The following is a 72,089-nucleotide window of genomic DNA, read 5'->3' as shown; positions in this document are numbered from 1 at the left end:
AACTTAAACTTAAGATAGGAATTAAACCATGAGGTTTTTTTTTTTTTTTAATAATTATGTATTTTTAAATATACTTATTCTAATATAATTATCTTTTTTAGGTCTTTTAAACTTTAAAATTTATTTCAATGCATTAAATTATTTTAAATAAGAACTTATTTAATTTAATTAAATTTATTTTAGATGATTATTTTTACAAAAACTATTTTACATTAAAATAAAAATCTATATTAAATTAAAATCTTTATTTAAATAAAAGATGGTATAGATTATATAATAAATTTTTTAATTTATTTAACACTTATAAATTAAAATATTATATTTTATAAGATTAAATATTAAAGGGTGAAATAGCTATATTTAAATAAATATATTACTATATATAATATATATATTATAATATAATATATCGACCAAAAGGAATCGTTCCCTTCGTTCAGTCCATTTACCAGTCAAATTTTTAATCTAAGAATTGTCTTACTTCATTCGCGTAATATGCTGGTGCTCCATCAACTTTATGGTACATTTCAATTCGTTTCACCAATGGCAAATTTTCAAGCTCCGTGAAAATTTCTCATTGGTCGAAAATTTCGATTAAGCGTTCACTTAAAACTGTTTCTGGAAGTTTGATTCACTTAAGCATGTAGGTTTTCTTTAGATCAACAATGTGAATTCCATGTGTTGATGGGATTAAGGGTACAAGAGAAAAATATTAAAAGTTAAAGAACACGACAGCCCAAAAAAACATTGCTCTTTCATACAAGATAATTAATGAGTATGCGGGTGACAATTTTGTATATAATATAATTTTGTTTTCAAATATTTTACACTTATTTAAAGATATACATAAATATATATATAAATAAATATATATGTTTATGTAGCCTATGACAATCCTGGTAATGTAAGAATTCCTATGCGGAATCATACACCTAAATCAATTCAGCCATTTAGCTGCTACAGTGTAACATACATACACCCTAAATACATTACACTCCTTTTTGGGCAGTCGTGTAAAACGTAACTCTTCCAAAAATAGCGTAAACCAAATTAAGTAGTAATTGAATAGTTTATTTCAAAAACCTTTTATGCAGAATTATATTCATATGGAATGTTGCAGTTTCTGAAATAAACGATTCAATTATTGCTAACCCATTGACAAAAATGTAGTTGTATGCATGGTTATATGAACTTTCTGCACATAATAAGGATGCATTCCGTGAGCATGTAATGTCGTCCATACTGTACTTTGAGGACTGTTGAGTTGTGTAGAAATTCTTTGCATGCTAGTTATAGGATTAAGCTGCACCCTTGAAGAATGTTCCATCCCCCTTTCATCACCATGTACCAGTTGACATTCAGATGAAATATGAGAGCTGGGAAGAGTACTATTCTCATGAAGATTATTAAAAATTCTACATAATTTTTCAAAGATCTAAATTTATTGTATTAAAACAACTGTTTTTCATTTTTTTAAATTCGTAATACCTTTCTGTTTTGAATAATAAAAGTTGATTTTTTTTGTTTTTCATAGAATTTATTGGATCAGTTTTTTCAAAATTTAATTTTCTACACATTCTGATAATAGAATGTACACATTTATTATTCATTAACAAAGTTATTGAACTTCAAACCTAAAAAAAGTGTTTTTGTCGCCAAATGTTTCTGTTTTACGTTGGATATCATAAAAACTACGGGAAATACAGTTCTGAGAGCTGCTTTATTCAATTTTTTCAGTCAAAAAACATAAGAAAACATCAAGTTTACCCCTTATATAACACCTTAAAAATTTCAGTGTGACCCTATTTCACTGGGGGAATGAACCCAGGCAAAATTTTTTGCTAGCAATAACTAAGTAACAAAGTATTTTTGTACATGTTTGAATATCCCCCCGAGTTAGTCCAGTGGTTAACTCATCGTCACAAAAAGTTGTTTAACAGCTGATTTTCAAAGTTGAAGGTTCTAGGTTCAAATCCTAGTAAAAGTTAGTTACTTTTATAGGGATTAGAAAACTAGACAGTGGATACCGGTGTACATTGACAGTATACAACTCAGGAATGGTTGGCCTGAGTCTGTGCAAGACTGCATCTCATTTACATGCCGTACCTATCATCCTCATCTCAAGGGAGGGTTTACTTATTGTTCACTAGTTGAACAGATTGCAACATAAACATTAGGAAAATAAAATAAAGAATGTTTGTATGAACTTTTTTCCGTATATGAAGCTCTAGAATCAGTTCCTAAATTATTTTTCTTTCCTACTGAATCACTCTGTATAATGAAAAATAGATTTTAGAAATCTTTTAGAATTTTTTTTATAATCTCCTTTCAGTTGAATACTGTTGTTCAAGCTTTTGATACCATCATAAAAGTACAGTTTACTAAATTTCCAAAATATATGTTTGTGTACATATATACCTGATGCTGGGAGGGCCCTGAACCAGGGCCCCTGGAGCCAGCCCTGGGGAGCTAGTGTTTGACTGCGCCAACCTAGGCCATGGGGATCCAGGTGCGGAACTCCCTGGCTAGATGGTCAGATGGTTCAAGTGTTTGTTTCATTGTTAAATGCAAATTTCTTTCCAGCTTGTCATTTTTTCATCTTTGCAATCAAGAGTCACAATTCATTAAATATGGAGAATATGGAAGCAGTTCACAGTATAATTCATGTAATTTTGCTTGTGCAATTGATTCTATCCAAGTTTTTGCATTATCTTGATGAGAAAGCACTTTTTCCTTTGTCAAGTATGACAACTTTAGCTTGATTTAGTCAGTCAATTGATCAAATAACATTACATGTTATTCTCCTGTAATGAATATCATTCCAAGGTAATCAATTAATTTTACCTCTTGTTCATACTAAAAAAACAAATGCTATTCTTTTGGAGTGAATGTAAAGTTTTACAGGTGGATTTTCAACACACAAATGTTCACTTAAGATGTGCTGAACACTGTTATTTGATTTTTTTACAATATAGTGGACTTTTCAACAATTTCTGATATCTTATTTGGATGTCCAGCATGTGGTTCTTTCATGCTTGTGTGATCATGTTTGGGTTCATTAAAAAAAAATAGCAAATGGTTTTTTTAACTTTGGAGAGTAACCAGAAATATTATTGAACTCTATAAAGACATCCTGAGCTTTTAAATGCAAATATTGAAACATACAATACACATATTTTCCATTTAAAATAAATTGTTTACTTTGATTGGCTGTAATAAGTAAGTTAATGATTGGCGTGTTATAAAACTTTTCAGGAAACATGTAAAAGCTAATATTTGTCAATTACCATATAAGTTAATCATCAGTAGTCCCATCTGGTGCTTTTTTGAGGTAATTATCAAATATTCATATATTCACAGACCAGGAAATAAGTATAGAGCAAAAATCCTTCTTAAAATTAAAACTTAATTTTTATGTAATTATTTAATATTTTTAAATTGATTTTAAGTCCATTCTGTTACCAGTGAAAACTGATTGTTTAGAAAACAAGTGAACACCATTGTTTAGAAAATGGTAAACCTGAGATACTATAGGACTATACTAAAATATTGGTGTTACATTTAACCCCAACTTTTGAGCAATTATAAAATTAAAACCAAAATTATTGTTATTAGTGTGTGTGTATGAAAACATTATGTATTTGTCAGTTAGAATTGCTAAAAAGGCATTTTTATTATAGGTAACACAAGAAGTGTTCCAGATTTTAGAGAGTAAAGGATATCCATTATCTTGCAGAGGAAGTATAGAGGTTAAAGGAAAAGGAACAATGGTTACATATTTTCTTAATGGTTATGCAAATACAGCAACATCAAATAATAACAATAATCAGTAGTACATTCTTTTTTATGAGTAACCTATCATAAAGAGACTTCTTTTACCAAATTCTACATGTGATCATTAGAATAAGAACACTGAAATAATTAATCATGCTATTGTATATAAAATATAAGGCCTACTGTTTTTAGCTATGTAATTTTTTTTACATCAGGTTTTTAAGATATAATTTCTATTTTCCAGCAGAGCACTGCTTAAGTTAAGGTAACTGACTATTTTTAATTAGAAAAGGAAAATATAAGAACAGTTTTTAAATAAAATACAGGTCATGTCATTATATAGTAGTACAAAACAGAACAAAATTAAGAAGATAAGGGGAGTCCTCAGCTTTAGATAAATAAAGTTCTTTTGAATATAATATATTTATTGAATTGTGTAAATTAATTCATACTTGAGTTTGTAACATTTGATAAATATTATATTTAAATAGTTCATAATTTAACATTTGTTCAAAAAATGATTACAAAATCTATGTTGTGTAATGTTTATTTACATAAGACTGTGGATAAGTAACTATATAAAATTTCACAGAGGAAATGAAAAACTTCCTTCGGCATCTAGAACCAATCTTCTTTTGACTGCATACAAATTCTTCACAGGATTTGGGTAAATTGCATAAAGCTATATATTTTTTTAAGCTATAAATGCATTAACCATTGTACAGATGCAAATCATAAATCCCTCAACATAAACAACCTTGATATTTTGCATGTTTACGAAAAAGGATTGACTTCATAACACAAATGTTTCAGAAATGTTCTACCATACTTTGTCAGTGTACTCCTCTCATCAAGATAATGAAAAAAAATTCATATAGACATAGATCTGGTAACATTGTTTTTGAGTTGTGGCTAGTGAAAGATTTTGTCTTCATTCTGCTCTAAAGGTCAAATAATCACTAAAGCTCTTTGAATACAAATTATTGATTTAATTTTATTATCTTTCTCAGTATTAAGTTCTCTATAAATTATGTCTAAGTTTTATTTGGATATTAAAAATTTAACAAAGGAAATTTACACCAAATCTAAAAATAATAACATGCTTTTCAACTACAATTTTAGGTTTTAAAACAATTTTCTGGAAGAAAATACAGTTTTAGGACATGATTTTGCATATATAAAAATTGCTCTGAAAATATGTACGAGTAAACCCACTAATTTTGCTCAAGAATCTGTGTGTAGAATAAGACATTATTTGACCTTGGCCTTCCCGTTACTCAAAAATAAAGCATTTCCAGACCTAATTTATTTGAATTTTTTTCATTATTTTGATGAGAGGAATATGCCTATAAATTATGGCAGAAACTTACAGAAACACTATTGTTTCTATTGTTGTATAAGCACACGACAATATTTATAATGAACAAACACAATTCAAATTCTTTCAACTGCATTTTAAAAATGCGATTCAAGAAGTGTCTAGCGATTCAAGAAAATCGCTAGACACTTGTTCCTAGAGGTGAACAGCTCACACTAATCACTAATGATGATTGCAAGAGTAAGTAAAATCATTTATGACATCAATTTTTAAAACACTATTTAATGAATTTGGTTCAGTTTGTCTTAAAAACTCACACTAAATGTGAAAAAATTAAAAAGTTGTATGCTGTTTATTTACAAATAATTTTTTTTATTAATCAAATGTGAAAAAAATTAAAAGTTGTATGCTGTTTATTTACAAATAATTTTTTTTTATTAATCAAAACAATCTCTTTTTTCATCTCTGCAAAACATATCATGTACCATCAACACCCTCTATCTTTTCTGAATTTTATGTCTGACTAAAGATCCAAATATCAACTATTTCTTCTGTCTCTTAAATGGCATTGCTTGTAAAATGTGCAAATACTATTATTTTTTGCCATAAATATGAATTTATAAATATGTTATCATGTTCAAAGTTTAAAGTTCTATAAGTCTCCCGCACTCCAATTCTTTCCACCAATGTACAAGTGAATTAAAAAAGTCTTACAAATAAAGTAGAGGACTGCCTGAAGTGATTTTCAAGTTTCTTTGCAAAGATATTTTTGAATTCTTTCTAAACTTATGTATAACATTAATAATAATAATATTAATGTTAAACATTAATAACTTTATGTATAACATTATCAATTATTTTTACAATGTAATTTTAGTTCATTTAAATTTTTCCTAAAATTACTCTCAGAATTTAAGGTACCAATACTACAACAAATACATAAAATTATATTGTATGAGTTTGTTAATATGATAATTTATAAGAAACTATATCATTATTATAAAATAGACCTTATGTAATAATTATAGCTAATTGTTTACATTTCTTATAATATTTTATGTACGGTTGCATATTATTTTGAGTAAAAGTGTGAAAAGAATAATTTAAGAAAAATATTTTTTTCTTAATTTAAAATATGGTATCTAAAGATACCATATTTTCTATCATTCCATGTTTGCAGCAAATAAATTCTTTGCATTTATTTGCATATGTTTCACAAATATTGTAAATATGTTCTATTGATAAGATTCAAAATTATAAGAAAATCACTACTACCAATATAATTATAAAAATTATAATTATAATATTAACAGAATTGTCATGACATGACAAACAGATTTATTCTTTTGTGGATTAATCTATTTTAATGACTACAAATTATTTTTTTACCTTCATGCACCTTATTCTATATAAAAGTTTTGAATTACACAGAATTTTTATACATATATATTTTTTTATTTAATACTCTTTTTTTTATAAATGGCGTGTTAATTTAACAGGTTTGTTAGATAATTATTTTCTTTGCATTTCAGTGTTATTTTATTTGCATCTAGTTTAGTTTATACTTTAATTCTTAACTGCTGTGATCTTAATGTAAGTCTGTATCATTAGAAATATGTATTTTTATGATAATATATAACTCATATCTATGTTTCTCATTCTAGCAGCTCATTTCCTTTCATGTAATACTGAATTATCCTTATTCTTCATAGTCTTGATGATTGAGATATATTAAATTAGCTGCTTTCTGAATAAATGAACTGAAGTGAAATTATTTATTTTATTTAGTTTGTAATTCATGTATGTTGAATTTAATCTTTTTAAGATCCATATTATTCCTCTGTAATGATAAATTATATTTTAAATTCTATTAACATAAACCACCAAGTACAGAAAGAATATTGAGGCAAGACATATCTTAATATGTCTTATCTTATATGTGATTAGTACTATTATATATTATTATTAATAGTAATAGTACTATTATTACTAATAGTACTATTACTAAGAATAGTATTATTCTTAGTACAGAATAGTAATATTCTGTACTAGGTAGCTTATCTTAATGTAATTTAACAGTACAGAGGAATCATATGAATATTAAAAAGATTAATTTCAATAAAAGAATATTAATATATGTATAACTTTTTTCATAAAAATGGATGAAGAGGAACTGAGAAATGCATTAAACCAATCATGTGACTAAATGACAAGACAATGGAATTTAACATAAAATCAATTCCAAGTTATCTATGGTTGGATTAACTGATCTAACTAGCCTTATTTCCTTTCAAATATCTATACATCGACCATACTTATTGAAGTAAACAGATATTCTATTCTGATTATTTATTTATTTTGTTTTTTATGCAACAGAACAGCTTTACAAAGCCTTCATATGTTGCACAGTATTACATGAAAATATATACAATAGTTACAATATCTATAAACAGTTATAAGTAACAATTCATATATAAGTTGAAAATACAATAATTAAATACATAGATTATAATAATAATAATACTAATACATGATAAAGATATATCAGAAATAGGTGTGCTAAAAAACACTGATATAAAATAGGAGTTGAAATGAAGTTGAACTTTACTTTAATGGGGGCTTTGTTTGATCACAAATCAAATCAATATATGTATATATATATATATACATATAAACAGGAAAATAAAATTATGCTCAAAGGCCTTTAACAAAAATTTGACTTAAGTCTAAAATTAGATGGCCATTGTAATTGCTAAATAGTCTTCATTAACAGATGATCTAAAAAAAAATTTATACATATTCAATAAAATAAAAAGCTAAATCACCAAAGAAGCTTCAAGCTTATGTGGTGATATAATCAAGCAAAAAAAAAAAAAAGAAATAGATAAATGAAGAAATTATAATAAAAAGATAATTAATTGGGGAATAAGCAGTACTCAAGAAACATTATCAGTTTAGTAATTCTTTTAATCTTTTTTTTATAGATTTACCAGTTTGATTCAATTATCAATTGACTATTAATTTATCAATTCATATTTATTATTTCTTCTTTAATTAATTTATTTTTTACCTACTTATTTGCTTCTTTTTTCCTCACTATCAACTAATAAATGATTGTTTAGTAATCGAAACAGCTAATAATTTTAGATTTTAAGTCAAATTTTTGTAAAATGTTGTTGGGTGCAATCTTTATTCCTTCTTATTAAATCTGATAGTAGTACTGATAACCTCACCTCCCAGTTACTTTAGGGACATAATAGTAGCAGTAGTAAACTCAACCCATTTCTACAAATACACATAAAACATTCCTGACCATTGGTAGTTAAAATTATTATATTTTAACTTTATTATACATTTTTGTAATTATATTTATATAATTAGAGTTACAGGAGATTCAATTCTTTATTTAAATTTTAAAAAAATATAGAATTATGAAAAGACGTAACAATGTTAAGACAGGAGCTAATTATAATGTTAACAAAAAGCTTGTTTAAGATCAGTGGAAAAATGAAGATACCATTTAAAAAAATACTCATTCAAAATGTGTAACATAATGCAAAGTGTGTTTATCTTGACCTGAATTGGTGAAACATAAAATAGTCAAATAGCTAATGAATGACTTAATTAAAATTTTTAATCTTAATTAAGATTTTTTTTAAGATTTAAGATTTTTCAATCCTGGTACTTTGTACTCTTTATGCGAGGTTACTATTATATGTTACTTGTGACTACATCTAAAAGTTTATGTTTCACTTCAGTACAGTTTAGTTACTATTGAGAAAGCTTAAAAACTGTTTTTTCCCAATTTATAATTACCAAAAATGAATTATCCAACTGGATGATGTGCGATTATTGTATTAAAATAGACAAGAACTAATACCAATTATTTACAAAACTTACAATAATATTAAATATAAACAGGTTACTTGGTTTTTTTTTTTTTTTTATGAACAGCAGGACAAAAATAATACTTTAAACTGTTAAATATGACATAAATAATTTTCAAACAAATGAAACCATCTGATACCACTGACTAATCCACTGCATAAGAAGCCAATAAATACTCCAAAATACTTTTGGAAGAAAGAATTCCATTAATGAAAGTGAGATTTTACAATTACATGAAAATGTATCACTAAATTATATAATTTTATTTTTAACAAACTATTGTTACACTATTTGTATAATGCTTTTTACTTTAATAAATTAACTACAAAACATTTAATTTAAACTTCATTGTCAAAGTCTAACCCAATTTTTTAATTTTATATATATTATTTATTTTTAATTATAGGCTCCATCAAGATTTGGTATATAAAAACTACCATATATTTAATAGATTCAAATAGTTTTTTTAAGTAAGGACATCACTAACATTCAAATGTAATTTTATATTGTAATCATGTTATATTCTCCCAAATTTTGAAGTTAGTTTTAAGTTTATAGTTTGATATATTATTGTTTATATGATATTTTAACAAATAACTGTCTTTTGTTAATTTAGCTATAATGGTTTAATAAATCTATTTTCCAAAATAAATAAAAGGGAATATTTATAGAAATAAAAACTGAGGCATATATACATATATATATAATTTCAGTGTATATATTTCAAAAAGAAATTGAAATACATTGTTGTTTAGATTTTATCACTTACTAATTTTCTGATTATTCAAAGAGTTGTTCATGCTGTTAGTTTTTTATTTTATTTTTTACATTATTCAGCCCAATGATAACCACAGTGATATATACACTTTGTTAAGAATATCATTATTATAACTTAATTGTTTACTCCAGAATAAGTTCTTAGTATTTTAACACTTCTTTTGTGATAAGAAATTAATCTTGCAGCGTACAAAAAATCGCCATGCTTCAAACCTGAATAACTCCTGATGAAAGTCAAGAGATCTTACTGCTTTGTGACAGAAGTCAACAGAGTAATAACATTTACTTTTTTTATAAGATTACAATCTTACCATGTTTTTAGACTATGATCGTGATCATAATATTATATAAGTTAATGGAAACAAGGCAATAATTAAATTAAAAACTAGTTCAAGATGCGATTGGAAAGTTTTAAGACAGGTGCCATCACTGCTCAGTAGGAGGGGTTAGTTTTTCCCGTGGGTGTACAAAGGGAAGCTTGTTTTGTCCTTGAAACATTCTGAAAAGATCGCCACAATATCTTTCTTCAGAAGAAAGTGGCATCCTGTTGAGAGAATACCAGTTCTCAGCAGATTATTGATTTCGCAAAATGGATGAAAAAACGGAACAATGAGGTAGTATTAAATGTTGTTTGGAAACGGAAAACTGGCTTAGGACACCTTATGAACTCTTAAAACCAGCTTTCGGGGATAAATGTCTAAGCCGGTCAAACGTTGATTTGTGGATAGCCACAAATCAGTCAAAGATGACCCCCAGTCCGATTGGCCTTCCACTTCAAAAACCAACGAAAAGATTGTGAAAGTTCACCATTTAGTGCGCTCAGACTGTAGACTTACAATGAGGGAGATGGCTGATTAACTGAATTTAAGTTTCTAGGTGGTTCAATCAATTTTAACTGAAAATCTGAAGGTGAGTCAAGTGTCTGCGAAATTCATTCTGAAATTGTCAGACTAGCAGACACAACCCCACTTGAAGTGTCTCAAGAATTTTTAATTGGACCAAAACTGATTTAGATTTGTTAAATAGGTTAATTACAGGCAACAAACCATGACTAAGACCCAGAAACAGAGGCACAATCATCACAGTAAAACAGCATAAATTATCCACGACCGATAAAAGCGTGACAAAATTGGTTGTATGTGAAAACAATGTTGGTGGTTTTTTCGATTCTACGGCTATCGTGCTTCATGAATTAACTAGGAACACTATAAAAGTGTCCTTCAGTGTTTACGCCAAAATATCTGAAAAAAAAGGTCTGCACTCTGGTGAGACAAGAATTGGGTCCTCCACCATGACAACGCACCAGCTTATTGAGCATTCTCAATTGTGTAATTTTTGACCAAATTCCAAATTACTCCTTCTGTAATCCCTATTCCTGATTTTGCTCTGGTTGACTTTTGCTTTTTCCCAAATCAAAACTTTTGCTGAAAGGAAGCTGATTTGACTTAATTGAAGACATCCAGGTAAATACATTGAGGGTTCTTAACTCTCTTAAGAAAGAAAATTTTCAGGAATTTAACAAAAGTGGAAACACCTTTGAAGTCAGTGTGTTCAGTCAGAAAGGGATTACTTTGAAGGAGATCTATTACAATAGCCTGTACGTACTGCCATTTTTAAATAAAAAACCTAGTCTTAAAACTTTCTAATCATACGTCTTACAGTTCCTGTAAAGTGATGAAATTTATTGAAGTCTTTTGCATTAACTATTACAAGATAAATGGGAATAGATGTTGCTTTCTAATAGGTTGTATTATTTATGTATTTCCTTACAGCTACCATTCTATGCTGTTTTTCAGTCAGTGTAGATCTAATTCCCTGGCAGCTCAAATTATCTTTAAAAAATTATTATACATAGTAATGCTTTTTTCCTGGTTACATGCCTCTAAAATGTTGAGCTAATTCACTGGAATTACTGCACAGATAGAAACAACATTAACTTCATCATTAATGATTATATAAAGAACACACCATTTTTTCTTTATAATACATCTTTATAATAAAAACATTCAGCAGTTTCTTTAATGAGATCATGAATAATTCTCATCGGATCATTTTTTGTTTTTTTTTGTCTTACACTAAATTTATATGACACAGAATAGATATGTCATTTGCATTTTATTTTAAATTAGTTCATTTCTTTTAATTCTTCATATTTCAGACTACGAATCACAGTTCAACATTTTATATCTACTTCTGTCACTTTCTCCATAACCTCAGACTTTTTGCTAACACTTTGTTCACATTATTTATAATTGTTCTTAAGGCATGGTTTCATTCCTACTACCTCCCCCATTCCATTATTCTTCTAATCACTCTTGTCTTCAGCATCCCATTCACACATTTCCAAATCATCATTCATTGAGAACTTGACCTGCATTTCTCAGTTCTGCTCCCCAATTTTAAAAGTAATTCCACTGTTAATCTTGTTCCTAATTTTGTACCGTCTTATTTACCCATTACATTACTCTTCTTCAAAACTTCATTCCATAGCTTGGATTCTACTCCGCCCTTTCAATCTTCATCCATGCCTTTTCCTTAAATCGCTTTTTGAAAGAGCAATTTTAAATCAAAAAGGTAAAAGAACCCTACCTACACTGATTTGACCTAATATGAAATGCCTACAACCTATGTGAAATGGATATAATGAAGCCCAATTGCATTCTTAAGAACTTTCTCATTCACACCAATTTTCTTTCATAGAATAAGTTTGTTTATTTTGAACCCTTTTTCCAATTTCCTTACTGCATCAATACACTCTCACCAAATATTCAAAACTCTCTAGTCCAACAATTTATCATTTAATTTTATCTTTCCTCTTTTCTTTCTATCCTTAATGTCTTAACTACAAAATTTTTATTTTTAATAAACAGATGAAGACAAAGATTCTACTTACACTACCAAATAAATGGTTTCAATAGATAAAGATGACATAATGATCTATTTACTTCACTTCTTCATGCAAATTTCCTAATTAGTTCTCTAAGTAATGTGATTTATTGTAGAATAGATTAAGACTTTTAGTTATCATTAATTTGACTAGGTTTAATTTTTATTGAAAGCATTTTCAGTAACTATTTATTTTTGCTTCCCAGTCTAAAAGTACCTTTTAAACAGTCCTATTACAATTAAAAAAATATTTTTTACAGTCTATAAATCCTTTTATAAAAATACACATTTTTCATTCAGTCATAATATTATTTATCTTCATTTCAGGATAAAAATTTTCACAGATTGTAAAAAAATACATATCACTGAATTATGCATACAGTGACTGGTGTTCAATGTTACTTTCCTATTTTATTTTACCATTTAAAAGGTATTTCATTTCTTTAACAATTTTTAGTGTTCATAGTTATAATAATATTTTCGCTTCTAATTATAAAAAATTTGTCATTTTTTCATAACAAAAAGGAATATATTCATTTATTTGTTGGTTTACAATATTTATCCCAATATTGCTAATGAATGATGCTTGTAAAGGATCTAAAGCACATGAACTGCAAGATCACAGAATTGTTAAGAGTATCAATTCTTTTACAAGTAAATGTTACCTTCATTTTGGTTGTTTAACACGCTAATGGAATTTGAATTGGCTCAGTTAAGTGGGCAGTAGTAAACCATTTAATTTCCATTTATTTTTAACCTTGTTTATTAGTTCTAAGAACAGCTAAATTATTTTTAGGAATAACTTGTGTCACATATCAAATTACCTATAACATCCCCAATTATGCTAACAAATATCAATAATATTGGATAAAATATATATAGTAATGTCTTATTAATTATTATTTAAATTAACTAGACAAGAGAGGGTGACACTCGCTTAGACAGCACTTTGTTTTCACAATATTATCAATTTTTAAAATATATATTTTTAAATATTTTAATGAAAATCTTGTTATAAAATTTAATCTTTTGATGATATCAAAAGACCTATTCTAGTCTTTTTGAATTGATATTAACCAAATTAATATATACATGTTTAAAAATTACACTGGTGAAGTAACAATAAGTACTAGGTAGAGAGATGAGTGTCATAATTTAACTGTTGTGCTGGTTCAAATAATTAATATTTAATAAAGTGTAGTAACAGACATTGGATTCAATTTTTTTATATTAATATAAAAAATATATTTTAGAGATATTTATTCACACAATTGTGTAAAATGAATACAGTTAATTATTATTCAAGAATAGTGATATTCATGAATTATATCAGCTACTATGAAAATATGTTTTGATCACTTCCATTCACTTTTTACATAGTATATGAACATATGTTTATGTTTTATTTAACTTCTTATATAAACAGAGCCCTCTTTACTTACTATAAAAAACTTCACTAATTGTAATCTAATGTATACTTATTACCTGTAATACTCATTACATGTATTCAGTTTTATCACATCATTTAGTTTACTGAGTTTACCCCATTTTTTTCCTGTATATATGAGCTAGATAATTATCAAGAAAATCTTTTATTGTAAAAATAATTTTTTTATCTTAAAATTCTCCTAAAATGACAGCTCACATTTTTATTCATTTTTTAAGTTTCTTATTCTGATAAATTATGTTGTAAATTTCATTTAATTAAAAAATTGTTTAAAATTTTGTATAAATGAAAAAGTAATGTGTAAAGGAAATGTGCAAACCTTAAAATTAAATGTCACAGAAACATAGAAGGATTGACTATTATGTTTTATTTTGTAACATTAACACTCTGGTTCTTCATTAATTTTCTGTCTTCCTTTGATGTTAATTTCATACATAGAACCAGATACTAATGTAAGAGTGTTAGTATTAGTTTGATTTTTGAATGTGTGTATGAAATGTAATGTGTACGTAAAAACAAATGTAACATATGTGTGTATGAAATAGTAAAACACATAAATTAATGTATTGTATATATTAATGTAAATAACTGTGTAAATATTATGTTTTTATGGAATCCTCAAGTGAAAGATAAGTGTGTATTTTTGTTAATTGTAAATTCAAATATATATTGATCAAATATTTAAGAATGAAATTTTTAATTGTACTTATATTTTCCTAATAAATGAAATAAAATTATATGTATTTTATTTTAGTTTATACCTTATAAGCAAAATATAAATTAAATTAGCATTTCTATTGATAAAATGTGTTTGTTTATCCAGGTTACCAGGTTATCCAGAATACCATATCCATTATTAGGGATCAGCTGAACAATTTATATTTTCTAAAATATTTGAAGAAAAATCAATTTACTAGTAATATATACTTGATCTGGTAATGCAAATAGTTGATCAATAATGTTCTGTTCTCATCTTATGAATATCCCATTCGCCCAAGGAATTATGGATGAATGGATGGATGTCCATTAACTAGAAAGACCATGAATCACTCCTTTGCATTTGCTATGTGTCATTCTCCCTCAGTGGTTAATTTGTCTCTTCCTCATATTGTTGATTGGAACCTTTCCCATATCCTTCATTCTTTTTCCCCCAAGGTATATCATGGGTTTAGATTAGATATTAAGTGGATCCTTGCTAAGAATTCAGGAACTTTTAGTGTTTCTTCATTCAATATTTCCTGTACTGACTGTAAACAGGAAATTAACATTGGATGAACTTCTCACTACTCTTTATAAAGGAATCATATTTATATAGGTCACCCGGCTGTTAGCACATTGGCTTTTAGGCCAGTTGGTATCCATTTCAAATCTTGGTAATGGATTGGCGTTTTTTATCTACATCATCCTCTTTTTAATACGTGTATATTGTCTGTGGTTATAATAAAATAAAATATTATTGTTCTAGTGATATAACTAAAGTTATTCCTAACAACCTTACTTCTGTCATGACTTACACTGCATCCCAACTTTGTAGTGGGAAGACACCCACCTTGTGATGTTACTGGTCGCTACATCACACCCTCTGTTCCAAGCCCTGAGGGGCTTTACTGGAGGTCGTCTTTAGACCCTCTAACTGATTACATCTCACAGTCATCAGCCAGGCCACCTCACACTGCAGCTAAAATGTTTGAATTATTTTGCTGGCTTATCAGAAGACTATTAATAACTACTTTAATTGTTAGAGGTGTTTTCCCTCAGAAAGCCCTTGACATTTCAAAATTTTAACTTTTAAGATTTTAGTTATGAGCATCTTCTTTAAATTTATAATTCATTATTAACTTAGGACCATCAGCAAACAATAATTTACTTATATGTATCCTTCTCATTAGTTTAATTCATTTAGAACTTACTCTATTCTATTCTAAAGAGCTGTTAATCAGTTGAACATCAAAATGAAAAATGATAATGTGTTTAAGTTATTAAATACTAAGTAGGCCAACTCTCTTTTAAAATATTGGAATCTTTTCTTTTGTTACACATTTTGAAGCTAATTATTATTATCTGCTTTAGTGAAGTTACCAGTAATACTATTGTTTGTTGTCACCACTTTAAAAATGTTAGGTAAACCTGTAACTACATAATCAAACAATATACTTATTCTATGTTATATTTGTTCATTCAATATTTTGCCAAGTTTTATATTTGTAAATTTCAACAGTCAAAATTTGACAAAAATGATATACAAAACAAACACATCATAGATCAAGTATATTATTTGATCTATTATAGATTAGTGAAAAAGATTTGGTGGAAGACCTCTACCAAACAAAATTTTCCAGAGCTTCTAGTGATTTCATACCATCAAAACCATTTAATAAATCAATGAAAAGATTCTCTCAATTATACTCCATTGTTTTTCCTGTAAGTTGATCCAAAACAAAGGAGGTTCCCAGTAACTGAGATCACCTAATCTTACAATTATCTACTTTTAACTAACATTAAATATCAATATCTCTGTAATTATCGGTATAATTTTATTTTACTATCTGAAATATTAAGAAACACCATTCAACAAGCTTAGAAAATATTAAAACAAAAAAATAAACTGAAAAATATTTAAGATGAATAGAAATATTTTTCTTTATTAAAACAGTTTCAATTAAATTAAGTAATATTTCTCTATGATCTAGAGCAATTACCAAATGAATTTAATTGCCACATTAAATTAATAATGTTTTGACATATCTGTAAATAAAAATACTTATATATCACTTTTAATTTGGTTTGTTTTATCAGAAAAATAATTATTTCGTGCAATTTATAATTTATTGTACTTTCTATTTGAAAATAATTTTTGTTTATCATTCAATAAAAGTGATTTTAACTGTCACTCATTTCATAAAATAAAACATTTTGTGTTGTTTAATGATAATATTTCATTCTGTACATCATACATCACAACATTACTTTTATACTTATTGCTATTCATTATTTGTTTTAAACCACACGTTAAATGAAAGTAGTTATAACAAAAAAACAATAATTTTAGGAAGTGACATAATTAGAGGTGAATGAAAATAATTCATCTCTCAGAAATAAAATTTATTGTGAAAGGAAACATAGAAGTTCTAAAAACAAACACAGGTAATTGCATGATATTATTTCTTGAATATATTTCCCACATTCTTTAAAAAAGCTAGAAAAAATATATTGCAATATTTATATGAATTAATATATGATAACATTATAAAACAGCATTTGTTTAAATGATATGGTTAGAAGATTAAAAATCATTAAAAAAAATATCAGCGTATCAGTTACTTTACAGAAGTTGTTTCTCTTACCTTTTATTAAAAGATTCTATTAACAGCACCTTTATTTTAAGTCTGCCTTAAAATAAATTTAAATTAAACTATCAAATGAATATAATATTTATAATCATTTAAAAAAAACACAAGTAACTTATTGTTTATTCAATTTATTAGTTCAATAACACTACAAATTATATGATGACTTATTAAATCTATCAAATAAAATACTAAAAACACATTTACAAAGGAACAATATTCCCAGACAACAGAAATAGCTTCCATACACCACAAACTGTAACAGATGAAACAAAACATAATAAAACTAAAATTAATTTTGTTTTATCTACTTGGACATGTTTCTGAGCTAATAGTATTTTTTAATATAATTATTATCAACTTTTATTAATTTATTTGAGGCAAGCAAAACAGTTTTTAAAAATTACTACTTTAAACTATATTTGTTTCTACTACTGCTACTAATAGCTTCCTCTTTTTTATTAAAAGTAATACAATATTATTTATAACTTTCACAGCAGGGAGATTTATTTCTAAATCCCAACTGTTTCAAAATTTCCTTATGCCCTTTTTCTTATATAGTTGTATAACACAGATTTTGCATGTTTTGCATGTGTGATTTTGCTAGATGGAGCTGCATGGTCACCTTCTTTTCACTCTTATTAATAAAGTGTTTTATTAATAAAAACCAGTTAAATGAGTTTTAGGATCCCCTTCTACATTTAATAATAAAGAAAAATTAACATCTAAAAATAATTCTGGATACCTGAATAATGTAATTCTCTAAGTCATTTCATAATGAATTATAGCTTTAAAAATGGAAAATTATTTTTTTAAAGTGTAATTATATTCTTAATTAAATTTATAAATTAAAATAAACAAATTTACCTGCTCCCTTATATTGAATTTTAAACCTCCATCAGCAGCTACGGTATATGTTAAGCTTGTCTGCAGAACTAGTGATATGAATGTGTTTACACCAAATATCAGCGCATAACTATCACTTTTGATATGCCTTGCTACTTCTGAACTGAAAAATAATAAGCAAATGAAAGTAAATTAATTTACACAACAATCAATTTATACATAAATTAATTTATTATAAATATAATTGTCAAGATTCTAATACAAACAGTAATTTCTAAAAAGAGGAGCATATTCATTAGGATAATTCAGACGAAGGTTTCTAAGAAGAAACCTTCATCTCTGTTTCTTCACATAAGAAATTGTATTATGCTATAATTTGATAGCATAATCACTTTGAAATGATAGGATGTCTGTGTTAAGGGCAGAGTATGAGACGACCATGGGTGTTTGTAGAAAATGTTGAATGTGTCAGGATGTCTTTTTTGCATAGTCCTAAAAAATGTGTCAGGAAGGTAGACCACAAATTAGCAGTGCCAATGATGATAGTTCAAAAGGTTTTAAGGAAATGCTTACATATGCTTCCGTACTGTTTACAACTGTTATAGGTTCTATAAGTACACTGCATGTATCGCAATCAAAATGTTGCAGCATAAAGATGACGACTTTCTTGACGGTATTACATTTAATGATGTAAATATAACAGGAGTTGCTTAATTGGATATGCCCTATAAACCACTCTTTCTTCAACTGCAAGATGGACCAAAGAATTTTATTAGGCAACAAGATGTGCATCTCCTCACTGGAGCTGGCTGGTGCTGGCATAACTCTGTACGGGACCAGTTGAATGATGTTTTCCCCAACCGTTGGATCAGTCAGCATGAACCTGATAATAGTTTGTTTGTAGAGGCCTCCAAGGTCACCCAATTTTATAAATGATTTTGTTTATTTCCCTCCACTATCTTCTGATTTACCCAATTTGAGGCAAAAAATTGAAGCAGCAGACCCTTCCATTACTCCAAACATGCTGGTTAAAGTATGGGACAAAACTCACCTGTTGATTGGATATGTATCACATGAAAAAAGACACTCAGATTGAACACTTGTGGGAAAAATACTCTGAGTTACTCTTTCATTTTGTTTGTGATTCATTACTGTTAGTCAAAGTTAGGAAATATTAAATAGCTTAAAACCCTAATTTTTTTTGTATTCCTGTATATTGAAGGACTAATACAGGAAATGAAGGAAATATTTAACGATGGTAACTATCAAAGAAAAAAAAGAAGATTTTAAGATTCACTGCTAATATTGTTTACAGAAAGAAGGATAATAAAGAATTATCCTAGTTAAGTTTGGGAAACACAATATACAAGAGTTGCAAAATTTTATTATATAGGTAGTAAAATTATAATGAATGGAAGAATTACGGCACACATCAAAAGCAGTCTAGTGAAAGCAAGGAGAGGTTTCATGGAACAAAGTCTGTGAGTATCAAACGTAAGTCTACAAATAAATAAGAAGATGTTTAAAACTGTGTGGGATAGCACTGTCCGATAGTGAAACATGAACAAAATTTAAGTGGATTAATAAAGTTCAAAATGAAATGAACTTTAGGTGACTAAGAGACAAAATAAATTTTTGGTAGAATTTTGAAACTTATAAAGAGGTGATGGCCATATATTAAGACATACAGGTTTGGTAGGGATGTGAAGAGGCTAAAACTATAGAGGAAGTCAAAGATTGAAATGTAGAGGAAGTAGGATGTAAAATATATAACGATTATAAGACGGGTGCAGAAGATTAGTGCAAAAAATGGAATGGAGATAACACAAACCATTTAAATGAAAAAAACAAAAAAAAACATAAATGCATAAATGTTCTTTTTATGAATGATGATTTTCCTTTAAAACTGTGAATCTATTGGGGATTTGAACTCAATGTTGTTAATTTAAATTCAGAATTAAATTGCATAAATCCATAATTTGTCCTGTTGAGTAAAATCAGAAATGCCTTTTGCAAAAAACCAAGTCAAAATAATATAATCTATGATGCATTGAATTTATTATGATGAAAAGCCATCTCAAGTTATTCAGTTTTCAATATTACTTGCATGGAACACCTGAGCAGATTTCTTTTGTTGTACATAGATCCAAGCACCACTTTTAATCCAACCAAGATAGAGCTGCCTGCCAATCCCCAGCCTAATTATAATTTGGTGTTTAGATTACATTCTGCCCACGATTATTCAGATTTAATTAGAGAGTTGATGTAAGTACTGAACACAACTCTTAAAACTAGGTCATTGCAGTTTTGTAAATTCTTCATAGAAATTCAGACATTTAGAATTATTTTTTTTAATGTAAACTAAATATATCACATAAAAAACTTTGTATTAATCCACTTTTCATGATGTTCTTACTTCGACACTGTCATCATAATATGATAGAGAGCTCCAAAAACAATGTATACAATATATCCTTCCCATATTGAATGTGAAAATGAACTCCAAAGAAGAAAACTTCCCTCAGTCAAAGTCAGAACACCAAGTAGTAGTTCACCTCTGTCTGGACGAGACCAGTCTGCCTTACAGCGTCCAAACATAAATGCCGAAAATGCACCTAAATAAAAAAAACACTCATTATTTTTCCTACCCTCTTTTAATGAAAATGAACAAGTCAATATAATGCTTTAATTAGGTAATTAATGACTTTAAAAACTTAAATGTGAAAACTTCTAACTTACATTTAAAAAAAGGAATTAAAAATTGTTTATTTACCTTTTCTTATTAAATCATTTATTTGATTTTTAACTTGGTTTATCTATATTAGTTTTGCAAATTAACATATAAGATTCATCTCATCTATAACATTGCATGTACATGACACAGGTGTTTGTTACTTGATATCTAGCTACCCAGTTTAAATTTTTTTAGAGGGAAAAACTTTGACATTTTGGGTAGTTACCAAAGAATTCTTAAAATTTTGCAAATAAGAAAATTATTAATTCAGACTGTAGACACCTAAATTGTAAGGCATATTGATGAATTACAATTAAACATTACTAAAATTGATAAGAAACAAAATAAAAGGCTGCTACAGAAGTTGAATTTTCTAAGCAAGATTGATGAGAAAACGCCTGAGATTTTTAAAAATTTGTATAATATTTTTCATTCAATATGAGTTAGAAAACAAACTTGAAGATGAATGGGTGAGTACACCCATTAACTTACACTGTACTGAATTGTACTTACATTGCAACTGTAATAAAATGGGTGAACAAACCCAGTTTATTACAGGCACTTAGTTATGTTGTGAAAAAGCGTATCAGTTATGGTAGTGAGTTTTCTGTAAATTTTAAAAATGTGTTTGTAATCTATTTCAGTTGTGATAAAGTCAAGAAAATGAGTGTCTTGTGTTGTACTCTGAAATGCTAAACAAACAATTTGTAAAAATTTACAAATAGCTACGATTCCAAACCTTACATCTACAAATGTTTAACAAACATAACCTTAAAATTTACAGAGAACGTACCACTAATACTATATTTATCATAGCCATACAAAATTTCCAGCATTTTCCATACCTGTATCACTTTCAAAACAACAAAATACCAAGATCATTCAGCACTCACTTGCAAACATAGCAAACCAGAAGTATAAAATTAAACGGTAATGATTGCTTTAAATACTCTGTTGCGTGGACAGGATTCACCTTTACCTGCATATTCAATGAATACAAATAGGTATTACCACGTGACAATAGAATCAAATTTTGCAAATTACCTCAACACAAATGACATAATCATAAGTTGCAAATTTTACATATGGCACATAAAAACCATGACCAACATAATATATGAAAAATAAAAAATTTATAAACACAGTAATTTGAAAAAAAACACAGGATTAAAATTAAATGAAGAAGCTCAACATAAGTTGATCATATTATTCAGTTACAAACTTCAGTAGTTTCATAGCCATTTAAATACAGAGACCATTAACATCTGCACTAATGCCATCCTTTATAGAAGAAAGTGCTGCTAATTAGCTGCTGAAGATTCTTAGGAAGAAGAAGTTCCATATTATATTTAGCTATTTTAAAGTTTTATTTTCTTGTCATAAATTTACTTTAAAGCTCTAGTTATAATTTATGATTAAATTGCACTGAATGAGTTGCTAAAAATCTACACATATATCTATAAAATAATTACCACTCATAATCATACTAATGTTATTTTTTTTATCAGAAGTTAACATAGGATTATTGTCATCCTGTCAATAAATGCTCTGATAGAGTATTAATTGACTTTTTTAATCACTGATGGTAGAGCAATAATATACAAACTGGTTGAAAAAGGTGACTGTGATTTCATAATTAAATAATAAAAAAATTTTATTATAAATCAAAATGTACTAAAAAACTATATTTTATGCATATATCTTAGTAAATTTTAATTTTAGCAGTCCTTGTTGCTGAAATCTGTGAATTTTGTTACCAAACATCTGTCATCAAAATGCAAATAATCATGATTAAGAGATATCTTAATGTCACATTACTTGCATCTTTAATTTGATTATACCTTAAAAAAAAATAGTCTGATCTTTAATAGCATTTTTAAACATATATTTTTACAGCTGATTTAAAATTCAGTAACCCAATACACACTTACAAACATGTTTTTTTTGTTGCATTGTCACTATTGTACTGATTAAGATAGTAAACTACACGCAATGCTGACAGTAAGACAAAATGGCTAATGCACACACAGTGAATTCAAAGTTGTATCTACATTATCAAATAAATAAACTGATTATTATCTAAACATTTTACATTGAAATCACAAACACCTTTTTTGTGAGTAAACATATTAAAGATAGAATTTGACTAGTACTGAACTCTGTAGTGCTTCAAGAAATACTTTGACAAAATTGAATCAATTTTTTACTTCTAGCTCTTGCTTTATTACTAAATATTGTTTCCCACCAACAAGAATTGATCTAGACCAATCAATCGATATTGCTGGCAATATCTGTTATACTTATTTTTTCTTAAAATATGTAGGAATTCAATATTAAATGGTTTAAAAAGTAGTGGATTTGAGGAAAGAAAAGATACATAACAATACGTTAATTTATTAATATCTCAAAATTATTTCTTCTGATTGTCAATAATTAATCGTTACATTAGTTAGCTGTTTATCACTGTATTATAGTGACTTACTTATAATAGTGTACAATGCCTCCACTGCTCCATTATAAAATGCATTTTCTTTGCCTGCAATATCTGTCCATAATAGTTGCACATATGACATAACCTACAAACACATTAAAACAGTGTAGTAATTTAAATTTTATTTTCACTTTAATATGCATAAATTACTTCTTATAATTACATACAAATGTTTTTTTTTTTATTTAATTTAAGCATTTCATCCAGTTTCTATGTTAACACAAAAATTAAATGACCTGGACTTATTTAACCTTTTTTTTCCTGTTTAGCATCCGGTAACTACCATTTAGATAATACTTCAGAGGATGAATGAGGAAGATATGTATGAGTGTGAATGAAGTGTAGTCTTGTACATTCTCAGTTCGACCATACCTGAGATGTGTGGTTAATTGAAACCCAACCACCAAAAAACACCGGTATCCACGATCTAGTATTCAAGTCCGTGTAAAAATAACTGACTCTACTAGGACTTCAACGCTGGAACTCTCGACTTTCCCAATCAGCTGATTTGGGAAGACGCGTTCACCACTAGACCAACCCCCTGGGTGGACTTATTTAACCTATTCCCGACGAAAGACGGGCAGCGTCAGTTCATGTCGCTTACGTAACGTCTAAAGACTGTCATTGTCCGTCCACAACTGTAACCAATTTTCTTCACATTTCTGTCAACAGCATGCGGTCTCTGTGCCTTATTATAAACTTGCACGACCAATTCGAATCATTGTAAATTTTTCTATCGATTTTCACATCGAAAATCAACGGCGTGATTTCGATTGCTATTTCCGAACTCGTTTGTATTGTTTACATTATGACGTCTCGAAGTGTAGTTTTGTTAGATCCAAGGAGTTTAGCGATTGTGTAGAAAACATTCTAAATGAAAGTTGTAGTGAAGAAAGTGATGTTTCAGATAATGAAAATAATCAAAGTACCGATAGTTGGAGTGAATTGTGACGTTGAATATAAAGTTGACGATTCTAACCTTACGACTTGGGAAGTGGGTAACTGCTCATAATGTGGTAAAAAACATTGCATTTTCATGTAATTCTGGCATTAATCAGATAATATCCCAACAATAACTGAAAATTCAATCGAGTTAGATGTTTTTGTATAAATTTTTGGATCTTGCAAAGCGTTCAGTTACTAGAACCCAATCTTGGAGGCCGCTCATCAACATCCGGTGATAACCCATTTTGTCCCCAGGCAAAACATTGGGGTCACTTTATTAAAAAACTACCATCCACAAGCAAGGCATTACCATTAAGAAGGTGTAAAGTGTATAGTGCTGAAGTTAGAAGGAGTGAAACAGTGTACTTGCACAAAAAATGTCAAGTATCTTTGCACCTGGAAACTTGTTTTGAAGAGTACCATACAAAATTAAATTACTAAAACTGTAAATATACTTTGTAAATAATGTAAATGAAGTTATTTGTAAACAAGTTTAAGTGCTACAAATTATTGTTAACTTATATTTTCAATATTCATGTTGATAGTCTATAATGTTATAATGTGTAGTTACTAGAAAGCAAAACAAACCCAGTCCTGTGAGCCGGGAAAGTTTTAATTAAACTTAGATGAGAATGGGTTAATTTAAAGCAAGTCAAGAGCATTTTTTTCTAATTTATTTTTGCTCTGACAACCATTATCTTCATTAAAAGAATGTTAAAGCGGTACTGAAAACACAACTTAGCAAAAGCACCTTAATAAAGAAACTAGCATGTTTTACTTTTGGCTACGTAAGGAACTGGTTTATTGTTTACTTCCGCTGTAAGAATTTCCTATAGTGCTTATATTTCTTACCTTAGTCCAGGTTAACATTTTAAAAATGTTTCAGTACAGCCCATTAATTTGAAATTGAGTGTAATTAATGGTACATTTTTGACCAGGATGAAAAACATAGTTAGTTATAAGCCCATATCTGCACCATTCTTAAAATAAGTAAGTTAGCATAATTTCGCTATGATTTCTACAATAAAGATTCCAGTATAATGATACTAAAGTTTAACAAGAGTGATGTTTTATAATACTATTGTACAATTAAAAGTACAAAAAAAATTTTTAACATTTTTGTGAACATTCACATCCATAACATTACTGGCGTATAAAAAATCATCTTTTAAAGTGAGTTGCACATATCTTCTTCAAAGGAACTATCAACAATGCAAATGAGATAGGTTATCGCATGTAATCTAAATGTTGAATTTGAATGTAAACTTGAATTTATTCATTCAAGTTCCTACAGCGTGTAACTTGTTTATTTATTTTTGTATATAATTATTATTAATGATTATACTACAATCTTCCTATTTCATTTCAAAATTTGGGCATATAACAAATTCTCATGGTGATATTTGAACTTCTTTTAACTGTCTGAGACAGTACAATTGAAATCATGAAGGATATAACAATACATTTACTTCTCAGTTTGAATAATACAGTAAATTTCAGAAGTGATAAATGAATTACTTTAAACAATAATTATTTTTAAGTTTCCATCTGATATTTTTATAATATTGTTCGCTGTTTGTAGATTTTTTGTTCATATTTCAAAATCAAATAAATTCTTTATTTATTAAAATTATTTTTTTCCCATTGTTTTTGTTATTTATTAACCATTTATTACTTTACAGAGATTTCTGCATCATCAGAATGTTGCTTTATGAAACTTAGACATTTATGTTAACCATTTCAACCATCGATATAAAATGAACAATTTTACTGTTATTAATTTGTAAGTACATAATGAAATTATTGTTTTCTTTTTACCACGATTTGAATGTATATCTTTAAATATAAATTTGACTAATTTAAATTAAATTTATTATTTCCTTAAGTAAATCAAGTTCAAATATTACCCTATTTATTTGTTGTACCGTATTTTGTTTACTTCCCCCCTGGTGTTAATAAGAGTATTTTCTAAACATAGACTTAATGAAAATAAAATATGTCTAAATAAACATTTTATTCATGATACCTGTTGATATCCACATGTTGCAAGTGCCCACCACAAAGACCACTTAATAACATAAGGGTTTGTGTATGCGTGTTTGAAGTCGCTCCATAATCGAAACAATGCAGCCTTATATTTTCCATGTTGCTTTTTTTCTTTATCAAAAAACAAAAATAATTAATAGCATACTTTTATTTATTAAAAATATTCAATATTACTTGATGTAAAAATATCTAAAATTAATTGATCAACTTACAAATTTAAAAAAAGAAATTTAGTATTATTGAAATTAGAATAGTATTGACAACTTTAATTAAATAGTAAAATTGTTACAATGCAACACAGCTTATAATAATATACAGATTTAATATAATTATGCATTCAGTTTAATTGTAAAATCTGACACACTTGTAATTAAGTAAATCAATAAGTATGTCTAACCTAATAAAAAATGTTCTAACAAACCTAGCTGAGAAAAATCCAGCTAAATGCTCTTACAGCTATATATTGGGTGTGTATATATATATATATAATATACATTTTGGGTATATTTTACCCAAACAGTATTTGACTGTTGTAGTATGTATTTTTCTAGTTTAACCTCCACGACCATCATTAGATATTGCTTCAGAGGATGAGATGAACGATTTGTAGCATTTGTGAAAATGCCATGCCTGACCTAGAGGTCCTGGGTTCAAATCCCAGTCAGGCATGGCATTTTCACACATGCTACAAATCGTTCATATCCTCCTCTGAAGCAATATCTAATGGTGGTCCCGGAGGTTAAACAAAACAAAAAAAAACAGTATTTTACTAGAGAAGAAATTAATTCTTAAATAAATTAAATAATAGATTTGTAACTACAACAAAATAAAATAACAATCAAAATATCATGAAAAATCATGAAGTGTAATCTAAAACATGGTAATATTAATAAGTAATATATCATATAATATTATCATGACAAACATGATAACATGTATTGTTTACACAATTAATTAACATTTATGGCAACACACCTCAAACTTAGATTTTTGTGATGAAATAATCATTTTGGCAACAGTCTACATTACATGACCATTGTTAGCAGATTTAAAGGTTGTAACTGTTTTTTTAATAAAGCATAGCAGTAAGTGATAACCAAAATTCTCAGCTGTCAATTCCATTCAAATTAGAATATTACTGTACCTCATAATTCACAAAGCAGTGGAAGAATTATTTCACATGCATGCTTATATTAAATACCGTTTTGTTGTTGACCCAGCTGAAAAATTCTGTGAAAGAAATGAAAATGCTTCTAAAAATAATATAATTATGTATATTATCTCTAATTCCCATTCCTGGTTATTGGGTGAGTATTGGGTCAATTTCATCGTCTCTTCTGCTATTCCATCATTGCTCGTCCTACAGAAACTCTTGAACCCCTTCCTTTCATTCATATCCCTTGCATTTTTTTCATGGATCTTAAATTTTCTATTCTCCTCATATGTACAAATCATTTCAGTTTACTTTTCTTAATTTGATACTCAGATCCTACCCCTTCTTGTTTAACCCACTACTGGTCTCAAAACTTCATATCCCATTTGTATCCTACTTCAGCCTTCTATATTTCTACCACATTTATTATTATACATATATGATACATTGTGCACTTGAATATCAGTGATAGACTAAAAATAAATTTTTTTATTGTTTCTTTAGGTATGATACAATTTCTTGAATTGCTTTTTTGTGTACATTACAGATCTGTAAATACAATTTTTATATCATCTTTAGTTTTAAATAAATTACGCTTCAAAAAAAATTAAGGGAAAATAGTTAAAAATCTATCATTTTGCATGGCCATACCTGTGTTAGAATGATTTCGCTGATGCTTTTCCTTTATAAATAGCCTTAGGCACATCCTGAATTAATGTCCCAACAGTAATTGGCTAGCATGTTAGTATTCAATTTCTCTTTACAGCTGCTTTCCATCACCAAAATGTCTTGGTGGAAACGTTCACCGTGTTTGTCACTTACGTCTCCAAGGTTGTTGGGTAAACATCCAGATGTGAGTGGAGGAAATGTATTTTCAAAGACATATTACATCCCATAGCTCTGTATGAAGTAAGAAGTTGATTAACAATATCGTGGTAATTGTCGAATTTTTGTTTGCCAAGAAAAGTTTTGCAAATGTCTTTAAATGAAGCCTAAGCTGCACTTTCTACATTATTTAACATTGAGTTTAAATACATAACTTTGACCAAACTCTCTTTTTTGAGGACCAACAAATATTGCTTCTTTAATTTTTCCTTCTCTTACATTTGGAAATTTCTGCCTGATGTACAAAAATCCTTCTTCATTGATTTCACAAAATTTTTCATTAGTCCTAGCTTGATATGGAGAGGGTAAAAATATTTTTTTGGGTTCAACTAAGGGCTCATGAATAATATTTTTCCCATTTGGAGTTAAGTTGTCTCATTTCTTCCACCCTTTGGCAGCATAATGTTTATCCCTGGCTCGGTTGTCCCATTTGCAAAGAAAACACAGTACTTAGTATAGCCTAACCGCATGCCTAACAAATTAGCTATAACTTTCAAATCACCACATATGTTCCAGCTATGTTTTTATAATTTATTTTTTCAAGAATATCTTTCATCACATCGTATATCTCTCTCAAATTAATGTCATAAGCAATTGGAATCAAAGGATATTTGTTACTGATGTGTAGTAGAACCACTTTTAAACTATACTTGAATGAATCTATGAAAAGTGCCAATCCTCAGGTTTATGAACTTGTCCTAAGTGCAACATAAGCTCTTCAATATTTATGCAGTAAACTAAATTATATTCATCAATAAAGTATTGAGAAAGTTTTCTTTGTTGGCTTCGAAAGCCTGAAATTTTTGTATTTTTTTGAAGTAAATTCCAACCTTGCAGTCTCGATTCTAACATTTCAGCTTGATTTTTGATAAATTTAAATCCCTAACCAAGTCATTTAATTCACCTTGTGATATAAGATGTGACTTATTGAAAGATAATCCAAAATCAAAATCATTGTTGTCTTCTTCAGTACTGCCTGATTCTTCATCACTACTTTCAAAACATACATTCACAGGTGGCTCAGGAGCTGGAATAACTTCACTGTGAGGTACAGGCCTGATTGCAGATTGCAATGAAGGATATTTTACAGTAAGTTTAGATTTTTTAGAAATTCCAGACACTAGTTAAACAAAAAAACAATCAATTACTTGATCCTTTGGCTCATGCCAAACCATAGGTACCCCAAATGGCAAAGCCTTCCGTGTACCTTTCAGCCATCCTCTTAAATATACAGAACAATTTGTGCATACTATTTGAGGAGCCCATGTCTTATCCTGATCACCAATTTTACACTGAAAGTACAAATGATTTGCTTTTTTAATTAAAGGTGTAATATTTTTTCTATTTGATTTTACAGACTCATTACATACATAACAATAGGCATCCACATCAATTACACAATTTTGAGGCATTATGACACTGCTCTGTTAACAAACTTAAGACAGCAATAAGACTGAACAAAATTAATTCATTCCTAATTCCAGTGCGTAATACAAACAACACAGCTGTGTTTTCAGCTACATGTTTTAACCTGCACCAACATGATTAATCTTGTCCATGAAGGCTCACTCTTCAGTATTAGATATGATGTCATAATACGTGACTATGATATGATTTAATTTTTTTTCTAGTATTGTTTATTTATAACTTACAAATTATGTTAACAAAGTTAAACAATAAAAAATGAGCTAACAAAATACAATATAGAAGCTTGAAATACTAACTATATGTTGAAAAATGAAAAAAAAACCTTTAATTAAAATTAAAATTTTTTTTAAAAATTGTAGGTGATAGAAAGATTCTGAGTTCATATTTGTTTTCAGCATTAAAAATCACATATCACATGTTAGAAAACAAAAATTATGTTTATCAGTGTATTCTTTGCTTCAATAGAATATGTTTATACCATAATAAATGCTTTATGCTTTTGAAAATCTCTTCTCCTATGCTATTTATGGATTTCATGACTTATACTTCCATCTGTTCCAGCGATTGCAAAAGAGGTACCTTAAGTGAGTTATTTTACCTCCTTTAAACCTGCATCTTCAAAATTTCCATGATTTAACATATTTGAAACTCAACATCATCACCTCACATTTTGTCTCGCATCACATGAAATTACGTTGCTTAATTCCATGTATTCAATTGATGTTGTAAACTTTTTGTGTTTTCAACTCAAATCATTCCATTAGCAAAACTCATTGAATTCACTCTACACTGAACATTATTTGCTTTCTCATTTCTTGTTATAAATTCTACTACTTATTACTGTACACCCGTAATTGATGGGCTCATTTTGATGGGAAGACCAATTTAATATAAAACCTGAAAATTTTGAGTGAAAACAAATGAAATGAATTCATATCCTTATTTTAAAATTCTGTTGTAGGTTTCAATGAAAATTTGTATCAGGAAATAGAATATATTGTATTCTCTCATAATTCTTCTTGCTATTTATTGTGATACCTTTACACATTCTCAACAAATCGACTGAGTTTTTATGCAAGCAATATCAAAAAAGCACTTATTGTTTGATTTTCCATCTAGTGCTGTTGCTGTGAAGTAGACATTATGCAATTAACTTTCACCAGTCTTGTGTACTATTGTTTATACCAGTGTACTCATTGTAACAATTAAATTAGATGTAGTTAACTATTACCTATTAGTAGTTTCCCTTATATATAGTTATATATTTTCACATTATAAACAAATGACTACTCATTGAAAATATTTAAAAAAAAATTTTTTTTAAATGAATCGTGTATGAACTGCTGCTTCAATAATTAATAAATTACATACTTAATATAAACTCACGACATGTATCTTAATATAATATGTAATTGCTTTGTTATAGAGTTGTGAATCGGAATAAAACAATTTTGGAATTTCCATACCTATTTACAAAGTATCTTATTTAAGTAATATACTTATATGTAGGGAATTTCATTCCCTACATAGGTTTACTGAAAATGGCTTAACAATATGGAAACTACTCATTTTATAGGTGACTACCAAGGGGAATTGAACTTTTATCATTTTTCAAAATGATTAAAATAAGTTGATATCTCTCAGCACAATCTGTAGTCATAGATAATACACTGTACTACAATGTAACAATGTACAGGTGCTGAAAACACTTTCATCTAATAGTCATAAACATGTTAAACATATACAAGACTGGCTATGCGCAAAGAAATATTCTTTTAAATGAGTCAAAATTAATTATTCAAATGAATACAGTTAGGAGAGAGCCATTTGAAGGATTACAAATTTGATGTAATATCAGAAGCTACAAACACATTGCTACAACTGTCGCACTGTCACCATGACTTAAACCCCGTAAAATTAGTATAGGCAGTGTGAAAATTGGATTGATGCTCATAACATATCATTTAAAACAGAAGTTCTTAAAAGGTTATCTGTAGAAAAATTTCTTTGATAACAATAACTGAGTAGAAGAAAATGTGTGCTCTTGTTAAAATTATTGAGGACCAATAAAGAAAAATAGATAGGTCAACGAAATAATAGATTAATTTCTAATTAATTTAAGTAGTGAAACTGAAAGATTATCAAAATGGTACACAATATCAGATGATAGACTTTTAACATTATTGCAACATGCTATTATATGCTATTATAATAATATGCTATTAATTTCTAATTAATTAATTTATTTTTAATTTCTAATTAATTTAAGTAGTGAAACTGAAAGATTATCAAAATGGTACACAATATCAGATGATAGACTTTTAACATTATTGCAACATGCTATTATATGCTATTATAATAATATGCTATTATAATAATTTAGAATAATTCTAAAATACATTACATTAATTAATTAAGTATTATTAATTAATTCAGATGTAAATTAATTAAACTGATTTTGTCAGTTTAATTATTACTTTATTACTAGAATTTTATTTTTTATGACTATTGAATTTATTTTCCTGTTTTCAGTACTTGACTATACATTTTTATAATATAATAAAGTATATAAAATACAGAACAATAATAATAATATTACATTTTAAGTATTTTATATGTCAGATGTATAACTGATACATAGTATTCTCTCCTATTGTTTCAGTATGTACTCGTACTTTCAACACAGGCTGTGCATACCAAAATACAAGCATTGTATCAGCACTACAACTGTACCATCATATTTATCTGATAATTTTTTTTTATTTATCAGATATATTTTCAGATCAAAATTTTAAGTATTATAGTAAGTCTTCTTATTGTAACTTAATGTAATATATCTTACCATTTACATTTTCAATTTTAATACTGCCATCAGTTGATATGTCATTGCATTGTACATTTTCTGAATCTCTGTGGAAATACAAACTATGCTTCATTGAAGGTAAAGAAATTGCCCATATCAGTGCAGCTAACATTCCTGAAAATATTTGTTTTATTTTATAAAAGATAGATATTTAATTTGATATTCGCCACACAACATGATATTACATTCTATACAGTAGATCTGAAAAATTACCGAAGTAAATTTCTGTAGTCATTCAAGTAGCGCCATCTCTCGGACAACCAAGGATCTATGTAGTCCGATGTCTGACGAGTGGTTACAAATTTTCATCACGTTTCGTCACTTCACTCTCGAGTTATATTCGGCCGCTAGGTTGTGTTCATGTGACCTTGTGCAAACTCGCGACATGGAACAGAGCAATAAAATTTTGTTTTCGACTTCAAAAATCTTTCGTTGAAATTTATTCTATGATACAACAAACATTCGGTGTTGAAGCCGCATCAGGTACTACAACATATATGTGATGGAAACGATTTAAAGACGATAGAGGGTCGTTGGATGACGACGAACTAAGCGGGGGGCCATCAACACAGCTGTTCACGACGAAAAGGTTGCGAAAGTGCAACCTCATCTTACCCTTCGGGCCATAGCAGAAGAGATGCGAAGAACAGTGGTACATACAATTCTAACAGAAAAAATGAACCGCCGAAAGGTGTGCTTTCGTTTCGTTCTACACCTCTTGACCAAAGAACAAAAACAGGTGCGTGTTTCTTGCGCTCAAGACTTGTTGAAACTGCCGATAGCGACCCGAATTTTTTGCAGACAATTGTAACTGGGGATGAAAGCTGGTGCTTCATTTATGATTCGCAAACGAAGCGTTGAATGTGGATCACAAAGACCGGCGAAAGTCAAGCGGCAAAGATCAGTAGAAAAAACGATGTTGATTGCATTCTTCTACCCAAAAGGCCTGATTTATCATGAATTTGTCCTAGCTGGTCAAACCGTGAATTCTAAATTCTATTTGGAAGTAATGAAACGCCTGATGCGTCGAATCCGGGCAGTTGGACTCTCTTGCACTATAATGCCCCGGCACACATGGCAATAACACGTTATTACGCCGCAAATCAAATCACCGTCTTATCCCATCCGCCCAATTCACCCGACTTGGTCCCAGCAGAATAGTTTTTGTTCTCTAAACTCAAGTTGAAGATGAAAGGCCGCTTTTTCGACGATATTCCGGCCATCCAAAGGGCATGTATTGAGCAATTGAAGGCGATCCCATAAAATTATTTCTTATGAGCATTTGATGGGCTCTACCGGCTTTGCAATGAGTGCATAACTAAAGAAGGGTTCTATGTAGAGTGCTGAGATTAGTAAATTCGTTTCTCTTTAAATATGTATTTTTATTTAATGTAGTTTGGGAATTTTTCAGACATAACTGTGTGTATTTTATTTGTACATGACATGTTAATAATTTAACAATTAGATGTCTAATTTAAATAGGACTTCTGCCATAATAAATTACTAATTACTAGATAATTGTACTAATTTGTTTAAAAAAAAAACTTGAATACAAGAATGTACAGAAATTTCATTCAGTGATGAAATTGATTATAAAAATATAAATAATCCTCATATATATATATATATATATATATATATATATATGAGGATTATTTATATATATAAATAAATATTGCAATCATGTTTTGCTATTTACAACTGAATCATCAGTATTCTGCGTCTTAAAATCACATAAAAAAAGATCAGTTTCTCATCTTTAACATAATACCAACAATTTCAATTAATACAATTTGAAATTATATATATATATCAACAAACATTATTTGTAGATGAATAATTGCTTTACAGGCTAGCTAAGAGGTAGGAGAAGGGAAATACACACATAGGCGTGTGAGTATTATCAATCATATAATTGCCTTGTTGGAAAATAAATAATTCATATTTGTATGTACTATACTGTTTGTATATATTTTCTCCCCCTATTAAAGCAATACAAAAAATTATTGGACAGGTGGTATAAAGCTTTTAGGAAATTAAACTACTATTTCTGCTTCTTCCATAATAAAATTGTAATTATAATTTTAGTTGTAGACAAGCTTTTTTAAATGAGATCTACACTTGAAAGAAGTATAGTATTTGTAAATAAAGTAGTAAATAAAATTCATCTATAATTGTTATTTCCCGAATATAATAGAAATTGATTAAAAACTCATGCAACTGTGATGATCTTTGGTGTTACTTCTGAAATAATGGAAATGAAGTCGTGAATCTTTGTTTTCAATTCATCAAGTATGTTAAGAATTATTTGAATAAACGTTTTTGTTTTCAAAAACCCCCGCAGGGAAAAGTCTGAAAAAGAAAGGTTTAGAAATCAAGAGGCTGTAAATTGTGTTAAATAAGTCAGTTTACAAACTTAAAAAGTTGTGTTTGCTTATGGGTTATTTTTCTATTTTGTTGTGTCCAGTATCATTTCTCATCAGGCTACCAAAGATGGAAAGTTGATCCTCAACAAGTCTCCAATAAATTTTCATTTAAGTAATTAGATACCCAAAATAATATCACCAATATATCCTGTTTCCAGGAAATAAGATTTGAATGACAGATGATGGATTTGTTTAGCATTTTAGTAACTGGAAAAATACAAGAAAAGGATTTTTTGACATTTTGTAAATGAATAAGACATTAAATAAGCCTCAACAATAAACCATAACAGGATTTTACAAAATACACCTGTGTTGTTACAGACTATTGTGACTTCCTAACAGATAAGAGAGACATTTACATTTTGTAACCCTGTAAATAACATTGCTTCACTTACAGACAAAGTTTTTCTGTCAACAAGATTAATTGAAGTTTATTTAGAATTTTTTTAAATATGAATATTGTATTGACTCACTCTTTTCATCGCCTGTAATTACATAGCATTATTCTTTTTATCACCAACCAAAAGAAGTTGTAAATGTAACATTTCTTACTATATCAAAGTTTTGATGAAGACCACATGTACTTGAAATAGTTTGATGAAATTTAAAGAATCTTGTTTGGTGGTCACAAAAATAATTTCTATAATTTCGTATAAAATTGTTTGTTTAACTTCATGAGGAAAAACCACCAAATTACTGAAATTCTATGAGCCAAGGGATTTTTAATAAAATGCAGTAAAGTAAAAATGTATATATAAAAAAGTATTTCTTACATATAGATAAGTAGAAAAAGATTTCATTTAAAAATTGTTTTATATGTATATAACAGTTATGGACATGTTAATACTTTTTTGAAGATAGAAGTTTTACTTCCATTATAGTTTCATGTACTAAGTAAAAAACAATTATTTTTTATATAAACAAAACTGTTTGTACTTATTACACACACACAACACACACATATATATATATATATATATATGGGAGTGGAAAAAAAGTTTCTTCATATTCTCCCATTAGATGAGTTTAGGATTGTATAGCTCTGATAATATTAATTAAATCCTGCAACATTTGCATGCATTTGAAGGTTGACATTTCACTGAGTAGATTTAGAAATGCTATGATTATATTAGTTTATTAACTTAAAAGTTATTACATCCTGAAATTAAATAAAAAATCAGGTAAATATTATTACAAAAAGGGAAGAATGTGACTCGAGCTGCTAAAAAAATTGTGATGTTTATGGACATGATCAGTACATGTGTTAGCACAAAGTGGTTCAGTCTGGGAATTTTGATGTCAATGATCCATCACACTCTGGTCAGCAATGACAAAAAACTCTGTTAAATCTTATATACGAGGTGTGTGAGAAAAGTAATGAGATTGGTAACACTGTGAGCGATCTGGCAACGCTGTGTCTACCGGTCTGTGCTAGACCGATTTGTTCATCCCTTCCACATGCTCAGTACGAGTTTCAACTCCGTTCAGCCAACACATTATTTTTGACAGCGCCATCATTGAAGTTGTGTGTTATGAATATGGAGCAACGGTGTGCAATCAAGTTTTGTGTTAAAGTTGGAGAATCCACGAGTGTGACCTTTGAAAAGTTGAAACAGGCCTATGGGGAACATTGCTTATCAAGAGCGCAAGTTTTCCGCTGGCACAAATCATTTATGGAAGGCCGAAAACATGTTGAAGATCAACCTTGCTCAGGGAGACCTTCAACTTCAAAATCTGACGAAAACATTGAGCGTGTTAAGGATTCTTGTGAGATCAGACCGTCGTTTAACAATAAAGATGATGAGTGAACAGTTAAATTTAAACACTTTCACCGTACATCAAATTTGGACATGCAAAAGGTTTGTGCCAAATCGTTGCTGAAAAACGTCACAATGGAACAGAAGGACAATCGAAAAAATGTGTGCGTTGATCTTCTTGAAAGGATTGACAGACAATGAGCAAGAATTCTTCAATCGTGTGATCACAGGTGACGAATCATGGATATTTGAGTACAATCCTGAAACAAAGCAGCAAAGGGAAGAGTGGCACACTCCGTCATCTCCTCGACCGAAAAAATTTCGAATGAGCAAATCAAAGATCAAAGTCATGCTCATTTGCTTTTTTTGAGAGTAGGGGTATCGTACATAAAGAATTTGTTCCTCCAGGACAAACTATCAACCAAGTATTTTACAAAGGTGTCCTTGAAAGGCTCAGGAAAAGAGTGATTCGCGTGAGACCAGACATCGCAGACAAGTGGATGCTTCATCATGACAATGCCTCGTGTCACAGCCATTTCTATCGGGGAATTTTTGACCTCAAAATGCATTCCTACGGTTCCTCAACCCCCCTATTCACCTGATTTGAGTCCTTGTGACTTTTCCTTTTCCCGAAATTGAAACGAGTCTTAAAAGGACGTCATTTTGGAACTCTGGAGAACATTAAAAAGATTGTGACCGACCAGTTAAAAGCCCTACCAGTTGAAACGTTCCAGTGCTATCAGGAGTGGGAACAATGACTACGCCGGTGTATAGCTACCGAAGGGAACTACTTTCAAGGGGATAATATTGTTGTTTGAAAAAAATAAAAACTTTGGTAAGTAAAAAGTCAGTCTCATTACTTTTCTCACACACCTTATATATATATATACACACAATTACACAATGTGTGTGTAATTTGAAAGCAATTGTTCCCTATGAGCTGCTGCCGCCTGGTCAAACTCAAGTTTAACTATCACTGTCAATGTAAATTGGACGATTACACCAATCAAGATAAAGCGACCAGAATTTATCAATAGGAAAGTTGTCGACCCCACACATCTTTGGTGACCAGTCGTAAATTGAGAACTTTGCATGGAAGTTTAGATGTATCTACCATACAGTCCTGAACTTGTACTATTAGACTACCACTTGTTTTGTCTCTACAGAATCCTTTTAATGATGTAAAGTTGTCTTCAGAAGAGGTCTGTAAAAAATTAGTTACCATGGTTTTTCATCCAAAAAACACAGAACTTCCACAATGAAAGGGTAATGATTTTACCTCAGAGATTACGAAAATTGTTCAATCAAAATTGCACACATTTGACTTAACATATTTATTTGAAATACTTATCTTGAAAGTAAAATGATATGAAGTAAGGTCAGTATGGCAGTGATAAATCACGTAAAATCTACCAATTTTCATACATACTCAAAATTAAATAGCTTGCCAGTAACTTCTATCTGGATGGTAACTGAATGCTATTGGTAATTTTTTTTAAATAACCTTAGAAATTATTGCTAAAGTTAAAAACATAAGAATTAAACAGAAAATAGATTAAATAATAATTTTATTATTTATATCACTAGTGTGTTTTAGTAACTGTAATGATACTTAACATTTTTTTTTTTTTTTTTTTGTCTTCAGTCATTTGACTGGTTTGATGCAGCTCTCCAAGATTCCCTATCTAGTGCTAGTCGTTTCATTTCAGTATACCCTCTACATCCTACATCCCCAACAATTTGTTTTACATACTCCAAACGTGGCCTGCCTACACAATTTTTCCCTTCTACCTGTCCTTCCAATATTAAAGCGACTATTCCAGGATGCCTTAGTATGTGACCTATAAGTCTGTCTCTTCTTTTAACTATATTTTTCCAAATGCTACTTTCTTCATCTATTTGCCGCAATACCTCTTCATTTGTCACTTTATCCACCCATCTGATTTTTAACATTCTCCTATAGCACCACATTTCAAAAGCTTCTAATCTTTTCTTCTCAGATACTCCGATTGTCCAAGTTTCACTTCCATATAAAGCGACACTCCAAACATACACTTTCAAAAATCTTTTCCTGACATTTAAATTCATTTTTTATGTAAACAAATTATATTTCTTACTGAAGGCTCGATTAGCTTGTGCTATTCGGCATTTTATATTGCTCCTGCTTCGTCCATCTTTAGTAATTCTACTTCCCAAATAACAAAATTCTTCTACCTCCATAATCTTTTCTCCTCCTATTTTCACATTCAGTGGTCCATCTTTGTTATTTCTACTACATTTCATTACTTTTGTTTTGTTCTTGTTTATTTTCATGCGATAGTTTTTGCGTAGGACTTCATCTATGCCGTTCATTGTTTCTTCTAAATCCTTTTTACTCTCGGCTAGAATCACTATATCATCAGCAAATCGTAGCATCTTTATCTTTTCACCTTGTACTGTTACTCCGAATCTAAATTGTTCTTTAACATCATTAACTGCTAGTTCCATGTAAAGATTAAAAAGTAACGGCGATAGGGAACATCCTTGTCGGACTCCCTTTCTTATTAGGGCTTCTTTCTTTTGTTCTTCAATTGTTATTGTTGCTGTTTGGTTCCTGTACATGTAACATGTAATTGTTCTTCTATCTCTGTGTTTGAACCCTAATTTTTTTTAAATGCTGAACATTTTATTCCAGTCTACGTTATCGAAAGCCTTTTCTAGGTCTATAAACGCCAAGTATGTTGGTTTGTTTTTCTTTAATCTTCCTTCTACTATTAATCTGAGGCCTAAAATTGCTTCCCTTGTCCCTCTACTTTTCCTGAAACCAAATTGGTCTTCTCCTAACACTTCTTCCACTCTCCTCTCAATTCTTCTGTATAGAATTCTAGTTAAGATTTTTGATGCATGACTAGTTAAACTAATTGTTCTGTATTCTTCACATTTATCTGCCCCTGCTTTCTTTGGTATCATAACTATAACACTTTTTTTGAAGTCTGATGGAAATTCCCCATTTTCATAAATATTACACACCAGTTTGTATAATCTATCAATCGCTTGCTCACCTGCACTGCGCAGTAATTCTACAGATATTCCGTCTATTCCAGGAGCCTTTCTGCCATTTAAATCTTTTAATGCTCTCTTAAATTCAGATCTCAGTATTGTTCCTCCCATTTCATCCTCCTCAACTTCCTCTTCTTCCTCTATAACACCATTTTCTAATTCATTTCCTCCGTATAACTCTTCAATATATTCCACCCATCTATCGACTTTACCTTTCGTATTATATATTGGTGTACCATCTTTGTTTAACACATTATTAGATTTTAATTTATGTACCCCAAAATTTTCCTTAACTTTCCTGTATGCTCCGTCTATTTTACCAATGTTCATTTCTCTTTCCACTTCTGAACACTTTTCTTTAATCCACTCTTCTTTCGCCAGTTTGCACTTCCTGTTTATAGCATTTCTTAATTGCCGATAGTTCCTTTTACTTTCTTCATCACTAGCATTCTTATATTTTCTACGTTCATCCATCAGCTGCAATATATCGTCTGAAACCCAAGGTTTTCTACCAGTTCTCTTTATTCCGCCTAAGTTTGCTTCTGCTGATTTAAGAATTTCCTTTTTAACATTCTCCCATTCTTCTTCTACATTTTCTACCTTATCTTTTTTACTCAGATCTCTTGCGATGTCCTCCTCAAAAATCTTCTTTACCTCCTCTTCCTCAAGCTTCTCTAAATTCCACCGATTCATCTGACACCTTTTCTTCAGGTTTTTAAACCCCAATCTACATTTCATTATCACCAAATTACGGTCGCTATCAATGTCTGCTCCAGGGTAAGTTTTGCAGTCAACGAGTTGATTTCTAAATCTTTGCTTAACCATGATATAATCTATCTGATACCTTGCAGTATCGCCTGGCTTTTTCCAAGTGTATATTCTTCTATTATGATTTTTAAATTGGGTGTTGGCAATTACTAAATTATACTTCGTGCAAAACTCTATAAGTCGGTCCCCTCTTTCATTCCTTTTGCCCAGCCCGTATTCACCCACTATATTTCCTTCCTTGCCTTCTCCAATGCTTGCATTCCAATCTCCAACTATTATTAAATTTTCATCTCCTTTTACGTGTTTAATTGCTTCATCAATCTCTTCGTATACACACTCTACCTCATCATCATCATGGGCGCTTGTAGGCATATAGACGTTAACAATCGTTGTCGGTTTAGGTTTTGATTTTATCCTTATTACAATGATTCTATCGCTATGCGTTTTGACTTAACATTAGCAACATTTAATATTTCATTAAGTTACTGCTCTACCAACTGGAATGAATGCCCACTTGGAGACTTAGTATTCTGAGCATAGTATGCCACAGCAAACAGTCTAAATGAAGTTTATTGTGATTAATACCATGTACTGATTCAATCAATCATCTTGCAACTATAAAAGAGAATATTTCCTCAATCTGGTTAGAGGATCTTTGACAAACGGACCCAACTCAAAGGAAAATGAAGAAGAAGAGGTGAAAGATATTTAATGCATGGAAGCCCAATTGCTTTACCAAGCTGACTAACCTGGCTAGACCTTCAACTCTGATGGCAAGACAAGACCGGTCTTTTTAGAACCAATTCAAAGTTAAAATTCCTTGACTGGCCCAGTCATCATAGTTGTCAACTTCTCAGAGCTAACCTTTTATGGTTAATCACTGCCAATCACCCTGGTAGCCAACTTACTAAACAGGCTTTTCGAGATGATCGGTATTCAAGGTACTCTTGTTATTCTCTTGTAATATTTTATTCAAATTCAATCATTTTGTCACAGTAATATAAGAATATGATTGTATTTAATATAATTATAATTTCTAATAAAGTGAATATAATTATTCCAATGAATACATACCTATAAATGTTAAATGGTTTAATTCTGCAATATCCATAATATTTAACAATAAAAGTGTCTGTCCTGTCAATCCAGACATAAAACGACCAGTTAAAGCTGCAGCACGCATATGACTAGTAACTGCTTGGTAATGTTGTTTATCCACTTTCACATAGATGTATGTATAATATGCAACTTCACAAGCAGTCATTGTTCCATAGAAAATCTCCATCACCTTAACATTATTGCCACCTGTTGGGTAATTTCTTCTTTATTGTAGACTACACTTATATACTTAGTTATCTTATTAATATGCGAGTACAAATATGAACACTTACAACTGCTTATAATTATCACTATAAGGTAATGTATTGATAAGTATATTGGTGAATTATAATATATACTCATTAGTGGCTGAATCTGAATCAAAGTTTTTATTGATATAAATCTTAGAGTTGTTTGTTTTTATCCCTATAAATAGTATAGGATTAAGGCAATATTAATCATGCTATAGTGATGTTAATGAAATTTGCAATAGGTCAACTCATTTTGAAATATTATCATCTTAAGAAATTTATCAAATATAATATTGTTTAAACGTAATTTACGATGTATTTGGCACTGTTGGTATTAATATAATTGTATAAATTAAATTTCCATGTATAAATTAAATTTCCACTTACCGTCAATTAAAAAAGAGTAAATCCTAGTACTTTCAGAGCTGTTACTCCATCTTCAGGGAATTTCTAAAACATGTTAATTTAAATTTAAATTGATAATCGTTTTTAAATTAAACTGTTATGTTCATAATACTCAGTTGTCAAGAATAAAATTGATTTGTACGTCAATAAGACAGTAACGTCATGTGTGTAAGATGTTTGAATAATAGTCGCAAACATCTTACAAACATGACTTTATTATCTTATTGACATACAAATTAATTTCATTTTTGACGACCAATTATTATGAACATAACACTTAATTTAAAAACGATTATCAATTTGAATTTAAATTAACATCTTTTAGAAAATCCCTGAAGATGGAGTAATAGCTCGAAAGTACTAGGATTTATACTTTTAAAATTTTTGGTAAGTGGAAATTTAATTTATACAAATATAATATTGTAATATTTATTACCTAACTAGAATTTTTATGCACAGTTACTTTAACAACTTTGACAATAAATAAAATTATAATTTTCTGAATATTCAGTCTTATTACTTCATCAAATGAAGTAAAAATATAAGAACATATCAGTTGAATTATTATCCTTTAAATTTTATCGGATATTAATTCAGTACCAAAGTTTTTATGGCCAAACCTTTAGGCATGTTGAATAATATTATTTATTTGTTTATTCTCACTAGTAAATGCAATGTATGGATATTATTTTGTTGTGGAATATAGGTGAATAAAAAACTTCATTAGCCTACACCGTGGTTATGAAGGTGATAGGAGGAAGTTTTCCTACTACATCAAAGATTTAAGGTCGCATTCCTATTATGATATATAAAATTTGTAATAGTTAAATTGCAATATAGTCACTAATAGACCTTAGTAGTTGATGCAACTTAAAAATAATAAATTAAAAAGTTATTAGTTTAGAAATATATATATATTTTTTTTAAATTTGTATTTAGAAATTTTATTAAAAAAGAAAAATTTCACTGAATAATTTATTGTTATTAAATATAATAACATAAAACATAATAGAATGTTCTTCTCAACATTTGTCTTATTTGACACTGTATTATCAACCTGGCAGAAAAAATATGTAATTAGATATTTTGCTTGAAATTTTCCAATCAATCTTACAATATTCAAAACCTTTGGACATTTAAGTGCTTAAGCGATAATTAAGTGCTTAACAGATGAATTTTACTTTCACATAAGTATTGTATTTTTCTAATCGCAGATTTCTCAGAACCATATTTTTACAAATAAATGACCCGTTTTCTCAGTAACCAATAATGATATTGAGTTGAAATTTTTATCAGGTGTTCATGGCTGTAAATTATACAGATACTCAAGGGATTATCAGTTTGTTTTAAAGGAATTAAATTTTTTTTTTCTTTTTTAATGACCAAAAAATATTGTTTAATATAACAATTTTCTCTAACATAAAAATTGATGAATCAAAAAAACATTAAAAGTTGTAAAAAGGAACAAATTAAGTAGAAAAACTTTTTTTAAGTTGATAAGTTAAAAAGGTGACTGAGAAAATGGATGAAATGTTAACATAGGGAAGGATAGGCATTTCCCCCTTAAAGCTTTTCTTGTTAAAAATTTACTTTTATTTGTTATTTCTTGAGAATACTTTGTTTTTTAGAGAATGAATGGGAAAAACAAAATTTTCCTAAAAAACTGTAATTAAATAGTTATTTTTGTTCTTCTGATACCTTCTCTTTAAAAACAATTGAAAAATTAACAATTAGCAAAAGTTAATTAAAGTGGGTTTTTTGTGACTGAGGGTGATGCCTTTCAAGTATGGGGTTTCATCTTGGGAATATTTAGAGCGTACCTGTTTCATCGCCTTGAGAACCAGTGATGAAACAAGATTAGATTGTCATCAAATTGCAAAAACATCACCTGCTGTATTACATCTCAAAAAATTCTACAAATAGCCAATTCACATTTGTAATATTCAGTTAACTTGATCAGTTCCTTAAATAACATAAATTTTATTTAAACTCCTAAACTCTGTAGATAATTTTATCAAAGACTATTCTAGAAATAAGTAAGTTCAAATCAAAATTTGAAATGGTTAGGCTACAATTGTTTTTACTGATTACTGAGCTTCTTCAGATTATTGTTAATGATTGAAGCGTAGAATGGTTTTTGCCATGCACATTTATTATACGCACAGTACATGTTTTGAAACTCTAAAAATCAAAATTGTATAGTTTGAATGTCAGTTTTCTTATTCATTTTAAAGTTTTACTATTCACATGTAAATGATTACATGAAACATAGCAAGTGTTAGGCAACAGCAAAGAATTTAATTAGGAATTAGTGGACTGATTGATTTGTTTTTGTAATTGAAAGTAATGATTGGAAATTCTATTGATGCCCTTTCTAAATTTATTCTTACTTTTTCTGCTTTATGGCAATGAATTTGAGGTCAAGTTATGGGCCAAGCGTTCTATCTATAACCAAATTACTTAGTTTAACACTGCAAGAAAGAAGTTTTAAAAAAGAAAGACAACTACCACTATAATCATAGGCTACATAATATAGAAGTAGTTGGAGTATGGTTGAAATTGTATCCTACAATAGGTATTCCCCATCAGGATTATTGATAGATAAGTAGCAAATTGTTCCAACATTCTGGTGGACTTGAGCTCCATAGGTATGCCAATACCTAAGGAACTCATTGCACAATTGTTACTTTTAAGATTATCCTTTGTATTACCATTTATGGTATGAAATGACATAGTAACTGGAAGTTTCAAAGGAATTTATCTAAGAAAAAGAAAGTTACTTTTTCATGATAGAATTAAATTGACTTATAATTAAAAAAAAAAAACATGTAACTGTGATAAAAACATGTCATTTAACTGTGATAGAAACCATCACTTTCCCCTAAAATTATCATTCTTTTCAGAAATGCATTTAAATAAATTTTGAATTTCTGTTTTTATTGGAGTGGTTTAATTAAAAACAATAAGAATTTTTTTATTATAATAAAATATAAAAATTGAATGACTATAGTCATTAAATTATTATACTTTACTTCTAGAAACAATAGTTTTTATTAAGACATACTTAATGTATACATACATCAACATCATATAAATTTCATATAGTATGAAAATTTATTACTCCAGATTGTAAATACAAAATAAATACGTTACATATGTTTTATTCAATAACAAAACTTCTTTATTGATTGAATATATTTTATGATTCCTAGTAACTAGCAAAAATGAATATATTTTATTACTAATGACTAGCAAATAAAATCATAGAAAAAAAATTTAATTGATATTTACTTGTATTGCTCGTAGACTACGGCACCAGATAAGAATAGCCTGAGATATTACACCACATAGTGCATTAACAGCTATTACTGGCTTGTATTTCAACCAATCTGTCAGCAGGAATACAATAATCAAATCAAATAGGGATACATAAGTTGCAATTGGATATAACTGTTGGTTTACCTAAATTAAAAAAATATATATATAATTTTTGAGTAATATAGCATCCTGTTTTTTAATGTTAAAATTATGAAAAATTGATTAATAAAATTAGTTTATTCTTTTGATTAATGTAAAGGAGTTCTTTTATGCACACCTTTTAAAAATTATCTTCATAAATAAGTTGTATAAATTTTGTACATTTTAATTATGCCCCATTTTTTAAAATAATGTCTAGTGGCTGCAGTTACATTATATTGATTTTTAGGTATATTTTTTTAAATTTATATCTTTTGAGAATTCACTCTATTTTTAAAAGAAGTGTACAATTGCTTCCTAACAATCAGGTTATTCAGAGAGCACCAGTTATCATAAAAGATAAAGTCATCCATAGATGTATCCATATCCATATCTATAGATACTAATGTTCCATAGAAATAAGAACATAACAAATTATACTAAAAAAATCTTAATAAAAAACCAATATTCTACTTACATAAGTTACAAAAATTTAATAAAAAGTTACAAAATTTAATAAAAATCAACATACACTTAAAAAAATTTCTTTAAAAAATAATGTAATACATTTAAAAATAATTGTAAATTATTGTTTTATCTTTATGCTCAGAATAATTTTAAAAATTACTACACTAATTTGCTTCCATTTTGCATTAATATAATGAAAATAACCTCAGAAATATCATTACAAACATGGAACATGGAAAAATGAAGAAACATCTGTTTTGTTTGCATTAAAAATTTATTGGCTTCTACTGTAATATTTTTGGCTCTGTTATGTAAGATATATATAACTCATATAAAATTATTTCTTTCATTAGTTTTTGATTAAAAAGGAATGCATTACTAATGAAATTGTAACAATATGCTGAGAATCTTGGTGAAATGTAACAATGTAATTTGCCTGATAACTTCCGTAATTATTTGAAAATTTACAAACTAATCTAATTTATACTAAAGTAATTCAGAAGGTTAAAAAGGTTATCTTATAATAATTTAATATTTAATTAAAAAATAAAATCTAAAACTGTATGGTAGTTATCAAAAGATAAACCAGATTTATAAATAAAACAGGTCAGATAACTTCCCCTAAAGTTCAAAAAGATTCAATTTCTGTTATCACATCTCCTAATCATGAAGCAAAGGAATTTAATAAATTATTTCCCATTATTTTACACAAGAGCATTGAACCACTTCAGACAAAGCCTTTCATCATCACTAGTTTTGTCGATAAATTGTATTTTTTTAAAATTAATATTCTGTAAGTTAATAATTGAATTTTAAATATATACAGTAAACATTTAGCGGGTATTGATTAAATTCTTGCCAGTATTTTAAGTAGCATCAGCCATTATCGACACTATTACAAATTTAATTAACCAATCTTTTATAGGCCAATCTTTTTATTGTCTGTATTATGAAAAATAGGCTTTTAATATTTCTTGAAATGCATATCATACTGATAAACTTTTAGCAAAATATTAACTCGTGAAATAACCACTCGGCAGTTTTTGGAAATATTTTAAATACCTTAGATAACAAAAAGATTTATTTTAAGTTTTTTGCAATCTCAGTAAACCGTTCAGTTCCACAAGTGGATTACTAATGAAAAGCTCAGTATCCATGGTGTCAGAGGAACTGCTTACAGCTGGTTGGTTAAATTGTACTTTACCAACCTTTAATAGTAATTGTAATATTACCAAAAAATCTGATGATGACATCACATGACTTCCTTGTACGCTTATTAAATTACTTATATACATTTTTTCTTTTAAATGAAGTGTACGTAGAATTTATTTTATTAATAACTTCTGATATTTTTTCATATTAATTTTTTTTATTGTTATTATTGAATTATTATTTGTTGTAAAATTTTTTACAGAGTTTAATAATTATTAATAAATCAATATAGTTAAATTTAAAAAAAAAAGACGAAGTTGGATTTAAACCAATGTGCCTCCCCTTGCAAGATCCAAATATTTTATTAATTAAAATTTTATTTGGCTATAACTCTGGAACTCTGGAAGTGGTACTTACCACTTGTGATATATCGTTGAAAAGCTTTTAATGAGGGCTTATTACTGCAGTTAAGAAAAACTATTTTTCAACACTTTTGGTCCAGTCGACTGCAATCAAAAGGAAGGTGCACAACTACATGTTACAACAGTCCTAAATGCAAAATTTCAACATCCTATGGGTAATCATTTTTGAGTTATGCGAGATACATACATATGTATGTATAGACGTCATGCCAAAACTAGTCAAAATGGATTCAGGGATGGTCAAAATAGATATTTCCATTGAAATCTGAAAACCAAAATTTTTCATGATCACAATACTTCCTTTACCTCTTACAAGGAAGTAAAAACTAAGTATTTTTTATAATGATACAATTTGTAACGGATATCTCACTTATGTGATTTACTTAAAAAATTTGTTAATGGAAAAATCATGAATTATTACAAGTATTAGAGAATTATTGACTAAAATGATTTCATTGTAGTGCAATAACATCAGTGATAACAATAATAATAATGTAAACCATAATTCATGTATAATCTAACCTTTGTTTTGACCGTAAAATAAAGCAGATCTTAAACATTAATGAATGTAACAATATAAACAATTTAAGAATACCGTCTTAATGCATTTTTGGACTTGTGCTTCTCTTTATATCTTTGATATTTTCATAGCTACACTACAGTTTTCTTCACTCATGTTGATGATGACACACCTTTGACAAAAAGGATGACACCTCTGATATTCCACTCAATGCAGATAGAGGAACTGCTTTAATTTCAAAAAAAAATTCTAGATGTATAATTAAAAGTAAACTATTTCTTTTTTTTAATTCGTAAAATGTTTTTAAGAGTTATCACATTCTGTTATGCTGATAATTGAAGATTTATTAATGATCAAAATGCATTGTATTTATTCTAAATCATCTAATATCACATTAGAAATTCCTGACTGACAGATATTCTAAATTTATACCCATTAACTCATAACTCAAAAAACCCAATAAGAGCTGTTCACTAAATTAATATATATATATATATTTTTTTTTTTAACCACCCAGTTGTGTCTCTTCAAATATTATACACCCAGATCACTATCTCAAGTAACATATTTATTTTCTGAGGGATACTACCTCCATATTAAGGAGCTTTCTCCCAGTGGCAATAACTTTTTACTTACCGGGTCTTTTGTATATCAGAAACACTTACTTTTTTCTTTTATAAATTAACCCTGCCAGATTGTAGTTCTATAAGTTGTTCCTTCATATCACAACTATAAAAGTATAGGCTTTCTTTTAATATTTTTAACACCAAGACTTTATTTATAGTGAATTGTTCTCTGATAAATTTAGGAAAAAGGTTCCAAGACATACACATATATATGTTTGTTTATTGAAAATAATATTAATAAATGAACCACATGTACAGACAATTAAACAGAATTCAACCACTGAGTGGCAGGTTTTGATCCTTGGACCAAATTCAGGTTTAAATTTTTAATAATTATTATTTATAAATGTAAATTAAGTTTGTGATTTGATTGCCAACTGAATAATAATTTACTTAAGATGACTTGTTGAGATCAGTTTGCTGTCAATGAAATTAGTAAGAATATAATAATTAATATTTATTTATTATAAATAAAGTTGTTCATAAAAAGATAATATTAATAGTTATTTTTTTTAGGTCAGACAAGAACAGCGATTGAATAAGTTCTTTGAACAAGTTTCATCTTTTATGTGATATGTGGAATATGTGAGGAACATATGAAAATACTCAGGTTAGTTTTTCAGGTTCAGATGGGTTTTAGTTTTATAAACAGGATTTTTAAAGAGTATAAGAAATTTTCACTGCATTGACTGTATGATATGATTACAATTCCTTACTGCTATATGTATTCGAGTCATGAGAAATAGAACAGCACAATAAGATTTGTTAAAATTGAAATGAAAGTTGTAAGATCTTTTGGAAGGTGTACCTTAAGATCACATCCACAATAGTAAGATCAGAAATGAACTGGAAAGAAAAGGAACTATTTTTAAGAGACTATTTTTTCACTGTATACAAGTACAGTGAATGTGGGTACATCATATCGAGAGAATGCAAAATTAGAGGGCTCACTTAGAACTATGTATTATCAATCAGTTATAGAAGAATTTTGGGGAGGTTTACAAAAATACTCCTTGAAGAAGCTGGAATAAACATAGTTTCTAAACTGTAACCAGTTAATGAAGAAGATGAATTTATATTTGTAAATTTTAATTAAAAAATCAAGCAGTGATGTGAGAATCAAAAGTAAAGTTTGCTGATTATTGTATTACAATAGTATTATATGCCTAATAATTTCAAAACATTATACTTGAATAAAAAAACTGTATATATATATATATATATAAGCATAATTTTTAACCAAATTTTTTTGCTAAATTAATAAATATTAAGAATAATGAACCAACACAACGTAAAGAACAAATGGTTTATGAATGTCTATAATTGAGTTTGAAATAAGGCCTCCTAATAGCAGTTAACTCCTCTATTCAATTTATTTCTGCCCGGCATGCTGTAAAAGCATGATTGATCATATTTAAATTAATTTTTTTAGTGAGTGAAAAGAATGCCATGCCTGATTATAGTTCAACCCAGAACCTTCTAATGAAAAGCGGAGTTGCTATCACTCCAACTTAGAGATTAGCTAATGAAAAATAAATCAGAGAATTTTTATTTATTTACCTTAAAATTAATGGTAAATTAAATTTTTACCAATTATTTTAATTAAACTTTCATTATAAACTTATTGTCATTTATTAATTGAAATGTTTATGAAATGTCTATTTTATGAAACCAGACCATAGAAATATTTTTATCTAACTCTCAATACAGTATTTCAGTGTTGGGAAAGGGCCTTAGGTTTTTGTTTTCATTCTTAGTAAATGGCTCATTTAAAAAAACTACCCAACAATTTACTGAAATTATTTTTCTTTTATATTTTTTTAGAGCTAATGTTATTCTAGCAACAGTACTAATGAAAAAGGTAATAAAACTTTGGATTCTCAGCATCTAAATTTAAGGTGTAAAAATAGATTCTATCACTGCCTTCTGAATATTTTCATTTTATTTTTTACTTATTTTATTTTTGTAATATCTTCAAGTAATTATATTATAACTTTGAAGGTACATATAATTATCAGATATATTTTACAATTATTTCATGTATTGTTATTTTTAAATATTATTATTGACTTTAATCGTGTATTTCCTTATTTTTGTAATGTTCTTGTCTAGATTTTACACACTGAAATATAGAAATACTGGAATGGCACTGCCTATGTCGAACGTGAGCGGAAAACGAACATGAGACAGATAGATTTAGAGGTGTAGTTTTCATTGTCGCACAGTGCAGCGCATGCGCATTGTACCTAACGTACCGTCCCTTCAGAAAGTGATTCCATAAAACTTAATTGTAGTTAATATAAGTGATAAAATCTCATAATTCTATTTAATTAATAGAAAAATTTCAATGCTTATGAATATTAAATAAATGTTGAGTTAATCATTGTATCATATAAATGTTTTTATAAAAACTTTCTACAATAAGTTGAATTATGAAAGATAACTTGTGATGTGTGATGAGAGAGATCGTAACAAACTTTTTGAACGGACTGTAGACAAAGAGAGATATACCTCTAAATCAGCTATCTTTGTTGGCACGGATTTCTAACGCTAGTGCCCATTCCAGTATTTCTATATTTCAGTGGTTTTACTGGGTGTTTTTTGATCCATCCAGCCAAATGTTGGGGCAGATTTCTTTTTTTTATTTATGCAGGGGCATATTTACTCATTCCTGAACACCTACAAAATGAATTATGTACTGATCATAAAATATTTCATCTATTTATTTATAATAAAGTAACAAAAGACATAATTATTAATTCAGAAATGTAATTTATTTATTTATTATTATTTATAAAAGCCTTGAATTATTTTACTACTGTCAAATTAAACAATTACAAATTGGAATTTGATTGGTAAATTTGTGTTAACAATAAACTTGTCTACAAATCAACAAATATTTAAATAATAAGAAATTTAATTACAATTGTATTCCGTAAAACACACATATATAAACACTGAAATTCATTACTTTGAATGTAGGAGAATGGCTGATTGTGGATGATTGTGCAATAAAGAACTTAACACTGAACTAAAACTGGTAGTAATTTTCTATTGCAATCTATATTTTTTATAATTATTTGTAATTGAATAGCTTATCTTAAGACCTATATATTATTTTATGGCTAATGGATTTTTTTAGCTTAACTACAACAAATGTCTTCTTGTCTATTAGTTTGAAAAAAATTCAGAAAGTTAATATTTACATTTGAGAAAATATACAGTGCAGATTAATGGAAATATTTTAATAATACATTATGCTGTTAAAAATAAACCAACAAAAATAGATCCAAGTTGGTATACTTTTTGCTGTCTTAGGAAAGATTTAGTCAAAATTTTTACCATATGTGCGTAATAAGCATTATAAATTTTTATAAAAGTGTTTTAATTTTATTGTAAAATTGGTGATTATACAAATAAACTTAATTGAAAACATAACTTTGACCAAAACATAAACAAAAACTACCAATATTTTTTAAAAATAAAACATGAATTAAAAATAATAATAAAAATTCCTTTCAAAATAATAAAATTAATATTAAATGAACCTTTTATTCTGAATAATTTGCAGTAATATATTATAGAGATCATTAGAAGAATGGGTAGAGGTATATCTCTATCCATATAGTATATCTACTACCCTTCATGGATAAAAAGAGTATTAGTACTTCCTCAGCAGAACCATAGAAAAATATTGATCAAGGCAGCATCAGAAAATACACTATTATAGAATAAAAGATAGACTGATAAATCCATCCATGAAACAATAATAATAAAGTAAATGTTTGAAAATAAAAGTATAAAATATCAAAAAATAAATAAAATTCAGAAAACATTAATGAAAATTATTTGAGCACACATTACATGCAAGTTACATAGAGGTGCAGAGAATTCAGGTTTTTTTTGTTATTTTTTTTTTAAATTAGTATTATTTTATCTGTAAAATAAAATCTTTTAACTGGATTTTTTGTAAACTGATTGAAAGATTCTTTAAAAAGTTTAGTAATTTATTAAAAATGCTAACAATAGCTGCTGAACTTAAATTACTGTATACTTAAAATATAAATATTACCTTCCTGGGTATCAATGGGAATTAGTTGATTTATCAACAAAGTCAGTCCCAGATACTGGGTTTGTTTCAGATGGATCAGTATTACTGTTATTCAGAACACTGCAAAATAATTTATTAAATTCCTCTGCTTCATGAGTAACTGCTCTGCTTTACTAATGAGATAACAAACTTGAGTCCTTTTGAATTTTTGTTGAAGTTTTATTTACCAATCCTGTTTTATTTAGAAATTTGCTTTTATGTTTGATAATTGCTCACGTAGTTTTAGGTGTATTATTTGAATTAAACATTGAATTATTATAAAATAATCGTTTAGTATAACTAAATTTACGAATAACTTTAGTATAAATTAGTTGTAAATATTCAAATAATTATATAAGTTATCAAGTAAATTATAATTAGACATTTCACGTAGATTCCTTAGCGTAGAACTAGATTTTACAATTTCTTTAGTAATCCAATGTTTCTCTTTTTACATTTATACTGGTTTTTTTTTTCTTACTAAAGGGCAAGCTGGAAACATTAAGGAAATTGTTAAACTTTTCAATAAAGCTAATTTTGTTGTTATTTTCTTAGTTTGTTTTTAGCAGTAAGGCTCTCAAATTTCTATTTGAATCCTTACTGATCACATTTTAAAATAATAAAAGTCCCCCTGCATCCTTAAGAGATTTAATCAGATTTTAGAAGACTCCTCCCTTTCCAAAGTTCTTAAATAATACTTAATTGAAAATAAAATTAAAAAGTGAAGATAAAAAAATTTTATAAAACATTATTCAAAGATATCCATGATATTGATCATAACCATAATCAATAAAATCCAGGAAGGGACAAAAGGGAGAACTCTTTTTGTAAAGTATAGGTCCATTTAACAGTCGTCCTTTGTTATACTGCTAACACACAATGAACACCTGTATGATGAGAAGAAAATAGGTTTGTAATTCATGGGAACAAAGCCTTGGTCGATTGTTCTCACACTTCAAATTGGGTCTGATCCTACAGGTAAAGAGGCTAACAGTATAAATAGCCCAGTAAGACCAGCTAAAAGAGAGTTCTATTAGAACCTGTCTGTAAGGTGTTATGACATCAGTCCTGCAAGGGCAGTTATGCATGGAGTTCAGCGAGGAGAGGCTGCAAGTAGTGTGGAGTCGTGAGGGTTCGGCGGAGTTCTGTGAACCAGTCCAGTGAGACATACGACAACAGCCCAGCGAGGAGAGTCACAGGTGTGAGTCTGTGAGACAAGAGTGCGAGATGTCAATCCAGCGAGGAGAGTCATTAAAGTTTCTGAATCTTTCTCTATTATCTTAATGAAATGCATTCCTAAAATAATTTGATTAATTTCAGTCATACCTTTTGTTTAAATATTTTGAATTTTGTTATTTAAAAACACTGATTAGCTTATTCATTTTGAAACTGGGGTTTTTAATAATTATTAGATTAATCTTAAAAATAATTAATTTCTAAAAATAAATGAATTCTAGTTAAAGATTGTTGAATGAAAATAAAATTAAACTATTTCACTGAATAACTATTATTTTTGTCGTTTTTTTAGAAAATCATGATAAATTATGCAAAAATTATATATTAAAAAACGTAATTACATTTAAATCTTGCAAACACTATTACAAAAACTATATAAAATGACTTACCACTGTTTCATTGATATTCATTACAGGTCCAGTAAGATAGGATGTAATATACGGATCTTCTGGTCTAAATTCCTTGAGGAACCCAAAAGTTCCAATTCTAATTGATAATTTTATCCACTCCTGCATTCTGCAAAATCTAAAACAAAAAATGAACACAATTATGTTAATTAATAATTGGATTATTAGAATTTTGCTAATAAATAAATTATCTAATTTATTAATTGTAACTTAATTTTTACAATTAATAACACATAAAATTACCAATTTTAGATAAAATATGTAACAAACCAAAACTAGTCTTTTGTCAAATTTACAATTAAATTCTCTAATAAAAACTTCATAATTGTAATGAGATTCTTCACAAACACATAACTGTGTTTACAAGTTTATATTATAAAAAATGTTTTCATTAAATTTCTGTTATAAAAATTTGCAATCTCTTTTTTTACCTTTGACAAAAACACAGTCTAAATAATTCTGTCTAGTATAAACAAATGCAGTATAATAGTTAATAAGAAACTATTGAACAATGTTTAATAATTAATTGAAATAGAAATATAATATAATCTCAAGTACAAATCATTATCAAATAAAAAGTGAAAATTAAAGAGATTCTTTTTTAACCGATACAGTGACAGATCTGTTTTGTTGTCTGTTTTGTTTTATAAATACTTTATCTTATCATTTTGATAGTCCCGGGCCAATTAATAATCTAAAAATTCAAAAACGCCAGTTTCTTTCTATGAAGGCCAATCATTAATAATGATTTATGTATTGATTTATGTATGTATATGCATGCATGCATGCATACATATGTAATCATTATTAATATTAAATAATGATTATTTATGTATTATATATGTATGCATGCATATATATATATATATATATATATAATCATTATTAATATGTAATCATATATATTTATAAAATATAAATGTATATCTACATACTTATAAAATCATTAATAATGATCCCTAGCTTGAATTCTTAAAATAAATAAATAGCTGTATATATATATATATATACACAGCTAGCTCCCTGTCGCAGCTTCACCCGCGGTATATGATTACTTGTGTTTCCCGTAGCGGTCAATCTTTTAATTTTATGTTTTTTAGTCAAGTAACAGGAAGCAGTCGCAGCCAGCCACACATACAGTAGCAATGGTAGTGCAGTGACTGTGTTGGTTGAATCACAGTGCTGTACACCTTTGCACCATTTAAAGAAATTTGAATTAAAAAAAATTAAAAATGGTTTTTAAGTATTTATTTGAAGAGTATTTACAAGCCCATATCTACTGAATATCTTGTTTACTATAATCAGGATTTGGAAAATTTACAATCATTGTTCAAAAATTGTTTTACCTTTCTTCACCCCATTTCTAGGTTGAATTTTAAAAATCTAGAAATTGGTTTGACCCAAATCTAGAAACTGGACAGTTTTAACCGTTGAAATACTTAATGAAACTCAAAAAATCTAGAAATTGGTTTTCAGATGTTCACAATTAATCAGTTCAAACCCAGTTCACACAGTGATAGACACTCATAGTTCACAATTCATTAATTCCATTCATTAACATTTGTGCTTCAACCAGCAAATCTCTGCTACTACACACACACACACACACACACACACACACACACACACACACACATATATATATATATATATATATATATATATATATACATATACATATATAAAATCCAACTTCATCCACCTAAGTACAGAAATTAAAAAGTAAATAAGATGACACCTTATTTTTTCATAACCTTTACAATAGCACTTTCGTGGCAACCCACATCTTCATTTGTAATTTCTGTTTTTTAAATGTTTATATCAAACTACATATTAAACTCAGAGACAACTAAAATATATATAAATTTTTTGATAATATATGAAATATCTTCTTTTTTTTTATTAATTAAAATTAAAAATTAAAATATATATATATATATATTTTAAATGAATGCTAACCAAGCAAAATTATCATTTAAGTTTTATCAATTACGTATTAAGCTCCATGATACAATACACTCAATAAATCTTAATAAAATTTTCCTTAAATTAAAGTAATTCCTGAATATGCTAAGATTAACATAAAGAATTCTGAATTTAATAAATGTATAATAAAAACAAAAGATTTTGCAGAAACCTTTAGGATGAACCAGGAAATCGAACAAGCTTATTATAAAAGAAATTTAATAAATAGTAAGTTATATAATACACACTTTCAATTAGTGCAAATTTGGGGATATTTAGTATTTGATTAAGTATTGTTAATTTGATCAAAACTAATATTGAAATTCTTAAAAATAAATTTAATGAATCTAAACATCATAAAATTAGTAATTTGATAAAAACAAGAAATAATAGTAATAATAATTGTAATTACATTTGTAATAGGAATAATAATAATAATAATAATAAAGGTTTGGGTGTTTATAGACTACAGGCGGGTTTTGCAGTGATTGGTGGTTATGATGATTTATATTTCAAAGATGTACAGTTGGATTCGGAATCATTTACTGATATTTGTTTGGGTTTGATAAATTTGACAAATGTTGACCATGATGATAAGGAGCAGTTTATTGTTGCTAATTAAATGCGTTTAAATATAATCTGAGTGATAGTGATAAGAATAATATTATTAAAAATATCATAGTTGATTCTGAAATAATATTAATAAAGTAAATCCTAATGACAAAGAAAAATTATGTAATATCATTAGTAGTGAAATTCATGAAATTAAATGTGAAAATTTAACTTATAAACCAATTTTTAATTATAATAAAAAAGTAATTTACCATTTGAAAAATAAATTAAATAAAAATAATTGTTTAATTTTTAAATCTGATAAAACCAATATACCTGTCATCATGTATATCGAAAAATATAATAATTTGATGAAACAATACATCCAGAAAATAATTTCAAAGAAATAAATGACTCCACTAATAAATTTTTAAAAATAACTAAAAGTTTAATTGCAAAATACCGTAATATTTTTAATTATAATAATAACTTAAAATATCATTCAGATTACATTTTGTACCAATTGCACCAAAATTAACAGGACTTCCAAAAATACATAAACCTGGTATCCCTATAAGACCTTTGATTGATTTTATATCTGTTCTATCTTATATTATTTACAAAACAATTGATAAAATACTTAGAATGAAAATGAATTTGAATTATAATTGTAATATAAAAATTGGATTTGAATTTGTAAATAAATTAGATAAAGACTTAACAATTGGAGAAAAAACTAGGATGGTTAACTACAATATTAGTAACAGATATCCTAGCATACCCATAGACAAAACAATTTACATAATAAAAAACTAATTACATATAAACGAAGACTCTTTGTTGATAATAGTATTACTATCATTAAAAATATACGCCAACAAAACTACTTTAAATTTGCTGACAAATATTATACTCAGGAAAATACCTTACTGATGGGTTTTCCTTTTTCAGCTATCATGTGCGAAATTTATTCACAAAATTTTGAAAATAAACTTATTTACGGCATTATTCATACTCATGATATCCTACTATAGATTCGGTATGTCAATGATATTTTTGTTGTTTATAATCTTGTTATATACAGTACAATAAACATCTAATAATTTTGAATAAACCATTTATTTCAAATAAATAAATGGTCTGAAATTTTTCCTTTGAAATCAATATAAATAGAACAATAAATTACTTAGATGTTAGTAAAAAAATTAATTAAAGTAATCAGTTTGTAATGTCAGTGTGTAGGAAACCCACAACCAATAAAACTACAATACATAGATATTCAAATCATCCTTGGTAACACAAAATTAATGCATATACAAACATGACTAATAGGCCGATTAACTATACACAATATAATAAAAATAAAAATAAATTAAACAAAGAAATAGATATTATTTAAAACAAATTGCTGTACATAAAGGTTATAGTGACTCTTTAATTGATAATATAAACAAAAAAAACCCTCTTCCTTTTTATATAATAGTATAGACATATTATTACACTGTATACAAATCTTTTTAATAATTTAGACATTGTATCAAGAAATAGATATCTGAATATTTTACAGATAAATGTAACGGCAGATAAATACAGTACGGATAAAAAATTAAACTTCTCCTGGACTTATCTGAAAGAAGGTTAAGGAAAACCTTGGGATAGTATTACAAATTACAAAATTATTGAACAAAGAAAAAAAGATTATACTCCATTTTAATACATAATTATATATATGTATAAAGTAGTAGTTATGAAACTGTCTGAAAATAACATATAAATTAAATAAATAAAGTGGTGCAGAATAAAACAATTTTCATGGCAATAATTGATAAATATTTGAGAACGCTGGATATTAAACAAGTATATAAAAAATGCATCTAAATCTCAGTTTGTATTAGTTAAATCTAACAGCCCCGTTTTTTATCCTGAAACATTGTAATTTTTAAAAGCAGCCCCAAGATGATGTAATATTTTGTATTTTAGACTGAGTTTACATAGGCATTGAAAGTATTTAATAACAAAGATAAACTAAGCAATTGATTAAGATACTACTTATCAAAGCACTGTAATTTAAACCATCACATAACTTTTTTCACATTAATATCATATTATGAATTTATTGTATACTTAATGAAGAAATACATAATATTTTGTTGAAGAATATTTTATCTTTAATTAAAGTCATGTCTAATTTTACCAGACACCTTTTATATAGATTCTATTAAAACACTTCAATTTATTCTCGGAGTGCTTAGATATAAGATTTAATCATTAACAAAAGATTAAAGTTGGTATACTTATTTTTAGAATTTAGGTAGCTTTATTTTTTGAAAATTTAAGATATCACTTATACTTGATAATTAATAATATATGTTTCTTATGTATTATAGTTATACATTGTACAGTATTTTTTTCTATAATTGACATTTGTAAAAGCTATTAAAATGTATCTGCAGGCAAAAAAAATAAATTTTGTTGAAAATAGGTTAATTTAATCATTCTATGAAAATTTACATTACAGGCAAACAAAAATACTACTACTATGATAAATGAGAATATTATACACAATATTTATTTATTTATTTAACACGCAGACATTTAATGCATAATTATTAGTCTCTCAGCTTCCCCTTACACTGCCCACAAGACATACTCTTACAACTTGTATTTATTATCTTCATATAGTTTCTTATGAAATCCTAATTCACACCAGAGTCTTCTTGTTCACAATGTACATAAAGTATTACACGTAATTTCAAGAGGCCAAATACCAGTGTTATGAGATGTTCGAAATGTAGTTGTAATGTAATGTCATTTTTTTTACTACTGGCACTGTTTTATTATTATTTTTTTTATTTTATAACATTGATAAATACAATTTTTGTTTCTTAATATGATACAAAAATGTATAATTTTTGATTATTATTGGTTTTTCAACAACAACAACAACAACAATTATAATAATAATAATAATCCTTGTATACATAAAGGTGAGTAGATAGTATTAACCAGTGCCAGATATTGAGTTGTTCAGTATAGTTATTAAAATACAGAAGTGTATGTAATAGGCTGTATAATACATATAAGAAAAGTCCATTTTTATGTTGTATGGAGTGGTAAGATGTGGTGTAAATAATTGTTTTATTTCTGTTGGTGTGAATGGAACAATTAGTATAATTAGTGGAGTGGGATTATTAATATTTCATCTGAAAACAGGTTATATATGTAAAGATCAATGAACTTATTAACAGAATTAAGGATATCCATATTTCAGACAACCCCAAATTTGCATACTGACATAAAATCAATCTCTAAGCTAACATACCTTTTACAATAAACATCAGCATAATAAATGAGTCACAAAAAAAAACTACCAAATTCTAAAAATTTATTTTAAACACAGTTCTTTTACCCTAAAGTAACAAAGTTTTAGTATCAAGCGTCATAAGACTAGACATCATACTACGACAATCCATTATTAAACAATAATGATAACAAACAATGTAAAATATCTTCAAATATATTTTTAAAGGCAATGTAATGGTTCGTTTAAAAAAAAATCTTCCAGTTAAGTAATTTCAAAAAACCTTCACTGAGACAACTACTTGAACTTGCTCGATAAAATAAAAAGGAATCATGGAAATCACTCCATATGTGAAAGAGTAAAGCTTTAACAAAAGGAGATAAAAAAAATAATAAATATATATATATGGATACGTATGGGTCAAATTAAAACCTTCCGCCTTTATCTAAATTTGTAAAAAAATGTTAATTTAATAGGTGATATAATTATAATTCATTTACAAGATGCCTCTTGTAAAATGAATTAAGATCCTCTTTACAGATGTGCTTCTTCAAACCATAAATATATTGTACCAGGTAAGCAACTTATAATGGACACTACAGATTTAACACAGTTGTAGCATGTAACATTTTATGAATGAAATGAAATTGTAAATTAAATCTTTTATTTACATTAGCAAATGTTTACATATCTACCACAACTTTTCAAAAGATGTTGGAAGTGAGTGCTCTGGGCAGCAATGCACTTTTGTGTTTGAGTGATCATATTGAGTCACCTGACACAAAACATTATTGTCAATGACTTCTTGTTAAATGTTCACCTTCAGTTCATTAATATTGAAGGTGGTTAGATAGCCCAAAGGAAAAAATCACAACTAGACAAATCTGGGGAATGCTACTGTCCTCTGGTGTCACAATAATTAAGACATTTCAGTTTATCTATTCTCTTAAGTTGTTACACTATATGGTTTCAAATTTAAATCATGAAGAATCTTACAAAAAGATATAAAAGATTTATAATATAAAAGAAATATAATATAAAAATATTTAGATATAAAAGATTTTTATATTGTTTTGTTGTGATATTTACTTACAGATTTTTCAGACCAGCAGAAATTCTTTGAATATTAGCTCTCTGGAGAGGTAATAATTCTCCAGAGAATTCTAGAGAATTACAACCTCTGGAGTTCTAATGGAAGGTTGCCTATTTCATTTTGCATTTTTAACTGACCTCTTAGTATGCCTTTTATTACAAAGTTGTGTACTACTGCGTTTGGAACTTCTCCGAATATTTGTGTATTTCTTGAAAAAATCCAGAATGCACATAATCTTCAACTATAGCAATCCTTTCTTCAATAAAATAAGGCATTTGAAAAAAATTACAAAGAACAAAACTATACTGCACTGGACCATAAACAGTATACAACTGACAACGACAGACAAGAGAGTAGCATATACACCAATAGTGGAAATAATAAAAGCGGAATTAAAGATGATACTCAAATAACTGCATTTCAAGAAGGCTCTGTTCCATTTTAATTTGCTTACCCAAAACATCAGGTTTTTATTCTTGAAAAAGAAAATTTTCTTCTAAGAATTATTTTTTACCGGAGAAATGAAGTTATCAGTACACAGTGCTGCCAGCATGTAATATTTATGATGCAGACAGCTACAGAAAAAGATAGTTTACATACATACTTTCTCTTTCTTCTGTTTAGCCTCCAGAACCACCATAAGGCATAAGTTCAGAGGATGATATGTATGAATGTAAATGAAGTGAATCTTGTACAGTCTCAGGTTGATCATTCCTGAGATGTGTAGTTAATGGAAACCCAACCACCAAAGAACACTGGTATCCACGATCTAGTATTCAAATCCATATAAGAATATACATAATCTGTATACATACTATGGCACACCAAGCAAAATGTCTTCTTACTGAATAATACTTATTTAAAAAAACCACAACTGAAGCAGAATGTAAATTTAAAGCACTTATACATTCTGCTTCAAATTTCTTCCATACAAACAAAATGTCAAAATATTGTGGAAATACTATATTACCATAATAGATTCAGTTTTAACAAGAAGTTGACACTATGAGAAACCCTTTTATAGGACTAATAATATCCCCAATTCTTTATATTGTGGTATACAATATTAAGCAAATACAGAGAAAATCATTCAGGCAGAAAATTCACTTCTAGATCCAGATAAAATCCAGCTAATTTTTTCTTAATCTAAGAAATTCCAAAGTTTTGCGAGTAATAATTTTCCCTAGAATGTTACTGAACATATTGTATAAAGAAATTGGGTTAGATTTATTTGCATAGTATCACCATTGCTTTTAAAGACAGATTTGAGGAAATTAGACAGATTTGAAATCTGTCTGGAAAACTGCTCGAGTTAAAATATACTTTTATTAGATAAATAAGTTGCTTGAATTATTATAAATTACATTCCATTAAAATTATTCATAAAATTTTAAGATTTATCTATTCATAACAGTTTTATTCTATTTTATATGCCAAATTTAATCATAGAAAAACTTTCTTATTCAGTTAAAAATGTTTTAACTATGTCCCAGCATTCCACCAACTCTGGAAATTGATGAGGGACATCTTCAAATAAGTTCTGATCCTATTCTCAGGTCTTTAATACTCAATACTGGAGGATAAGCAAATTTTTACATCTGTATTTGAGCTATTATTGAAAAATATTTTATAAGTATTAACCTCTCCCATACTAGCTAAATATTCCCTGAATTTCAGAAGGATTCAGAAGGGAAATGCCCAGTACCTAAAAGATTGGTTGAAGCAATTAAAATGGGTTATTTATCTCATTTTCTGTGGGTAGATATCCATATCTTTATATGCACTTTTCTCTTACCTTCATACTTATCCTTCTCAGTAGTGTAGCAAAATTTACAGGTACCACCATCCTTGGTATTGTTATGGCTTGGAGGGATAGCTCCCAGGTTTTCTAACTAAAGATTCTATCAAGGCCCAACCTGGGACTGAGGTACATGTCAGCTAAAGCCAGACTTCCTATTTCCTCTTAATTCCCGAGCAAAAATAAATTTTATTAAATTTAAATTGTGTCTGTCCTGTGTTACTGTGAAAAATGTTATTTTCCTTACATCTTTATTTGTAGCCGAATCCTGTTTGTTCAGTGTAAAACCTGTACTTAGTACAGTTTATGTGTGAACAGCTAATGAGGTCATAATTACCAAAAACCAAACAAAGAAACTTCAAAAAAGTTGTTAACAATATTGTTAGAAAAATAAAAATAAAAAATAAGAGGCAACTTACCACTGTTTTTTTTGCACTAGCAAAGAGGTTGTAGCGAGATTCAAAAAATATTAACAGAGTGATGTAAAGCACCCATAAAAAATAAAAATAAATGTTTAAATAAATATTTAGGCAAAAAATATATCAACTTCAAAAATCAACAGTAACAAATTTAAATCCCTTACACTTCAAAAGATTATGCATAATGAAAAACAGCAAATGATAACGTAATTAATGAACTGATAAAATTTGAAAGTAATGATTGGCTGAGGAAACAATATGTTTATTTTTAATTTTTCACGTTTATAATTACATCCCAAAAAAGTAGAAATCTGTACAAACTTTTAGCAGAACTGATGAAAAATAGCAGTAAGTGACAAATTTAACTTAAAAAGAAATTACTAGTAATATTACAATTATTAGAAAATATTGTTTCCAGATTTCTGGTTAATAGATTTTATCACTGTAAGAAAATATATTCGTAGACAGCTAATGGGGCTTAACCAAAATATTGGCTTTAATAACTGTAAAAATTAGGCAGTAAAAATTTTGTTATATTTATTTTCTACATGTACTTGATGTCTTAACTAATGGCACTAATGACAGAAAGATATTTAATTATTTTAATTTACTGTTGTTACCTGAACTGTATGAAGATAAAGTATTGTTTTAGAAACAAATACGTTTTCCTTTTGATGAATGTATAGAAGTCTTGTAATTTTCACATATTTTTTCACATGTAAAGAAGTTTCTAATTTAAACAAAAATTATAAATAACTTTTCCCTTTTTAAACCGAACTGAGATTCCATTATATTTTTGTAATTAAAGTCTGCAATAAAATTAACTGTTTTAACTGGAGTAAAGATGTGGCCCAAAATCTAGAATTTAATTATTGCAGAATAGCACACATATATGTTATATAAAAAATATTACTTAAAATTATATATTATTCACGTTAATGTTTATCATTTGTTATATTTTCTTTATTCTCTATCAAAGAATACAAGCAGTTAACATCTCACAATAAACAGTGTGTTATACTTGAATTCACAGACAGAAAACTGAAAAGTAATATTTAGGATCAGAACTCATTATATACAATCTGACTGGTTAACCTTGAAAACAAGTCACAGAATACGTCAACATTCAAACAGGTGTTATAACTACACTTAATATTGCATCAATTATATCCATTTCAACATTCATAATTATACTGTTATTTAAACTGTTTGTACACACTCTTATCTAAGAAACCATAATTTTTATTATCAATTGTAGAATACTGAAAGTTCAAGTACACTTTAGTTTATAATAAAATAATTATCAAACATTTTTAATTACTTTTTTAAATTTAATAAAAGGCAATAAAAATTATCTGTGAATTCAATACTTAAATTTTTAGTGCTCTCTCTCTGTCTGTCTGTCTGTCTGTCTGTCTGTGCGCGTGCTCGCGCGTGCGCGCACAATGCATGCAAAAATTTCAAATAGTAAATGTTTTCATTCTTGCTATGAAAAGGATCACCAGCTTTGTGGACTGTTAAACTTTAAAGTCCAGTTAAACTTTATATGAAGAACATATAAAGTTCTTCATAACATCAAAGAATTATTTCTTTTGAATTATTTTATTTTCAATTAAGTTAAATTTTTACTACTTCATGTCATAAAGTAAATGAAATTGTTAAAAAAAACAGTGAAAATTAGTGAATGATAATAGGATCAACAATGATTTTATTAAATGAGATTAACTGATTCTTATAGTATTTTTCATCCTGATTTCATATAGGAAATCAGAATTCTTCTATCAGGCTTAGTTTCTTTGTGACTGCTATTCTTATTTTCAGGTAGTATCATGCATGAACTCCATAAGCATAGCATTTTGTGAATGTATTTTATTATTTATCAATTAAATAGCCTTTGTTTATTTATTACAGTCCCTTAATTGTTGTCATATTGATTTGTTATACATTAGTAATTATGTTTTTTATTTTCACACTAATTAAAATGAACAAAAATATTACTCATTCTTCCTATTTTCATCTTACTCATATCATCCACTCAATTAGTTATTTCTGTCGTTATTATATTTACTTATAAACTGTTGTGCAGACTAAAGAAATATTTTTAATTATCATTCAAATCTAAGTACTCATGTGTGATCACTCAGTTTTATAGCTGGTTTTCATATTTGCGAGTATATGTTGTTCAGCAAGAGTGTATGTTTATTAAATTACTGTTTATAAAGTGTTTCTTTTTAAACAATATTAGTTATTGTAATGTATTAACAATGTCTTGCAATTGCATTAATCATCCAAACAATTTCTGCTGCGTCTGTGGTGAGGTAATGTTGTAGTCTCAGAAAAGAAACTCCACTGATAAAAAAATCTTATGAACTACTGTATTTTGGATGTAAATTAGGTTATCAGGACAAATCTTGGGCTCCTCATATTTCCTGTGCTTCTTGTGTAACATTGTTGACTGGTTGGCTAAATTGATCTTGTCACATACAATTTGCAATTCCAATGGTTTGGAGAGAATCAAAGGATCATACCACAGACTGTTATTTTTGTGTAATAAAGATATCTAGGATAACAGCTAAAACTACATGTACTGTTGTTAAATACACTGATATTCTCTCTGCCATGCAGCCAGTGTCACATAGCCAAGAGCTTCTAATTCCAGTACCACCAGAAACTTGGAACTTAGATGAAGATGAAAATATCGAATCTTGTGCTGACTTATCACACGATAAAGAAAGAGAACCAAACTTTTTAGAAAATAGATATACTAAACCCCATTTAATTAATCAGTCAAAATTAAATGATGTGGTTTGTGATCTAAATTTATCAAAGAATCAAGCAGAAATACTGGCATCAAGACTGAAATGTTGGCATCTTTTACAACCAAAAATTAAAGTAAAGTTTTAGAGATGGGATATGTTTTTCTTGTAACTTCAGTTACAATTTGCACTGGGAAATGATCGCTTCCATGCAGATCCTCTAAAACATGGAAGGTGTACCTTGGTGCTACCGATCCACTTATGAGTGCTAGATCTATACAGGATGTCGATCCATCTCTGACATTGAAAAAACTTCCTGATCCATTGTTTAAAAGAATAAGATCAGAATTCATCAGGAACCTTTCCAATTCTCAAACACTGGGATTTACTCGATCCGATCCCGAAAGAAAATTATGAGCATTAAAATCACCCACCAGTAATACAGGTGGGGGAAGCTGAGAAATTAATCGTGCTATGTCATCCTCCTTCCAATCAAAATTCGGCAAGTATATGTTGCACACAATGACCTGAAGCGGACGCTTCATTCTAATGGCGACCGCTTGTAGGTTTGTAATTTGATCAACTGCTTCGGCGGTAGCTCTAGTCGATGTTAATATCGCTACTCCACCTGTAATTCTTATATTTGGCGGTTGATCTCGCCGAAATATATCATATCCTCTTAATTGAAAATTTTCATTTCAGCAGAAATGTGTTTCTTGCAGACATATACAAATTGGGTCTACATCATGTACCAAGCGTTGGAGCTTATGGAAGTTTGAAAAATATCCATTAATGTTCCACTGTACAATCGACTCGCTAACTTTAAATTAACTTATGGCCTTGGTTTACCTTTCGGCCACCCTTTTTAACTTTTTTATTCTCTATATTACGAACAGCTTTGTGTTTGCGGAGAACACCGTCGCCCGTATAGCTCCCGGCCTCCGAATCGGAGACCACCGAAGCGGCAGACGACGAGAAATGGATCGGCGCCGATTGAGATACGGAAACCCGGCCGACCCCCGACACGGGAATCGCACCAGTCACTACCCCTGAACGGGGGCCACTTGCCCCTCCTTGTGTGGTTTTTGGTGGCCCTCTGTGGTTTAGAGGCCACCTCAGTTGCAGGAGGCTTGGGAGCCTCTTGCAACTGAGGCTAACAGACTGCGAAACAGTCACTTTCTTCCGATCATTATCTAATATCTCTCTAAGACGGACGTTGCCTTCTGGCTTGGCGTCCGTTTTCTTCTGTTCAAGAGCACCTTTCTATTTCGAAGATGTATCATAAGGAGGCTGTACTAATATCTTTGACTTGACAGGTTCTTTACTACTGAAAGGCTTCATTTTGTTTTCTATAGTCCTTTCAATCATGCTAGTCAAGGTGGGCGCAAGTTTGTTGATAAGCTGACTTTCATCGTCATCAATTGGAGCAGGAGCAGGAAAAGCAGCCGATGCCTGAGCATAAGTTGTTGTTGCTCTAGGTTTGCGGGCGTTTAATATCTGTTTAGCTTCAAGGTAGCTGGTTTTCTGCAGGGTTTTTACTTCCTGCACAGCTACTTAGTCTTTGTAGACAGGATACTTTCTGGATCTACATGAATGCTGTCCTTTGCAATTGATACATGAAGGAGGCTCCTTACATGGCTCTCCTTCATGCACCTCATCACCGCACACGCATATTTGCGGTCTCTCACACCTGCAGGAGGCGCAAAGTACCTGGGTATAATAATTGACCGGAAACTCAGCTTTGCTGAGCAGCTTCGGAGAGCCGCCGACAAAGCTGCGAGAGCCGTAACTGCTCTCAGCCGGCTCATGGCGAATGTCGGCGGACCGAAGGCCAGCAGACGGTGACTGCTAATGTCCATGGTGCATTCCATCCTGTTATACGGGTCGTAAGTGTGGGCCCAGGCATTAAGAGCTGCAAGAGACCGGGAGCGGCTCGCACAGGTACAACTTATCGCAGCCTTGCGAGTCGCTTCCGCGTATCGGACGGCCTCTGAGCCTGGAATCGCACCAGTCACTACCCCTGAACGGGGGCCACTTGCCCCTCCTTGTGTGGTTTTTGGTGGCCCTCTGTGGTTTAGAGGCCACCTCAGTTGCAGGAGGCTTGGGAGCCTCTTGCAACTGAGGCTAACAGACTGCGAAACAGTCACTTTCTTCCGATCATTATCTAATATGTCTCTAAGACGGACGTTGCCTTCTGGCTTGGCGTCCGTTTTCTTCTGTTCAAGAGCACCTTTCTATTTCGAAGATGTATCATAAGGAGGCTGTACTAATATCTTTGACTTGACAGGTTCTTTACTACTGAAAGGCTTCATTTTGTTTTCTATAGTCCTTTCAATCATGCTAGTCAAGGTGGGCGCAAGTTTGTTGATAAGCTGACTTTCATCGTCATCAATTGGAGCAGGAGCAGGAAAAGCAGCCGATGCCTGAGCATAAGTTGTTGTTGCTCTAGGTTTGCGGGCGTTTAATATCTGTTTAGCTTCAAGGTAGCTGGTTTTCTGCAGGGTTTTTACTTCCTGCACAGCTACTTAGTCTTTGTAGACAGGATACTTTCTGGATCTACATGAATGCTGTCCTTTGCAATTGATACATGAAGGAGGCTCCTTACATGGCTCTCCTTCATGCACCTCATCACCGCACACGCATATTTGCGGTCTCTCACACCTGCAGGAGGCGCAAAGTACCTGGGTATAATAATTGACCGGAAACTCAGCTTTGCTGAGCAGCTTCGGAGAGCCGCCGACAAAGCTGCGAGAGCCGTAACTGCTCTCAGCCGGCTCATGGCGAATGTCGGCGGACCGAAGGCCAGCAGACGGTGACTGCTAATGTCCATGGTGCATTCCATCCTGTTATACGGGTCGTAAGTGTGGGCCCAGGCATTAAGAGCTGCAAGAGACCGGGAGCGGCTCGCACAGGTACAACTTATCGCAGCCTTGCGAGTCGCTTCCGCGTATCGGACGGTCTCTGAGCCTGCAGTACTGGTGGTCGCCGGCGTCATACCCATTGCTATTTTGGCAAGGGAGCGCCAGGTGATCTACAGGAAACGACGGGCAGGCGAAGACCGTGAGACTATTGCCAACGAGGAACGCACTCCCACGTTCCTCGCATGGCAAGAGACCTGTAACCACGAGACCAGAGAACGATGTACTGTAAGGCTTTTCCCCCTTGTCAGACCGTGTAAGGAGAGTTGGAATACTATGTGACCCAATTTTTAACGTGTCATGGGTACTTCCGTGCTTAGCGCCATGTCATTGATTAACTGGCATTTCTCCCGCCACCAGCCCATTCGGTCGCCCTAGAGCATAGACCAAATGTCAGTGCCAAAATACGGCTACTGTGCCTCTAAAACAGTTTAGCGACCTCGTTTCTAAAAGCTCCTAGTGAGCTACTTATCAGCGTGAGCGGATTAAGCAGGGTGCTATTAACCACCCGCTTATGTGTCCCAACCGCACATATATCCATATGTCCTTTTATCATTTTTTAAAGAGGGTGTTGGTAATTACTAGTTCATATAAAATTTTGAAAACTACTTCCTCTTCCATTTTTTGACGTAGCTTATATTCTCCAACTATTTTTCCTTCTTGTTCTTTCGCTAATACACCACTTCTCTATTAGGAACATCAAATTATCTCCTTTAACATATTAATAAAATCATCTATTTCCTTGTATTATATACTCTTTCTTTCTCTTCATCTTCTCCTGAAGTGTTCAGCACATAAACCTGCAGTATCATTCTAGACTTGGACTTTGTATTTCTCTTTAATATTACAATTCTTGAAGTAATAATGACATCATCTTATTGTACTAAGATAAAGTGAATATAATTTAAGATAATGTGAGTAACTGTTAACATACACAAACAAAATATATAACAAATTGAACTTTGTAATTGAATACAATCAATAGATAAAAACATTCTTTTGACCCCCACCATATAAAAAAAAAAAAAAAAAATGTATACTTTCAAGATATATAGAAAATAAATTACCACAAGCACTCGTTTACAACACCTCAAATTACTTGATTAACATAAAATAACTCGCATAAACTACCAGCTCTTGAAGTATGATCGAAGGACTACTCATCCATAATGTCATCAGAAGGCCATGCTGCAGAAGAACTACACTGCAAAATACGTAGTATTTACAAATGTATATATCAATATACTCCTACACAAATTAAATAAAAATAAAAACAAAAAATATATCACACCAACATAAATAAACAATGACTCATAGAAAATTGTTCAAAAAATTAAAAAAAAATTGGATCCAATATAGCCATTAGAACAAACAAAACCAAATAAATTATTACACAAATTGCAATCGCCAAAAAGGGAAAAGCCTTTGATATACATAAACTAACTGTTCTGACTACATAATGTTCCACATTTATCAAACAGGGCAGAGTTTTAAATAAAACTACAATGAACATCTTGATACTGTTCACCACAGAACTGCCTGTACAGTGAGTACCATCACTCTCAGAGAAAGCAACTCGACTTTGTGTCTGTTGTACCTCTAGTGTTTTACATGCATCACAGCGTCAATAAAAATGTATCATCACAGCTACTATCAATGAAGCTATTCTATTCTAATCTAATAACAGTCATACCAGAGATCTGTCCTTTGTTCACAGTTCTAATACATTAGTGTGTTTTCACCTTTCACATCAATCAAAGAGGACAGCATTCTTATAAGTAAAAATATATTTTTAATTTTCTCTCTCTCTCTCTCTGCTATAATTTGAACAACTCTTTTTCTGCCATATGTAAACAATACATCTCACAATCTCATTTTTCACCTTTGGCAATTTTTTTTATAGGAAATGTGTAGTTCTCTACATTTTTTTTTTGTTACTATTGTATACTGATCTGAATCTGTGTTTGATACAATTTTTCTTGTTCAAGTTCAAAATTATGAAGTGAATTTTCTGTTAATTTATTTTTACCATTAGAATAAGTATTTTCTTCTTCAGATTGTAATAATTTACTAATAGCCACACAATCTATAAATGTATATAACATAATAAATGACAATGAAAAGAAAGATTATGTATAATAAATTTGTTAAAAACAAACATCAATTTCATAAAGAGAGAAATGAGAACACTGTCAGGTACATCAGGATACAGAATACTACAGACTATATTGAGAAACAAATTCAAGCTATTAACTTGAATTCTAAAAAAACAAAAATTGCAAGATGACTGAAGTATTATGAGTCATCAAAATATATGTAAATAATGTAATAAAAACAA

At 29.0% G+C, this 72,089-nt stretch overlaps 2 protein-coding genes and 1 long non-coding RNA gene across 5 annotated transcripts in view; 2 read left to right on the top strand and 1 right to left on the bottom strand.

The window, feature by feature from the left end:
- The window catches only part of LOC142319904 (adenylate cyclase type 6-like), a 325,853-nt gene extending 322,020 nt beyond the window's left edge, over window positions 1–3,833 (top strand). Inside the window, exon 27 of the mRNA XM_075357577.1 lies at window positions 3,681–3,833. Coding sequence (XP_075213692.1) covers window positions 3,681–3,833 — 153 coding nt within the window. The remainder of the gene's footprint in view (window positions 1–3,680) is intronic.
- Window positions 3,834–17,552: 13,719 nt separating this feature from the next.
- Window positions 17,553–65,180, bottom strand: LOC142318996 (thiamine transporter 1-like). 3 transcript variants are annotated; one of them, XM_075355774.1, is made up of 10 exons: window positions 64,698–65,180; window positions 54,932–55,067; window positions 45,864–46,034; window positions 41,893–42,106; window positions 32,808–32,942; window positions 26,480–26,610; window positions 23,500–23,593; window positions 20,700–20,898; window positions 18,305–18,446; window positions 17,553–17,693 (listed from the first exon to the last, which is right to left on the bottom strand). In XM_075355774.1, exons 2-10 carry the CDS (start codon window positions 55,055–55,057, stop codon window positions 17,586–17,588), a joined length of 1,320 nt encoding a protein of 439 aa, XP_075211889.1. In that variant the 5' UTR covers window positions 55,058–55,067; window positions 64,698–65,180; the 3' UTR covers window positions 17,553–17,585. The 3 variants fall into 3 exon arrangements, with proteins under 3 accessions (XP_075211889.1, XP_075211890.1, XP_075211891.1); XM_075355775.1 differs by lacking the exon at window positions 64,698–65,180 and adding an exon at window positions 55,381–55,505; XM_075355776.1 differs by lacking the exon at window positions 45,864–46,034 and having other exon boundaries at window positions 64,698–65,177.
- LOC142318997 (uncharacterized) lies at window positions 24,086–52,010 on the top strand. Its single transcript, XR_012755091.1, has 4 exons — window positions 24,086–24,898; window positions 26,136–26,236; window positions 32,628–32,768; window positions 49,733–52,010. It is a non-coding gene; the product is annotated as an uncharacterized LOC142318997 (long non-coding RNA).
- Window positions 65,181–72,089: the final 6,909 nt, after the last annotated feature.

Source organism: Lycorma delicatula, chromosome 2 (genome assembly GCF_047948215.1).
Source record: "Lycorma delicatula isolate Av1 chromosome 2, ASM4794821v1, whole genome shotgun sequence".
NCBI classification, from domain to species: Eukaryota; Metazoa; Arthropoda; class Insecta; order Hemiptera; family Fulgoridae; genus Lycorma; species Lycorma delicatula.
This window is presented reverse-complemented; position numbering and strand designations above follow the sequence as displayed.

What these genes read in the sequence shown, in the direction of transcription:
- LOC142318996 (XM_075355774.1), bottom strand. Translation starts at nt 55,057, where the DNA reads ATGCAGGAGTGGATAAAATTATCAATTAGAATTGGAACTTTTGGGTTC. An exon ending in TGAATATCAATGAAACAGTG is followed by an intron (nt 46,035 to 54,931) that starts GTAAGTCATTTT and finishes TTTTTAATTTAG; the next exon opens with GTAAACCAACAGTTATATCC. An exon ending in ATTATGATGACAGTGTCGAA is followed by an intron (nt 18,447 to 20,699) that starts GTAAGAACATCA and finishes ATTATTTTTCAG; the next exon opens with TTCAGAAGTAGCAAGGCATA.